The 72,089-nt window shown below is 25.3% G+C and overlaps 2 protein-coding genes across 2 annotated transcripts; both read left to right on the top strand.

Annotated features, from left to right (window-relative positions):
* The first annotated feature begins 6,872 nt into the window (after positions 1 to 6,872).
* Positions 6,873 to 7,784, top strand: LOC145829875 (histone H3.3 type 1-like). The gene is made up of 2 exons (XM_082937751.1): positions 6,873 to 7,005; positions 7,507 to 7,784. The coding sequence occupies exons 1-2, from the start codon at positions 6,873 to 6,875 to the stop codon at positions 7,782 to 7,784; spliced, it is 411 nt and encodes a 136-aa protein (XP_082793877.1).
* A 15,553-nt stretch (positions 7,785 to 23,337) lies between these two features.
* Positions 23,338 to 63,813, top strand: LOC145829124 (mRNA-capping enzyme-like). Its single transcript, XM_082936855.1, has 16 exons — positions 23,338 to 23,396; positions 24,907 to 24,969; positions 26,160 to 26,324; positions 27,562 to 27,725; positions 28,165 to 28,214; positions 28,361 to 28,476; positions 29,446 to 29,614; positions 30,683 to 30,829; positions 31,308 to 31,486; positions 31,929 to 31,992; positions 32,874 to 33,044; positions 33,430 to 33,553; positions 34,175 to 34,255; positions 57,062 to 57,135; positions 58,692 to 58,842; positions 63,632 to 63,813. The coding sequence occupies exons 1-16, from the start codon at positions 23,338 to 23,340 to the stop codon at positions 63,811 to 63,813; spliced, it is 1,959 nt and encodes a 652-aa protein (XP_082792981.1).
* Positions 63,814 to 72,089: the final 8,276 nt, after the last annotated feature.

The following is a 72,089-nucleotide window of genomic DNA, read 5'->3' as shown; positions in this document are numbered from 1 at the left end:
TACTTCCACAATAATTTTTTATACATCATCTTTTAGCTTAGAGTATCTAGTTTGTGAACTATTATTTTATTTTTATATTGGGTTGGTATAAATGGTGCTGTAGCCCATAGAAAAAGTGGTACATTATGGCTTTTTTTCAGTTTTTTTGGAAAATCTAACGATAAACAAATAGTTTTGACTTGATATTTTTTTTAGGCATATAAAATAATATTCTGCTCATTCTCTATGTACGATTTTTTATAAAACAAATTATTTTTTAAGAAAATAGGTGATTTATCGTTTTCATTATATTATGGTTTATCTCAATAAATGTTCAACTAAAAGTAAAATGAATAAAAGATTCACACAGTACTAATTATTCTGCATTGTTACCATGCACAGTTTTTATTTTAACGAATTACTTTTTGAAATATTAAGCATTGAAATTTTCCTTTTTTTTTTTTTTAATTTCAAGCTACTTAGTCTTTGAAGTAGCCGCGAAGTTATTCGAGCAGAACGTTTTCAGAACTTTTTTAAATCTTAGCCAAAAAAAGTCTTAGCAAATTAAGATATTGATTTATAATTAACATAAATAAAAAATTGCAGTCCACATGTTTCTACAGAAAACTTTTTACTCAAACTACTATATTTTAAAAATTCATACAGCATTACAACAACTCAACAAAAATATATAAGTTTATAAATATCAAAGTGGACCCACCCTATGTCTCATCTTTTGTAAAAAAAGTAACCTTTACCCTTGTTAATCCATGAACTAGTGTTTTATTTTAAGTTGTCAACAGAGCTAACATGGTTGTTCTTGATGATTTTCCTAACTATTTCAGTTTCTATTGTACTGTGGTTGTAACTAATTGATTTATTGTAAAAAGTTATTTAGCTAATTCAAAAAAACTTTTTTCAACATCATACAGTTACAACGACACAATCAACTATATTTTATATATAATATTTATATTTTTTTTTATACAAAAAGTATTTCTTACACCAAAAAATATTTCCAAAATTAAATAAAATCGAAAATGTTCCTATGAATTCTGTTGAGTAATATGGGCACCCATTTGTGCCTATAACTATTTTTCTACAGGCTACAGGATCTTTCAATCGAACTTAAAACAAAAACAGATAATTGTTTTTAATTTTAACATTTTTAATTGATTGTTTTTAACATAAATACATTAAACTAAAATATGCTGTACAAACTTTTAGTTAAAAAACTATGTTGTCAACTAATCATATTTAGGTCACATGTAAGCAGTTTGAAAAACAATGGTCAAAACATAAAGTTTCTACATCTGCAAATCAAAAACAAAAAATATATGTTTTTTTATCTACAACAAACAAAAGTTGTGATATAATGAGAATAACAACAAATAAAAAGAGCACAAATAATTGTTTTTTGAATGGTTTAATTTTGGTACTTAGTATCAACAAAAAAATAATAACTATTTTTTTTTTAATCAGAATTGCTTTTTTTACAATCATACTGACTTACTTTTGGTTATAAAATACTGTTGATTGTGTGTTTGTAACTGTATGACTGTTGGAAAAAGTTATTTTGAATTAGCTAAACAACTTTTCACAACAAATCAAATAGTTACAACCACAGTACAATGGAAACTTACATACTTATGAAAATGGGTACTTTAAGTTGGTGCGTATCTTACACGGACACAAATTTCTTAAGGTGCGTACCTTATGTGGGTACTTACCTTACACAGACACATACTTACTGAGCACATATTTAAATTATGGTTTAGATCCCATACATACTTAATCACTTCCTACATGGGCTTAAATTAAAAGTTATAAAATGCTTTTATTTTAAAAGAGCCAGGTTTTTAGTTTCGCAAAATTTATTCATTAGAATGAAAAATCTTACTACTTGGTTAGGCTTTAGAAATAAATTGCATTTTATACATTGAAAAAGAATTTTAAATAAATTTTAAAAGAAGAAAAACATCAAAAAATAATGCTAGCTGTCTCAACAATTGATGTTGTTTAACAAATTCTAAGCTTCATCATTTGTTCCTTCTTTACCCTCTTTAAATTTAACTAACCAACAAAAATTAAAAAAAAGCCTTTTGGTGGACGCATACCAGACACTTACTTAATTAAAGTTGCCACAATAAAAACCACTAAGTGTGGGAAAATCATGTGGCTAAAACAAAGTGTCTACTAGCGCTGAACAAAAAAAAATAATTCAACAGTGTGAACACACCCACCCATGTGAACCAACTATTGATTATTTACAGCAAAACAGAGAAAAAAAAACACAAATATTCAAATACTTTTAAAAAATAAGTTCTATTTTGTTAATGAAATATAAACAATAACTGTAAACTAGTAATTGGACTACATCATTATGGTTCTTATATAAAACTTGTTAACTTGTTCTTATATGAAAGAAAGTAATTTAGTTACTACACAATATTGTTTTTTTTTTTTTTTCAATATATTAATTTAAAAGGTTTATTTCTGAGCTACATACCCTTTCTGATTCTTTTTTTTAATTCACAGTCAGGTTTGTCAAAAGCTTCTTAATTACAATTTTCAAGTAGACAGATCAAATTAAGGTTTGTTTGTTTTTATTTAGGTAATTAGAGAACTTTTTTATTCATAAATTATGAAAAATTGGTTATTTTATGTTAATAGATTTAAAACTGTACATCTAAATGATGTTTAGCTTTGTATATCTAATAACCTTAAAAAGAAAGGCAAAACATGAGTCCGAAAACTTATAAAACAATCAAATAAAAGTTTTTCTTGTAAAACTTTAAGTTGTGCTGTTTCTTAAAAGTTTAAAAATATAAAAAAGCTAAATAGATAAAAAATAAGTGAGATAAGTTTATTTACATTTGCAGTAGTCTATATATATATAAATTTTAACACCTGCATACGTTTTAAAAAGTTGCGACACACGTAGATGTAGAAATAAGAGGAACTTCGCATCGTTTTGTTTGACGATGTTAAAACCTTGTGTATTATAAAAATCAATTAAGTACATTTTTAATAATCTATTGATTTATCGGAGCTTTGAAACAAAGTCAGTTTATTTATCAATAATAGCAATATTTTTAATTTACTAACTAAAACTAATTTAAGCTAATTATGATGTTATAAAAGGCCTAGAGCTTGTTACGTTGCTAGTTTTATACAAAAAGATATTTGTTGAAAATATAAAACTAAAAGTGTTAAAATACCTTCGTTAAAATGTTTTAGTAAAATGAGTTAATAGACGCCGTGCTCAAGTGTCACTCCGTGCTAAAGTGTCACTTTCTGCTGTTGTGTCACTCTGTGCTAAAGTGTCACTCTGTGCTAATGTGTCACTCCGTGCTAAAGTGTCACTTTCTGCTGTTGTGTCACTTCGTGCTAATGTGTCACTCTGTGCTAATGTGTCACTCCGTGCTAAAAATCTCTTTTTGCTAAAGTGTCGCTTTGTGTTTAAGTGACACTTTGTGCTAATATGTCAATTCGTGCTAAAATGTCACATAAAAAGTCAGCCTGTGCTAGTGTGTCACTTCGTTCTAAAGTGTCACTTTGTGCTGAAATGACACTCCGTGCTAAAATGCTAGCTGTGCAAAAGTGAGACCGTGCTTATGTGTCACTCCGTGCTAAAGAGTCTCTGTTTGCTAAGTTCCCTTTGTGTTTAAGTGTCACTTAGTATTAATGTGTCTATTCGCGCTAAAGTGTCACAGAAAGTGTCACTCTGTGTGAGTGTGTCATCCGTGCCTAAGTGTCACTCTATGCTAAAGTGTCACTTTGTGTTAAAATGACACTCCGTGCTAAAATGTTACCTGAGTTAAAGTGACGCCGTGCTAATATGTCACTCCGTGCTAAAGTGTCACTCTTTGCTAAAGTTTCACTTTGTGTTAAAATGACACTCCGTGCTAAAATGTTACCTGAGTTAAAGTGACGCCGTGCTAATATGTCACTCCGTGCTAAAGTGTCACTCTTTGCTAAAGTTTCACTTTGTGTTTATGTGTCATTCCGTACTAAAGTTACGCCCGTTCTTTTCTGACCCGTTCCCACAGCACCATTCATACTGACATAATATAAAATAAATTATTTAAGAAACTATTTGCTAATATGTTGATAAAAAATTGCATCAAATTATATATTAAATTAGTTTAATAATCTGTAGCGCCACCTAAGAAAATTAGTTTCAAACAAATCATTTGCGTTTGTTTTGTACTTCAAAGACTAAGTAGCTTACAGTTATTAAAAAAAAGGAAAATTTCAATGCTTAATATTTCAAAAAGTAATTCGTTAAAATAAAAACTGTGCATGGTAACAATGCAGAATAATTAGTACTGTGTGAATCTTTTATTCATTTTACTTTTAGTTGAACATTTATTGAGATAAACCATAATATAATGAAAACGATAAATCACCTATTTTCTTAAAAAATAATTTGTTTTATAAAAAATCGTACATAGAGAATGAGCAGAATATTATTTTATATGCATAAAAAAAATATCAAGTCAAAACTGTTTGTTTATCGTTAGATTTTCCAAAAAAACTGAAAAAAAGCCATAATGTACCACTTTTTCTATGGGCTACAGCACCATTTATACCAACCCAATATAAAAATAAATTAATAGTTCACAAACTAGATACTCTAAGCTAAAAGATGATGTATAAAACATTATTGTGGAAGTAAAGATAAGGATGTGGATGAGCGTCAAAGCTAAAGAACTTTAGTAAAAACCGTAAAAGTTGTACCGTAAATGGAATGACGCTCGTATTTTTTTAAACCTTAATTATTACTCTGCAGTATTTTGTTTCTATTGTAATAAAACAGATCATTAGTTAAAAACAGGCAAGGAAAAAACTATTCTGAATAGTAAATAAAAGTTCTTTTTATTTCAAAAATAATAAATTTAGTGTTGTAAAGTCAACAAAATTAATTGACATATTGACAATTATCATATAATAGCCCTGATACTGTTAAAAAAAAAAAATTGTCTTATAATCCAAAAACCTAAAGTAAAGTTTTGTTCTAACATTTATTCCATTTAGTATTTAAACAACTCAGTGATAGGAGCAGCTGTAAGTTTTAAACAATTTGAAAATTTTAACATATGTAGCAATTATGATTACACATTTGATGCTTGTTTAGTTTTTTCTTATATTTTTTCTGATAATATAGTTTATATGCTTATCTATTTATATTACTTAAATTTTAGGAGTTTTTTGTAAAGGAAATGAAACAATTAATTATTCTATTTTATAAAGTTTAGTTGAAAGGGTATACTAAATTAGGATAAATTTTTTACTACTTTAGTCTTTTATGATACAAAATATAAACTTTTATTTTACTTACAAATAAGATTCAAAATATTTTTACACTGATTAATGTACATTATATGTTTGTTGTTATCTAATTAGGACAAAGTTTAATTATTTAGTCTTACTTGGATAATTTTAGCTCAGAAATAATAATCAGTTTACTTAAAACTTTTTTAGAAGTTTATAGTATCTCAACAGGAACTTTTTATGTACTAGGGAGCGAAAATGAACTTTTAGTAGCTTTATAGCTTCCATGTAACTTTAAAACTGTGGAATAAAATATTTAAATTGTTCAAGTTAAGTTATCTTGGGTTAACTCAGGCCAACTTAGTCTAGTTTCAGCACATTTGAAAAACTCAGGCATGTTTTCCAATAAACTCCTTTTAAAAACCCTAACATTTATAATAGACATAATAATATTAAATTCAGAGTTGCCACTCTAACTAAAATCCTGTAAAGACATGGAAAAACATGGAATTTGACAATTTAGGCAAAAAATTAAAACCTGGAAAAACCTGGAATTTAAGAAATTTTGAAAAAAAACTGGAAAAATTTGTTATTTTGAACAAAAATCACTATAAAAACCTGGAAAAACCTGATACTTTAACAATTTTACATGTTCAGTAGTAAAGTTTTGATTTTACTCTTAAAACCTATCATAAAAATAAAAAAAATTTGTCATCATCAAAAATTTTATTTATTAGAAAACATATTTAAAATAGCTTCAATATATCTTCTTAATATTTTTATACTATTTAACACAATTTCTTACCTTAAACTTAATTTTAAACTAAAAATTGCCCCAAAAGTATGTAGTTTTAAAATCCTGGAAGAAATTTGGTAAAACCTGGAAATATTTTTTTTGAAAACGTGTGGCAACTATGTAAACTACTTAGGCTTATTGTGTAGTTTTGGCTAAAGTGTGAGTTTAAAGTTATTTTTAAACTTGAACTATAATTGATAAATAAATTGCAATAGAATTTTTAACATATTCAGTGTAGAAGTAGTTCTGTTGCTTTTAAGTTCTGTAATGTATTAAGATGTTTTAAAAATACTTGTGAAATTCTAAAAATTTTAAAGTTAAACTTGGAGATATTTTGATTAAAGTTTAACTTTTTTATGTTGTTAAAAACAACTTAAAGTTTCAAAATAAAAAGTTGTATTAAATTTTCATAATTATCTTTTTGAAAAACTAAGTTTTTTTTAAGTAGTTATTAAAAACAAAAAAGGAATTTTTATTCTTGTTTTAAACTTAATATTTGTTTCAGGAGAACTAAAGTTTTCATACTCAGTTTAGTTAATTAAAATAAATTTAAATTAAGGCTATTAATAGAACTACAAAAACTTTAGTTACATAGATAGACTAACATTAAATTCAGGTCATGTTTTACTTATTTTTTAATGTCCATCTACAACCAAATTAATTTTTCTCACTTGTGTCCAACTAGTATAAATTGCAACAACATAATTTCAATTAAAAAAATAATTTTCAAAAGCATCATAATTATAAATGTTTAAATTTTTAGAATCTTTACTAATATTTAAGACATTTCACAGACATAGAACAAGAACTAAATTATAAAATGGCACGTACCAAACAAACAACTCGCAAATCAACCGGAGGAAAAGCTCCTCGCAAGCAGCTCGCCACCAAGTCAGCAAGAAAAAGCGCCCCAACAACAGGTGGAGTGAAGAAACCCCATCGTTACCGCCCAGGTAAAAATTAACACAACCTAATATTTTAATAAATTCGCTAAAAATTTTTTAATGTTGTCTCTGTGTGAATGTTTAATTAAATGATTGTTCAAATTAGTGCTAACCTGTTATAAATTTTCTTTAGTAAACTATTACTTATATTACTGCAGACCAGGGTTTCCCATTTTTATTTTCTGAAGACTCATAAAATATTAAGAAATAATAATACTATGGCCCTCCTATATGATTATTCTAAAAATATACCATTTAAAGCACCTAGCTACTTTTTGATTGTTCATGATCAACTCCAGTAAATCCAGTGTAAGCTTCAAATTATGACCTCCTGGCCCCTTTTGACCCCTTTACTGCTCATAGCCTCCTAAACTTTCGTCATGACCCTACTGTTGACCCTACTATGTATTAGCTGTGTTACTGTTCTTAACAAAGTAACTTTCGATACAAATTAGACAGTTGAAACCGTTTTCAAGTGTTTTAATTTACTGAATGTCATTTAATTTTTAGGTACCGTTGCTCTTCGTGAGATCCGTCGCTACCAGAAGTCAACTGAGCTCTTGATTCGCAAGCTGCCATTCCAGCGTCTTGTACGTGAAATCGCCCAGGACTTCAAGACAGACCTTCGTTTCCAGAGTGCAGCCATTGGAGCTCTTCAAGAAGCTTCCGAAGCCTACTTGGTAGGACTGTTTGAAGATACCAACTTGTGTGCCATTCATGCAAAGAGAGTCACTATCATGCCAAAGGATATCCAACTTGCCCGTCGCATCCGTGGTGAACGTGCTTAAGAAAATAGGACTCTAGGACACTTGTTATGTGATAGTTAATACGTTGACTTTTAGTGTTCAATAAACTTGTATCTAGAAATATGTAGTTATTTATTTTGTAAAATTCATACATCTTTGTTTAAATTCAAATTAGTAAAAATAAAATTAATAAAAACCCAGTTTATATAATTAAAATCTACTAATACTTAAATGCTGCGGGTAATTTGGTTTTTTTTTTATGTAAATAAGGTCTCCCTAAACCATTTTAAAAATTGCCCTCTTGCAACAAACGTCTTGACTATGATTCTTCATAACAATCCTAACTTTATTAAAGAATATGTGAGTCTAATAGTAACTATAAACATTACGGCTTATACGTCTGATAGTTTTGTATCTTCATAGGAAATCCTAGAATCTCTAGAGTACGATAGTTGTTGCGACTCTATATATCTTGAGTTCAAACTCAAGGAAAAAGTTTTATAATCTCTTACTTATAATCTCTTATAATTGAAAATTGACAATATTAAACGTAAGCTAGTTAATCTCTTAATAGTTCAGGCCAGCTGACATTGGCGATGGAGCTAGCATAAAAGTTTAAAAATACCAAAACTACCTTTAACCTGTTGCCCTTACTTTCATTATTGTTGTTCGAAACTAATGAACATTTTCTAAATTTTTATTACTAATTTTATTCTAGCCTCGTAAATGTTCAATTTACTCACATTTCTAAAAGTAAAATCAATATACATTAAGTAATAAAGCTAAAAATCACAAGGGTGAGAGAATACTTAGTATTTGAGGCTGGTAGCTGTAATTTTTATATTTTAATTTAGAACCCAATATATCTAGTTTTAGATTAAAAAATTAAAAATGATGAACTCTAATGAATTTTATCGTATATTGTATAAAAGTCAATTTTTCTCACTTTATTTACAACCCGTATATAACTAATAAAAGTTCAAATAATTTTTATTCAGGCCATATGTAATCTTTTTCACAGACCATAATTTACTTTTTGTGAGTTGCATTTTTAATTTTAATTGATCGCATCCCATTTATAATACAAGTCGCAGTCGCAGTTTGCCACACTGTGTTACTACTAGTGATGTACTGGACCCACAACTTCGGGTCCGACCGAACCCGGATCCGGACTTTTTTTTTCAAATTAGGACCCGGCCGGACCCGGACTTTTTTTTTCAAATTAAGATCCGGCCGGAACCGGATCCGGACTTTTTTTCAAATTAGAATCCGTCCGGAACCGGACTTTTTTTCATATCAAGATCCGGCCGGATCCGGATATCTGAAAAAAATGGCAATATCCTGCCGGATCCGGACTCGGATAGTGAGTCCAGTAAATCACTAGTTTTCACATAAAAAGTAGAGCTTACATTTGTAGTTTCAAATTTTTATTTCTATTAAATCTAAAAAAAAAATATGAATAATTTTAAATTATTTATAAGGAAAAATGATAGAAAGGTAAAGTACATCACAGAAACAATATCTGGTAGCTAAGTTTAAAATCTATTAAATATGATCAACTTGAAAAATCAAGGAGGACCCCATATAGCCTTACCAATCTAAAATCAATTAAAATCAAGTTCTTGAACAAAATTAACTAGAAAATCACAAAATATTGAAAACTGGATCAGCTTAAACTCATTCAAAATCTAAAAGAAAACTAGCCTGAGTTTTTCAAAAAATCTTAAAACTAGCCTAACAATTTAGTAGTAAAGTTTTCAATTTTACAACATAGGTAAAGAGTTGCATTTCTAAAATGTTTATTTCATAGTTTAAATGTAAACAAATGTAAATTAGTCACGTGTTAAAAATGAGCCAATCGAGGAAGTTGTTTATTTTACAAAGGGTTTGGTTTGAAAAAATAATTTTTTGTATGCTCTTTTTTACTAACTAGATCCGAATCGGCCGATCTCTGTTAGGATCCGGCCGGAACCGGATCCGGACTTTTTTTTCAAATTAGAATCCGGCCGGAACCGGATCCGGACTTTTTTTCAAATTAGAATCCGGCCGGAACCTAATCCGGACTTTTTTTTCATATCAAGATCCGGCCGGATCCGGATATCAGATAAAATTGGCAATATCCGGCCGGATCTGGACCCGGATAGTGAGTCCGGTACATCACTAGTTACTACTTTTAGCAACTTACATATGACATCTAAAAAAAGTTGCATCTCTTAATCTTAGAAATAAGTTTAATTGATGTCATAATAAAAACAAAACTAAAATATAAACTTCTACCGGAAAACTTTTGACAAGATATGTTGTTTTTTATGATAACAATGAGCATGTAGCTTGCTTCAAGCACATTAAAAACTATTGGAATCAGAATATATCACTTACAATAATAACAAAACAGTTTTATTCTAATTTAAACGACAAGAAATTATAATCATATCCAACTAAGAAACTAATAGTTAAGCCGTATATCAATAAAATCTAAAGTAAATATTCAGATAAATTTAACATAATATAGAGATAAATAAAAGAGAGTTATGCCGGCATATTTACACATCAAGAAAACAGAAGATCTTCTGTAGTTTCACGATTTGTTGTTAACCAAAGTTCTATTCCTAGGCGCACTTCATCTAAATGTTTAATGTAGGAAATGTTTCTACAAATAAAATAGTTTAGTTTTCAATCTATTTTAAATTTATTTTTGTACTTATTTTAAATAGTTCTAAACCGTTATTAGAATACTGATAATTTTGCGATTTTTTTATAGAATAAAAAAAACAAGATAATACACTATAAAATCTAGACACACAAATTTTGCTTAAATTTCGAGTTTTAGTTTAAAAATTTATTAAGTTTTCATCAAAATGACATTATTAGAATCTTTTCAAGACTGCCTGATGTTAAAGTTTTTTTTTTAAATTTTTATTGCGATAAAATTGTAATTAATTAAATATAAACAAACTTTATAACAAACTTTGGTATTCATTCTCTTAAAAAATTATAATTAAAAAGTAAAATCTAATGTTGAAAACAGTCTAAAATACAAATTTCAAAATCTAATAAATAAAAAATTATTGTTTTTTTTTATATACATAACATATGGGTAGGAGTACTTGGGTGATGTTTGCTGAATATATCTAGTCATATTTTTCGATGTTTTGAGGCTTTATTAATAAAAATTAAAAATTAAAGTTAAAAATTTTTAAAAAAAACTTTGGACCACTAAAATAATTAAGTAACTCATTCATGTCTTAAACTTACAATTTATATCTTTAATGAAGATATATAGTTTCAATCATACACTTAAAAATTTCAACTAGTTTTGCCATATTATACTGTCAAAATTACAGCCAATATGCAAACTTTGTCTGTTAAGTTGTACATTCATGAATATAAAAAGCAAGTTTTTCTTCTGGACACCTTCTTTTTTGATTTTTTTCTAAATAGATCCACGTATACTTTATTAAAGTAAGCATTAACTATTGTTAACAAGACTCGTTTTACTTGATTTTTTGATAGAACATATCCTTTACCAAATACTTTAGTCGACTTTAGTAGGAATTTCTTTAGTACTTAATGTATGCCAAAACTAAATAAGATGCAAGACTGTGTTTCTGCCTATTTTTACCGTGAATCAAAGCATTCGTTGTAGGATATGAACTATCGAAAAACCAAAGTTAAACGAAACTTGTTAATAGCAGTAAATGATATTTTTAAGTAAGTGCACGTTGAGTAACTCCAAAAGAAATTAAAAAATAAAGGTGTCCCAAGATATAATATAATAATATCTTGATAAAAAAGCAAATCACAGCTAATGTCAACATATCATATAATTATTGTATCATTTTACTATTAATATGCTTTGGATTAATACTTTTTTATTCTTTAAAAAGTAATTAATAATAGTTATTATCAGCTCAGTACCGAGTAAAATGTAGTTTTACTATATGTTAGAATAGCTCTTAGCAAGGTATAGGCTTTAATATATTTTATTGATAAAAGTTTACACCTTAATAAAAGCTAAGTCATTTGAATAGCATTTATATACAATAATAAAATAATAAACTGCTATGAGTTTAAAACTAAAAAGAATTTGATACAAAGCTTTGAAACTACAGAATTTAAACAACAAAACAAGCTAACAAATTATATCTTAAATATTTTAAATGTTTAGTCCTTTAAAAATTTCAATAATAGTAATTTTGAAAACAATAACATATTTTAACTTAAGTAAAAAAAACTTAATACAACTAAACAACTATTACCTAATTAAAAAACTTTTATACTTGAACAATCAAATAATATTATTTCTTATTAATTTAATTGCGATTCTTATAAATATAGGCCTAATTTTATTTCTCTTTGTAAGGTAGTCTCAATACTCTTAATATCTATATAATGCATTCTTTAATTAAAATTCAAAATGCATTCTTTATCTATATCAACATGAAATTGAAATGACATTACACTAAAAATATTTTTCTGTTTAACTGACAATCAAAACCAAAGATAGTAAAAGTAAAAAAACAAAATAATTTGTTTTTTACTTTAAAAGTACGATATTACAGAAAAATTGTGCATATAATATAAATGCTATATGACGTCATGATATAGCACAAACAGTTGAAATATCTTAAAATGTATGCTCAAAGTTATAAGCTTTTATTTAAGGTATAAGTAGTAGGTCTAGGACATGTGTAAGTAACTTTATTACTATTTAAGTGAATACATCAACAAATATGTATATTTTAAGATGCTTACTGTTTATTTTTGCAAAATTTTGATCTTAATTTCTAAATTATTTTCAATAAAAGTAACAGATCTGAATCATTTGTATAATCGTTATTTAATATGATTTAATCTCTAAATATACAAAAAAATAGTTTTTTTTAATATAATTAAATTCAGCACAAAAATAATTCACAGCTTAAAAGGTTTAACTTAATTTTTAGAATAAATCTAGATTCGAACAGGGTTGAGACATGTTTTTTCAAAATTTTTCCAGGTTTTCCAAATTTCATTTAAGTTTTTAAAAGTACTAATTTTTGGGTCTATTTTTAGTTTTAAGTTATCCTTAGGGTACGAAACTGTGTTAAACAGTATAAAAACATTGAAAAGATACTGTCAAGCTAGTTTAAATATGCTTTTTTATAAAAAATAAATTTGATAATAAAAAGTTTTTTATTCATATGATAGATTTTTTATGTCAAATAAAATTTTACTTTTGAAAATTGTTAAAGTTTTAGTTTTTTCCAGGTTTTTCTAGTGATTTTTCTTCAAATTAAAGGCTTTTCCAGTTCTTTCAAAATTTCCAAAGTTCCAAAATGTTTTTCGCCTAAATTGTCAAATTCCAGGTTTTTTAGGGATTTTAGGTAAAATAGCAACCCTGTTCTAATCTATGAAACATTTCTCGGAATAGCAAAAACAGATTGAAATTCAGGTTTGCTTATGTTTTGTTGTGCTTGAAATAATAGTTCTTACTTCTTTTCTTCCTAACCAGGTAGATAGCCAGAATTAACAGCATCAGTGTTACAAACAGTGCTACAACTCCTGAAAAATAGACATGATATATTTTAAAGTAGTTTCTAATAAAAAGTAATTAAAAATCTATAGAGTTATACTGTTTATATCAAATCTGTAAAAACTTTACAACATATACTAAATTTTTTAAGTAATATAGTTTGCTTGTAAAAGTACTATATTTATAAAAAATTTAAAATACTAAGTAACTGAGGTTGTTATAAACTTATACTGTTTAAAACAAATGTGCAAAAATACTATGTAGCAATACTAAAATACTTTAATTTTTTTAAATATATAATTTTAGCATTTTAGCATTTATAGCATTTTAGCAGTCACAATTTTTGCCTGTGCTCTACAACAAATATAACCAAAACACTGAAAAACTCATTCAAGTATTTTAAACAACAATAAACACTAACCTCCAACAAGCATTGGAACATTTGTGCTTTCTTGCTCACTGCCCATTCCTCCAACATTATTCTCCGACTTCATTTCAATTCCATTGATGACATCACTACTTGGTATGTCGTAGCTTGTTTGCACAAAAGTATCAGTAGTGGTAACTTCAGGAACCTCGGTAACTTCAGGAACCTCAGTAGCTGCAGTGGTATCTTCAGGAAGCTCAGTAGCTGCAGTGGTATCTTCAGGACCCTCAGTAGCTGCAGTGGTAAATTCAGAAACCTTAGTAGCTGCACTGGTAAATTCAGAAACCTCAGTGGCTGCAGTGGTAACTTTAGGAACCTCAGTAGCTTCATTGGTAACTTCAGGACCCTCAGTAGCTGCAGTGGTAAATTCAGGAACCTCAGTAGCTGCAGTAGTAAATTCAGGAAGCTCAGTAGCTTCATTGGTAACTTCAGGAACCTCCGTAACTTCAGTGTTAACTTCAGTGGATTCAGTAGTGACTTCAGCAACTTTAGTAGTCTCTAGAGCTCCAGTAATGTCAGGGATTTCAGTTGTCTCAGGTACATCAGTAATTTCAGAATCCTCAGTAGTAACTGTAGTAACAGTAGTCTCAGGAGTTTTTTGAGTCATATTTTGATGAACTTTATCTGAGAACATAAATTTTATTAATTTTTTTTACTTTTTATTTAAAAATTTTCCGGTGTTAAACTGCTTATTTGATCATTAAGATTAATTTAGTATGGTATAGTGGTTAATTTTTTAAAGTTAATGGTTTTAATCAAAACAAATTTGTTGTTTAAGTTGATTTCATATATATATAAAACAATGTGTGCATATATTTTGACTTATTTTAGTATAGAAGATTTTGAAGACTACAAACTTGATATTTTTTACAAGTAACTAACCAAATATATCAAGGTCAACTCTTTTAGTCCTCGACTTGACTGTGCTGTGTAGATGCATTGTTTGTTTTAAAAATATATTCTGTGAAAATTAGATGGTTTAGCTTTGAGTAATACTTGATTATGAACAGCTTTTCTTGTTTTTCTTTTGTTTAAAGTTGATATGTTATAGTAATTAAATTGGTTTACACGATTTTGACTAAAAATTTAATGTTAAAATACTTAATATAGTTTAATTTATAGTGTCTTATTTTTATTATATTCTACGTCAAAAAAACTAAACAACAATTCACCTATATTTTTTAAAGTTTAAAAATCTCATAAATAGCTAAACTTTTTTTATCTCATGAAAATCGAAATTAATAAAAAATAGAACTTACACTGTTATATGAACTAAATTTGTACTGTTCAAATTTTAATAGACTTTTATAAGTGTATCCGAGTTTTAATTTAAAGCAATATTTCATTTATTTTCTATATTGTTTTGTGTTGTGGTCATATAAATGTCACTATTTAAACATTTGCACTTTATAACATTATGCAATTAGAACTTTTGAATTTGTTTTACTTTAAAGCTTGTAATAGTTTTTGTTTACATGGTTTGAATTTTTTTAAACTCATTTTTAAATAAAAATGCATATTTAGTTTTACTAAAATTTGTATAACTTTCATACAGGTTTATATTCACAGCACTTTAAAAAATTCAATTATTTCTAACATTCAAATATAACTTGAATTTGTAAAATTGACAGATAAAAATATACTTGATTAGTTAAGCTTATCTTCTTATTTCATTACAATAAGAAAATGAAAACAATTGAAGTTTATAATAATCATATTTTTATCTCATAAAATGTAAATTAATCTCAAGCTTAAGTATTTAAAACTTATTCTAACAAAGCTTATTTTTAAACATAATTCTTTTCAAAACTTATAAGCTTTTAAAACTATAAACAGTTTAAAACTGAATAATATAAATTGAATTCAACATAATTTCTCAACAACTGAGCAATATAAAACAATTTAACCATAAAGAATGAAAAATTTGTTTATCTATTTGACTATACAGTCAGTGGTTAAGTATTATAACTCAATTCTATTAACACGTTAAGTTTAATTGAACTCAAAACATTAGTTAATCATTTGTTATTAAAAGTAACGATTTTCAGTTTTAATTCAGTTAATAAAATGCTGCACATTTTTCAACATACAACTTTTACTGATTTTTTTGAAAAAGTTTTAATTACTATACTACCAAAAAAATTATTGTTTTTTTAATAAGGAATATGTTAATTTTATTTTATTAAACTTTAAGAGAAGAAACTATAATACTTATTAGAAAATAACTTGTAACTAAAACTATTACTTATAGCAGTTTTTCAAGAATAGTAGATGAAAATACTTTAAATTATAGTCTTTTCACCAAGTTTTCACGATCTAGTTTTGTAATTTTAAACGGAATATAAAGACACATAACAACTTCCTTTATCGTGAGCTTACTTTAAGTTCAATGCTTTACATCTCTCTAATGCATTTTGATTTAAAAAAAAGTCTCTAAATAATTTAGTGTTACAATCAAAAACCAGAAATTAAATAAATGTTTTAAAAAATCTAAGCAAATGTACTTTTCAATCAAAAATTATAAAGTCAAAGCAAACAACTATTTTCTGTACTAGTAAATAAAACTATAGAAAACATACAATATTTACTCTAATAATAGATGAACAATAAGCCTCATTTAAAGTCGGCAATACAAACATTTAAGCATGGTTTTTTAACTGAGTTGTTATAATTAAGTTACATAGTGTAACTGACCTTTACTACTGTTAACAATTTTAATAATAAACCATATATATAATGAAATTAGTACAACTAGTTTAAGTACTTCAATTAAGTTATTTACAATTATTGTTCTTTTTTACTCTAATTTTACTAAGCTGCTATTTTGTAAAATAATAAAACATATTTTTTAACTTTATTCCAATTTTATACGTTTAAACACAACATTGCTCTTACCCAGACAAACATTAAGTAAAAAAATACAACTACCAAATTAAATTGTGATATGAAATTTTACGAAAATTCTTACCATGAAATACACACATATTTGCAACATAATTATACATAGTTTATAAAAAAACTAATTATACGCGTAGATTTAAAAAAAAACAGCCGTAAATTAAGAAATATTGCATTAAAAACATCAATGGTTAAAACTAAACAATATTTTTAATAACTTTAAGACACAGAGTTTTTACTTAATTTTATTATTAGTAATGTCTTGTGTATAAAAACTCACAAATAACAATAAAGATTAAAGTTTAACAGCGTATATTTACAAAAAATACAAAATTACAAAATTATCAGATTAAATTAGAAAAAAAAATCAAGAAATAATTGCAAGGTAAATTTTGTTATGATCTATTGCAAATACTAAAAAAAATAGTTCTTTCAAAATACATAGCAAATACACTGATTAAAAGTGAACATTTATAATTTTTAATTATCAGATGAGAACAATATAAAAGTTATAATGGGTGTTGCAAGATACAGAAGAAGAAAAAAAAAACTGAGATAAAATAATAATAAATAAGAAATAAGTTCTTCCAGGTTTTTAAAATTACAGATTTTTGGGTCTATTTTTAGTTTAAAGTTAAGTTTAAGGTAAGAAACTGTGTGAAACAGTATAACAACACGGAAAAGATACTGTAAAGCTACTTTAAATGTGTTTTTAATTAAAAAAATTGATGATTACAAAAATACATTATTTTTATGATAGAGTTTTTGTGTCATATCGAAATTTTACTACTTTACATGTTAAAATTGTTTAAAAATACAGGTCTTTTTTTTTGATTTTGGTGCAAAATTCCAAGTTTTTTTAGTTTTGTTTTCCAAAAATTCTCAAGGTCCAGTTTTTTCAATGATTCAAGGTTTTTGGCAACTCTATTAAAAACTTTAAAATTTCAGTTTATTTAATTAGGAGTCACTCTTATAGCAGAATTATAAATGTTTTTTTTATAAAACTGAACATCTTTTATACTATATACAAATACACTTTTCAATTGTAACAAAAGTCAACTATAAAAATTTGAAATATTAATTGTAAAATTGTTTACAACTTTTGAATATAGACAATAAATATTATCAAGGTTAATTATTATCAAATATATTTTATAGAAAACAAATTTAATGTATTTGTTTTTGGATTTTCTATGTTTTCGAGTTAATAAACTATACAAATAAATTAATAATCTACTTTGAATATTACTAAATTACAAATTAAATGTTAAGCTGGTGCATAATTTTTTCATTTGAACAAAATAATCAAAACCGTCCATAAAAAATTACAAATATCACCGTATAGTTAATATATTTGAAATTGTCTGAAATATCCTATTTTTCAAATGAAGTTTGAATATTGTAAAACCTCAAAATTTTAGATAACATTTAGACTTGTTTAAATGTATATCTATTTCTAAACATAATTAAAATAATCCTAAAGAGTTACACTCTTGCTGGACAAAAGAAATGTTGTGAAAACTTCTTTTAATTTATCTTTTGCCGGCAGTTTGGTTAAATTGTGTTGGTTTAGATACAACCATAAATTGTCAACTCCATATAATTTAAATTATAATAATAAAATGACTGCAACTTTCAATTGATTTATAACATTATTACATTTATTCAGTTATCTACAATGTTAAATATATATATTCTATTTTAAGGGATTGAAAAAAAAATTAAAATTTTAGTTGTAAATTATTATAACAATAATAGCTTTTATTTTTTGTACTGCACTGCATAAAATTACTTTACCAAGTTATTAATTTCTAAAAGACTGATTTTTAGTATTTAATACCTCAAAATAAAATCCTTACAATGATATAAACATTTTTAGATTACTTAATAATTCAATTCAGATAACATGTATAGTTAGTCGCTAATAAGACTAAAACTATGAGATTATGTTCATGAATGCATCAGTTCAATAACCATATAATAAGGAATTTATACAAAGTCAACCAATAAACATAATTTTAAACTTCTTAGGTGCATGTGTATATAAGATAATATTTCACACCTTATTTAAAAAAACAAACTGGACATTAAAAATTAAAAAAAAGTGTATCAAGATTTGTGAGATAGTGTAACTTTAAAAATTAGAATATCTGGTTATGAATTGAAACTAAGAAAAAATATTAAAATTTTGTAATATTTTACTCAACCTTATTATGGAATTATTAAACAATGATAACTTTATAAGCTGTTGAAATTACTTTTTTAATATTTTTATGTAATTTGCTTTAAAAATAGAAGTTTATTTAGTTTTTGTTTTCAAGGATTACCACTCATATAGTAAAAAAAAAACTATGTGGAGTTAAAAGCCATTTTGGGTGAGTTTTGAGTTGTCCTAAGCTTAATGTTTTTTTAAATAAAAAAAAATAAAATAAATCGTTCAAAATCAATTAGATTTAATTTTTATAATAAAGTTGATTCTAAAATGTCAAAATATTAATATAGTATCCAAGTCCCATTTTATAAAAACTTAAAACTGGCCTTAGTTATCCTAAGGAAAAAATATTTAACTTCTTGAGTCATCCTGAGAGTTTTTCTTATACCAAAAAGTTCTACTTTTATCAAAACAAACATCCCTTTTTTTAAAGTTTTATCAACTTAGACTTTTGTTCTGTGCTTTAACCGTTTTCTATTTTACTTTGTTATGTTTAAAGTATAAAACGAAAGAACATCACACAAACATATGAAAAACAAAAATGGTATCAACAGTTTTTGAAAACAGAAAGTTCCAAATTTCATTAAAGATTGAGCAAAAAATAAGCTTCGGTATACTATCAAACAGTACTTAAACCATTGCTTCCTTATGAATATAATAAACAGTTTTGTCTTCAAATTTGGCTACCTCAACTTATTCTTTCAAGTTCATTAATTTCAACAATCTAGCATACTATTGATTTTCAGCATTTTATTATATTGTTTTGTTAAATTTTGTTGTATTAAAAATAACATATTAGACAGCACACAGTTTTGAACTATGTGAAGTATGTAAGTGGATTGATTATTACATATGAAACAACTTAAACACAAAACACAACTTCGAGGCTTATTTATAATTTAGTTTTTTTATGTTATAAGAGTTAAATAACATAAAAAAGTGAATATAAAAAAAAAGCATTAATCATTTAAAACTACAAATTTCAGCACTTTTTTATTGTAATAAGAAAAGTTATATTTTATAAAAAACAGTGTATTAATGTATAGTTATATATTTGATTTTCATCAATCACTTAGTTCAATTTAATAAGCAGTATTTACATTAGTAAAACTACAAAAAAAAAATATATCCCAAACAGGGTTGCTATAATTTTTTTTTTCTAAATTTTTTCAAGGTTTTCTTAATTTCTTCAACGTTTTAAAAAGTACACATTTTTAGGTGTATTTTTAGTTTAAATAACTTTACTTAAAGTCCAGTTTTTTTCCAGCTTTTTTAATAGTTTTGTTCAAACATTAAGTTTTTACAGGCTCTTATAGTGATTTAAGATCAAAATTCCAGGTTTTTCCAGGTTTTTTTCGAAAATTTTTAAATTTTCAGGAGTTAACTGATTTTTTTAGTGATTTTTTTTTAAATTCAAGGGTTTTCCAGTTTTTTTAGGTTTCAAGGTAAAGTGGCAACCCTGCCTAAAGCAATTGCTTATTTTTGATAATAATTCAAACACTTTTAATTGTAAATATGCTTAAAATTTATCAATTTATAAACATATTTACCTAATTTTTAAAGAATTTTGTTTTAAAAATATATTTACAATGATATCAAAATGAAAACTAAACCAGTTTAAAATTGTCTTGTTTTTTACATGTTCTAAAGAAACTTAAATAATAGCTTAAAAGTTCCTACTCTCATAGGAAATCCATATGTTAAAAACAAATACTATAAAAACTCTTGTTTTTATGTCAAACCTATACACAGTAAAAAAAAATACGTTTCTTTAAATAAAAACATTAAACAATAATAACTACAGGTTTACCAAATGTTTGTGGTAAATTTTATGTAGGTTTTCAAAACTTTTTTCAGATTTTAAAAGCACAAATTTTTTGGTCTATTTTAATTTAAAGTTAAATCTAAGTTAAGAGACATTGTTAAATAGTAGAAAAATATTTAAAAGATACTGTAAAGCTACATTAAATGTGTTTTTTATAAAAATTATTTTTATTGATGACAAAAAAACAAAATCTATATGATAGATTTTTTGTGTCAATTCAAAACTAATCTAAAATTCCAGGTTTTTTTAGCCTGGATTGATATATTACATGTTTTTTGACAACCCTGAAATTTATGATAAAAATTTATTGTTTCACTATTGTTATTTTCTGATACTTTATCAATTACTTCGACCATCAAATCTGATAAAAAGAAAGATTTTAAAATATTGAACAAAATAAAACAAAAAATTTCTTGTTTATGTTTGATAATAAGACTTTTTGAAACTTACGAGCTTAAACTCACACTTTTAATTTATTAGTTCTAACAAGCTTGGGTAAAAATCCTTCTAGGACGCTCAAACAAAATTATTAATTGATAAAGATCTGTTTTACTAACTGATGTTTTAGCTTAAATCCTCTTGTATCAAAATTTTAACTAAAACTATGTTGCATACATATTTAAATTGCATAAGTTTATAAATATATAAAAATGCATTTTGATTGCATTTTGATTTTAAAACGATTTAACAACAAACTAATTAAATTTGTGGAACTTGGTAGCAGCTAGTGCATAAATGTTAGTATTTTGTTATGGATTTGTATCGAAAAATTCTCTATGAACAAACAAACAAAAATGAAAATATGTAGTGACTAGTGAGTGGTTTAATGGATTAAAAAAAGTTTTAGTGAAAAAAAACTTGTAGTTAAATATGTTTATTTAAAAAAATTAAGTCAATACGAAATAATTGAGTTACACATTTATTTAGAAACTATAATCGATAACCTGGTTTTGATCAAGTTGTTCCAAGTAGTCTTCACAAGCTGTTATAACTAAACATCAATATTTGTGATTTATTAAGTAAACTCAGGGTCGCCACCTTACGAGCATGAATTTAGCTGAAGCGTTTTTTAGGAGTTTTTTTAAATGTCAACCTTAATACCAAATTATTTCCTTATCTTAAAAGCTAATTTAAAACTATTTTTATTCTAAAGAACGGTCATTTCTATTCTAACTAAATATCAACATTTGTAATTTGTAAACTCTATATATTTTATTTAGCTGGGAGATGTAATGAATAAAAAATTAAAACTGAAATAAACTTGTAACAAAAAAATCTATTTAAATTATTTATTAGAATATAAATTAAAATTCACAAAATTATAAAATTTATGCTTTTCTAAGCAAACTTTCTCATCATAAAATCAATCAACCATAAAAAAGAGTAAACTTATTTTTGGATATATTTGTAATAAACTTATTTCAACTGACACATTAAAATTCATAACTAGCTATTTTTCTGTCAGATTTTGACAGCAAGTAGTAAATATTTAAGTAAGAAATTGCAATCTGAAATTTAAATAAGAAGTTTATTACAAATAACCTTATCAAATTAAATGATTTTAATTAATTTCTATGTTCTGTAAATTTATGAATAATTGCACACAAAAATTTCTAAAAATAGTTTTTATTAAGTGTAAAAATAAGATTAGTTGATTAAATTTAAAAAAAAATAGTTTGTTCTTAAAACATGTTATACCTAACCTATGGAAATGAAATTACCAAATTGTGAAAACATAATGTTTTTATTTCAAAAAAAAAAAATTAACAATATCATACTTATGAAATCTTTTTTTATTTTATTCTTAACTACTTTTTTTTCTTAATTTCTTTTTATTTCTCATTGACTCTTAAGTACTATCAGATTATTTTAAATTTAATTTCAACAAATATAAGTTTGTCTTTTAAACCCAAATATTTTTGTTAATATTAAGAGGAAGTTAACTGTAAATTTTATTTAAACTATAAGGTATCAGTTTTTATAATCACAGTTTAATTTAAACAATTCAATGTTTCATGTATTGATATCAGAGGTTATCAGTTATAAAGGTAATTCTTAAAAAGTTTTTGAACAAACAAATGAAGGGTATCATAAATAAAAAAATGCAAAAAAAAAAATACTGAAAAACTTGTGGTTTTAAAAACTCATCTTTAGAAAGAAAAATATACCACAAAAATACAACTTTTATATTATAGTTTAAAGTTTGTCTCCTTGAAGATACTTTAGTTTAAAACATTTTATTGTTAAATTTAAAGCAATTTACTACATTGACTATATAGTATAGCAAATAAGTTTTTACTTTAAGTCATTAAGCCTCCATATACATTCGATTTATACCACTTTAAATTATGTCTTTTATTTTATTTAGATAAACTTGTGTAAAAGCTATGAGTTATAAAAAAAATGAACAAAGTTTAATACCACCAAGGTGGTTACATTGCCCAAGAAAAGGACAACCAATATCAAACATTTTTCTTCCCTTTAAAACACCTCTAGATGATAAATTTGAAGTCGAAGATCAATACAAGTAATAAGCTTTGATTGTTTTTGTTTGTTTTTTTGACAAAAACTTGAATCTGTTCAAAATCCTCATTAAAAAATTGATAGAAAACGTTAAAAATAAATGCTTTCTGGAACTTTGATAAAAGTATTTGGACTTATTAGTTCAAAGAAATTTATTTTTAATTAATGTTAACACATAACAGGTTTGACCCTAAAATGCTGTCTAGAAGTATCTGCAATTTAGGCTTAGTAATTGATGTGACCAACTCAAAAAGGTAATAAAATATATTTTTTGTAAATTATTACAAAACAAATTTTTTATAAATTGTACAAACGGAGTAATATTTATAAATGTAAGGATTACATAAATACTAATTATATTTCGATAAAATTTTAAATAAAATAACATTTTGTAACAATTTTTCTAATAAAATTTCTTTTTAAGATTTAGTTATCTAATTAATCAAGTTTTTTAAATAATACGACTAATTGCTATAACAGTTATTAACTAAATAGCAGTTATTATAATTTATAAATGAATTAAACCATAAAAAAGATTAATAAGTTATTAATGGTTTTAAAAAACTAAATATTTTTACTATGAAAATTTATTGTTATTATTTATACAAATATTTTAAATTTTCGTCGAATAATTTCATTAGAAATTTTTTGTTTGTGTTACCAAAACTTTATGATTATTATTTACTTAACACTCGAAAAAAAAGTGAGTTTTACATTGGTAGTTTTTGACTTTAAATAAACCTATTATTAAAATTTAACATATTAATATAATTTTGGAGAACTAAATGTCTGATAATTTTTTAGCTAAATATAAATTTCGCGATTTAAGTTTGAAAAGAGAGTATATTTATAATGTTGAGTACCATAAGCATCGAAAAATGTTTTAAAGTTTTTATTTTAAACGAAACTTAATTTATTTTCATCTAAACATGATTTTAGCTCACTGTTTAGTGAGTAGCAAAGTTTAATTTTCTAAGCTTAAGTTTTGTTAGACAAATTTTTTATTTAGCTTACGATCATTTAGAATAAACGTAATTTTCCAAAATAAACGCTTAGCCACGAATTTTTCATCATTTTTCATCAATGTTTTTCTTTAAATTTAAAATTTTACTAATAGTATATCTTCTTTTTTATTTTTCCAGCTAAAGACCTCAAACTTTTGAGAATCAAACTTTCCTAATATACTTTAGTTAAAAGATTTTGAATGTTTGTTTTAAAAATAAAATACATATTCTAAAATAAATAAATATATAGAAAAATTGTATTTATTAAGTTTTTTTGTTAAACAAAATGCTGTATTAAATTAATTGAAATATTAGTAGAACATTTTGTAAAAGGAAATTGGTTAAACAATGAAGGAAAAAAAATTCTAAATGAAAATGTTTTTTTGCTTAAAAATATTTCACAGCTAAGGTAAAACAAAACTAAATTTAACTGAAAAAAACGTCCCTAAGCCTTTAAATTACTTTATAAGTATCTACTAGTATACGTGAAATAAAATAAAAGTTCTATAATTCATAAATGATAATATTTATACAAATATAAAGTAGTTTAAAAAACAAAAAATGTTTATTTAGTTTTTTAGATACATATCTTCAATATTTAGTATGTACACTTTAAATATTAATTAAAAGAAGAAAGTATCTTTGTATACACCTGTTGACTTAAATAATTACAAATATTAAGTAACAAACATCATATGTACTTATTTTAAATTAGTTTTCTATGTAACAATGTATTTTGTAAATATTTTTTGCTTTTTAGATACTATTCACCTGATAGTTTTCAATCAGAAGGTATTCTCCATAAAAAAATTGCCTGCAAAGGGTAAGTGTTAGCCTAAGTTAAGTTTTATCGATTTGTTTGAGTTAAGTTTAATTGCATGAATTAACATTTTAAAAGCACTACTGTTAAAAATTATTCTGATTGTTAGCTAATTAACAATTTTCAAACATAGATGTTAATTTTTAAAAAACAAAATAAACTTACTTTAGTAAACAATAACAAAGAAAATAAGAATTTGTTGCGTTTTTGTGGGGTATTCGTTTATATATAATTTATTACCTTTTAATTATTAAAGCATACAAAGTACAATCGTACAACGTATATAAGTAAAGTTTTTTCTAAACATTTATTAATAGTTGTTGATGATTTAAATGTTTAAAGTTTGTTTTACGCCTTTAAGGGCATGTGGAAGGGGGTGTAATTAAATAGTAAGGCGGATGTATATCACTTTTTTTACAATTTATTCTTATTTGTAAAATTTCAACTAAGCTACAAACTCCAGTTAACAAAAAAAAATATTGAAAGCTATACCTTAAAGATATTTTATTAAACTAAATAATAGTATGTACTAAAAATAAAAAGTTTTTTTTGTCATAAAATTTAAAAACCAAAAGTATAACTTTTAATAGATTTAAAAAGCAAACTTTTATTTTTTATATATTTTTTCCCTTCATTTTTGAGGTATTTTTCTTAAAAAACGAAGGAGGAGATATAACTTTACTGACTATCTCTTCGCTTAATACGTTTAGTTTTTGCCTCCATAAATAACTTATTTTACTCTCCGACTATAATTAGCTGTATCTCAAAAAATATGTTGTTTTTTCAAAATCCCCTGTGTAACCTTTAACTTAGTTACAACCCTACAAAATAAGAATAAGCTGTAAAGAAAATATTTATCCTTCGACCATGCCCTTAAAATTATATTAGAATTAAACTATTAACTATACGGACAAACTGTTAGAATTTAGAAAAACAAAAGTTGTCTTTCTTGAACTAAATTTATTTTGTTTGATTATCGTTAGTTTTAAAAATATTTAAGTAAAGAGTCAGGTTAATGTTGTTATTAAGTACTTCTATCTGCTTAACGAAAATTCTAATTAAACTTAGACTACTGATAGAATAACTCACGACGTTAATTAGTACTTATAAATTTTCTTTTGCATAAAAGCTTAAATTGTTTGTAAAAAAGCTAAAGTAATTTTAAGATGTTGTTATTTTTTTTCAAATTTCAGATATGGTGAATGTCCAGATGCTAACACAGTGCAACTATTTAACCAAGTTGTGGATACTTATAGAAGAAATAATCCAGACAAAATAATAGGAGTGCATTGTACCCATGGCTTCAACAGAACAGGATTTCTTATTATATCCTATTTGGTGGAAAGACTTTATTGGAGGTAGTTTATAATGCCTCAGCTTTTTACTAAATTTTATAAAGAAACACGTACAGCCATCAATAATCCCGTAAGGTATGCACTAAATTTTAAATTGATTTGGATGAAAAAATTGATAAAAACGAAAGAAGTGAGATAAGCGTTTCTCACCATTTTTTCATTTTTTACCCCTTTTCGGATGTTAACACCAAATTTACCCCTTTTAAATAGTAATTGATAAATTTATCTCCAATACACGAATTAATGTTTTATTTTGATGAAAATAATCTATATTTTTTGATCTTTAAGCTTACTAAAATTAAGAATTTAAGTTTAATTACAAATATTAACATGGGCCTTTCTTTTAAAGCTTAGAGTATATACTACAAGATATCTGTGACAGATTAAAAAAATTGTTAAAGTTTTCAGACCTAACAAATTTTGTAAAAAAATCCAATACAATCTTACAAAATCAACAATTTTCAAAACCAACTTTCTAAAAATTTTAAATAATTCCCTATAATATTATCTACTTATTTATTTCAAAGATATGTAGTTTTTAATATTACAAGCAACTTTTAAAAGGGGAAATTTTCGATTAAACTTTATTATAAAATAATTATGACCAGAATTATTAAAAAGTCAGTTTATTTTAAAAGTATTTTTTTACAAAAACTAAAAAACCTTTTATATGCTAGGTTTTTATTTTTTAATTAAAAACTACCTTAAGAGTTAAAAAACTTGCTCAAAAACTCTAAGATGAGATAGATCAAAAGTAAAACAGTCTACTTTTGCCATTTTAGTTTCTACCTAACATAGAAAACCTATTGGACATGCTAACTTTCATCGATTATATCTCAAAATTTATTACAAGTTTCAAAAAAGGGTCAAAAACTAACAAGTGACTAAGACTAGTTATGTAAAACATGAGAATTAATTTCAAAAAAAAAAGATCCTTTTGTAAAAAACAATACTTTAGTTTGTTTTACTGTATAGAGAGTTTTATACATTAGGCACGTAACATTATAATGTTTATTAAAAATATATATTTATAATACTAACCGAACAATATAACTTGTTTTAATAATTCATGTGCTTTCGCCTACTTCGATAATCAAACGCATCACAACTCCGTGTATTAAAAACTATAAGTCCGAGGCGTGGTATATACGCTCATCAGTAAAAAAATATTTTATTCAATTTCAACTTTATAAAACGGAGTGTTAAATTGCTACACATCTTGACAATTTGTTTTATATAGTCTGGATGCAGCATTTCAAGAGTTTTGTATGGCGAGGAAACCAGGAATATATAAGGAAGATTACATAACTGAGCTGTACGGAAAGTACTGTCCGGGTGAAGACATTTTGCCGAATCCCCCGCAGTTACCCGCGTGGCAGACAGAGCGTGACGATGAAGATGAAGGTTCGTAAAACTTTTTAATAATTTTAATTACAGTTTGAAATAGTATTTATCTATTTATTTTGATGATTGTACAAATAATATAAAAATTACAAATCAATATGAGTAAGACTTAATTAGACGACTACTCTGATTATTAAATTATATATTGTTTTCAAGCTTTTTTTTTTATGTTATTACAAATAACTTGTATAAAACTGATTATTATATAAATTTACAAAGGACTTATAGCGATTACTGTCTATATTCAAACGTTAAAGTAAATATAAAGTTTTATTTCACTATTGTTTGAAAAATACTTGTCAAAATATTAAGTATGAAGTATATAATAAAAACTATTTATTGATTTTGCAAGGTAGTTATTGTATATAGCTTCTAATTTTTGCTGTAAAACTTTTTCTAAAAAAAACATTTTATAAATTCATATGCGTTTTATATTCAGAAGAAGAACACGATGATCATGGTATGCAATCAAAAAATCGAAAATTTAAAGTAAGTTTAAGGTTACAGTATTTAAATTTGTTTTTTTTTTTCAAGAAAAACACATAACTAGTTTATATCCAGATATTTTTACTAGCTTAATTAACAAAATTGCTAAAAAACTTTACTAGTAATATTGCTTACTATATGAAATACAGATAGTTAAGAAATCGTTCGTTGATGGTGTTCATATTTCCGAAGTGGATCAAGTTACGAATTGTGATATAGTTTTTGAAGTTCAAAATACTGTGAAAAAAATGTTAAAGAGCGGAAAGTTAGTTGAAATGTATTATAGCTGTACTGTAACATTTTATACAATAATGTTTAAATTTTGGTTTGTGTACTAACAATTATTTCAGTGAAATAAATAACAAGTTATCTGATAACTCAAATTCTGATAACACTAATCGTTGTTAAAACCATCAAGAGACCTTATATATAAATTATTTAAAACTTGAAAAAATTGCATCCAGTAAATAATGAATTTATAATGGTAAAAAATTGCCATTAAATAATAAAATCATAACAGTTATAGTTTTTCGGTAGTTTTTAAACATCTTTTTCATCATGAAAAAAAAGTTCATTTAGATTTAAATATTATGATGGAAATCGTAAATTTTTATTTATTTAAAAATATAATTCGCATCAGAATTACTATGTTTTGAATAGTTGAAATTTGGATTGTCCAAAATAAAATCATCGCGCTTCCATAAAACTTATAATCGTAATTAAATCAAAAAGAACAAACTATTAACTTAATTACTTTTTATTTTGATAATTAAAAATTGTATTTATAATTTTTTATTGTGATTTTTTTTTGGGCTTAAATCATGAGTACTAAATTTCGTTTTTCTTCTTAAAATTTTTACATGTAAAATGATAAAACTTAGATATGATACGAAAAGTTTTTTATCTTATAAACATTTTCTCATAAAATTTTTATTTAAACGATTTTTTTTAGATACTATTAAGAATTTGAAACACTTAAGGTTATTTTATTGTATTTTTTAAAAGTAGCATTAAAGTATATTTTTAGTATATTTAACAACGATATACAATATTCTATATTAATTTTCTACTTGTAAAAAACCTAAAAAAAAAATTGTACGCTAACCCTGTGTACGATAAACTTAAAATGTCATTTATAACTGAAAGAATATAAGTTTTAATAAATTTTTTTGTCTTGTTGTACTTCAAACTACTACAAGTGAAATAAAAAGCTATAAAACTATGCTTCTGACAGAAAAGGATTTCGAGGAGCGCAATCGGTTTCTATGACAAGAAAAAACTTGGAATTTCTTTCAAACAAACCTTACATGGTCAGTTGGAAAGCGGATGGGACACGTTTTCTCATGCTCATACAGGAGAAAGACAAAGTTTACATGCTAGATCGCGATAACGCGGTTTTCAAAGTAAGATGCTTTTTTATTCATTTTGAAACATAGGGATAACTAAATTAGTACTTTTATAGTGAACAAATAAATATGTGAAAAATAAATCTTCAAAGAAGCATTGAATTATATTTTATTGTCATTATACTTTTTAAATACTTTTTTTACCTTAAAGCGTGTAATTATAAAAACCTGGAAATTTTTTTAAAACTCTTGAGAATATTTGTCAAAATCATTTGGAAACCCTCTTTTATAGAATTAAGAGAGTTATTTACATTTTTTTAACAAACATTTTTTTGTCAAACTGTTTAAAAGCGATTCGATTCTAGACATAAAATACTCAAAATATTTACCATCCATCTTAATTTTAAGTTATGTAGAATTTCTGATCGTTAATATAAACGTTTTATCATACTACTTCGGTACTCAGCAACAAGCTTTCGGTAAAGCAAAAACCCGAGTTTAGTTCTCGTTAAAACTCGTTAGTCTGTTTTTACAGAAAAACCTGCAGTTGCCATCAACAAACGGTTTATCATGTTTTACCACAAATTTACTTTTTGCTAGTATGATCAGTGACGTCAACTTTGTACTTTTACCGTCTCTTTTTACCTTTATGTTACTTAAAGATAGTCTCACGTTATTAAAAAGTCAAGGCTTACCCCTGTAGACTTTCGCTGATGTTTTCTTAATTTGATGGTGAAAAACACCTAAAAGTACTGATAAACTTTTTGCAATGATACAGATAAGTAGTTTTTGTGTTTAGAAAATTAAACACTCGTTTTTTTATCATTCTAACTGTTTGTTGTCAAAAAAGTGTTTGACCAATTTCTTAATCAAGATTGAATTTTTTTTTAATAAAACATTTATCAGTTGAAATAGTTAACTTTGTTTTTATAAAGTTTAACTTTAGAGTTTCAACTAGACTAAAAAGTTTATGTAATAAAAGTATGTTAACGTAAAGATCAATTGATTTTTTTTACAAAAACTAATGTTTCATTTGATTGCTAAAAGTAATAACAGGTATAAGCTTTATTTGCAATTTCAAAGTAGTAATAATCAAATAAGTATTAATAAATCTAAAAATTGCAGGTGAGTAACTTGAATTTTTTTAATCGAAAGTCTGAAGGTATGAATAGTTTTCTGGAACAAACGCTTGTTGATGGAGAACTTGTTATAGATGAACATAAAGGAGTTAAAATTCCTCGTTTCCTGATATATGATATCATCAAGTTTCAGGTTTACTTTCAGAAAACTTTCAAATATATTAATCTTTGTTACGCTAATAATGGAATAAAAAAAATTATGATAATTAAAAATTACTACTAAGTTTAGTAGAAATATTATTATAGTTTTATTATTATTAAAATTTAACCAAGTCTTTTATATTATTGCTGAACTACATTATTCTAAAGTTTAATTTTTATTGATGATACTTAGTTTAAAACGAAAAATCTAGTAATTCTTTATCTTTATTTTTAAGAGCAATAAATTCTTGAATTTTTTTTTTCTCAGATTCAAAATCTAAAGACATTATTTTAGTTATGATATGTAGCATGGTTTGTATATTTTGATACTTTAACAAGTCAGCAAGTCTTTTAAACATCGTTTTGTGTAACAAATAAAATAAAGGGTAGTTTAAAATTATGGTAAAACTAAGATTTTAAGAAATAATTAGTTTTATTTGAGTAGTTTGTCTAACAGCTGTCTATTTAAGGGTCAAGATGTCGGACAGTGTCCGTTTGACAGAAGAGTCTTGTGTATAGATAAAGAGTTGATTGGTCCTAGAAACAAAAAGTTCAATGAAGGTAAACTTGATAAAACTTCAGAACCGTTTAGTGTGAGAAAAAAGGACTTTTGGCAGCTTAGTACAGTAAAAGTACTGTTAGATAAAAAGTAAGTTGTCTTTGTACTTTAGTAAACAAATGTTTATTATTTCTCTGATAAACAAATAATATATCATTTTCAATGTTTATGGCTTGTAGTTTAATTTTAGCAAAGTAATCCCCCTTTGCTCTCGATAGAAGTGAAAAAAATTAAATACTATTTTTCTTCTAATTATTACAAGCGATAAAGCTTCTTAAAACTGTTTATAAAAAAGTATTTTTTGAATGTTTTTACTCTTTTAAGCTCTTTTTTTTTAGTTTTAATATATATTAAACTCTACATGTATTATTTTGGTAAGAAGAAAAAATATCAAAATAAGTTTACAAAATTAATATATTTCACAAAGGTTTTACAGAATGAGTAGGTTTGTTTACATTATTTATATATATTTATCAAGTTCAATAACATGTCATTATTATTATATTTATTTTTTATAATTTTACAGCTCAAGTTTCTGTAAAGGACTTCCTCATGAAATCGATGGGCTTATATTTCAACCTTCTGGACCTCAGGATGTAAGTTGAATAGTATGGTTGTTGAAAATTATAGTATTCTTGTGGCGTTATCCTGTAAATTTAAAGAATATGACATTTTTCTAACAGTCAATAAAATTTGTTAAAAGTCAGTCTGTTTCAGAATTATAATGTACAAGCGTAAAGATTATTTATTTTCCGTATTATTTTATGTTGATTCTAGAATTTTTTGGAACAAATGTTTTGGAAATTGAGGCAAAGTTTTTGGTTTTTTTTTAACAATGCTCTTCTTTTAAATTTCTCTACATAAAATTATATTATATAATTATGAAACGCTACCAAAAATGAACTCTTTTAGATTGTTTGTTACATGCTGCCTTCGTCTGACAAAGAAGCGTTAAGATTCACAACATGTATAGTCTTTTCGAAGTATCAGCACAAACTAAACACCCGCTTAACGGAATTGTTTCAAATCTTAATCCTACCCACAAATTAATTAATGCAACGTAATATTAGTTTTTAATTGTCATTGCGGAAATGACTACGTAGGTCTTACATCTCAGCGTTTCGATGTCAGTGATAGCAGCATGTTACAAAAAAGCTGAAGATAGTTCATCTGTAATGAAGAGCAAATAAAAACCTTTAAATAACTTTTTGAACTTTTGAAAAGAGTAATTGATGTTTAATTTTTCTAATAAAAGTCAGTACTGAAACAAATCTTTGATAAGTATTACCATTTTTTTGTTTTAAAAGTTTTATGAATTAGAGCAATTTATAGAGTTTTTAACTAAAATAATAAACAAAAAATATACTAACTTTGTTTTACTAAATTGATAAATTATTTTTCCTAAAAACTGTTTTTAGAGTAAACTATGATAAAATATAATTTTGAACATGACATGAAATATTATTTTTTTTTGCAGTTTTACAAGTCTGGTAGATGTGATGACATACTGAAATGGAAACCTGTGAGTATGAATAGCATCGATTTCCGTCTGCAAATAGGAATGCAATCCCGAATTGGACTAGTACCTACACTGCAAGGAAATCTTTATGTCAGTCATTATCAGTTTCCATTCGGTGTGTTAAAAAAGGTAAATGTTTTTAATAATCTGCTAAAAATAAAATCTAAAAATAAACTTAACAACTTAACGAAACAGTTCACTATCTTAGCTTAATTATATATAGACATCAGAAAAGCTACAACATGTTAATAATAAGACTGTTAGTAGCATTTGAAAATTTCAAATTTTTATTTTTAAGTTTTCAAAGGTTTTAAAACAAGTTATTGATAAAATTTTAGTTGTTTGTTTTATATAAAGCTTTATTTTATAGGAAGTAATATGGCAATAAAAATTACTGCTTAGAATCGTTTTAAACTAGCAATTTTATACTAACTAGCAATTTTATATATGAGATAATACGCTAGTCGTTTTATCCTTTAAAAAAAAAATGTAAACATAACTTAAAATATAACAGTGCACAAAGAAAATGCGTCAGTACGATGGAAAAATAATTGAGTGCGCATTGGACCGTAACGGATGGGCGTTCATGCGTGAAAGAACCGACAAGAGTTACCCTAACTCTTTAAATACAGCAAAGAGTTTGTTTATTACTTTTTTAATGTAAACAATAGTTAATTAAGTTTGTTATAATTATGCACCTTAAAATAAACAAGCAACCAAACTGGTAATGATTAAACTGAGATTAATAATGTTTTTATAGCATTTTTTGTTATACCTTGAAACTCTAGAAACTTTTGTGCAAGTCTGTAGTTTTGTGCAGTCTGTAGTTTTTAGCGAGAGGTTCTAATAATTGTAAATTTAAACAGTTTTTTCCGGTGCATAATTTATTTAAGATATATAACAAAAGACACTTCATTTTTTATTAAAATTTATTTGAGGTCTTTCGTAGTAAGTCTTATCTAAAATATCTTACCAAATTAAGCTGAATTGAAATTGAAATAAGAATAAATTAAAGTTTTAAAATATGTAATGACGTAATGATCGAATGCAAAAACTAACTAAATGCTTATACTGTAGAACTTTTTTGTACTAATAAAACTCGATAAATCAAACTAAAATAAACCAACGATAAAAATAAAAATAAAACTGCACTTTCAAAATATCAATTTTTTAACAACTTTTAAGTTTTATAAGTTACGATGATATAATAAAAATAATAGAATTTAAATCAAACTAATCCTAACTTGTAATATTATTAGGTATAATGGAAAGTATAAGAAATCCAGTCACTAAAGAAATGCTTTTACAACAAATATTTGAAAAAAGTTTTTGGAGTAGAGGTATTTGCACTACCTATAAGTATATTTTAACTAAGTAAACATAAAACTTTATAAATCAGAAATGTGTATAAATATCTATAATACTTTTGATTATTATAAATTCAAAGTTTTATGAGTTTCTTTGTACGATTAGCTTATTTTTAAAAACTAATTTTAGAACAAAAAAGAAAGTCACAACAAGAAAAACTCATGATACCCCCAACTAAAAAAAGTAAGATGTCAAGAACTTGAAAGTGTTATAAAAGTTGCTGTATTTTTTTTCATAAATTTTTTTTTAGATTGCTGTGTGATTATTTGCTGTTTGTAAATTTCTCGTATTTTCACAAGTAAGCTTTGATTCTTTTAAATAAAATATGTTTGAATTTTGATTTTGTTTTTACTGTATGGATTCTAGTTTTACTAGTTGTATTTTGTATAAATTTAATTTTGAAAACTCTATCATAAATACATAGTTTTTTTATATTTCTACGACTGTTTTTGATAATTTTGTTTATATGCTTTTGTTTTTTGAAGTATGTATATGTTAGCTTATTTTCTGAAGCTGGTAATTTACACGAATCGTTTGTTTTCAAAGACCGGCGAAAAACTTTTATTTATCCTGTACAACTTAAAGAAACAAGAAATGTCTTATAAGTATAACAAGAATAAGAACTCGTATAAAATTAATGCGAATTTATGTTGTTATATCCTAAAGTGGTGTTTTGCAAAGTATAAAGTTATTGTACAAACCCTCTATATTGAAATACATGTGTTTTTGTTAGATTATTAGGATTCTGTGACATTTTTGTACTATGTGTGTTAAAGTTTTTTAAAATTATGTTTAAGTATTTTTTGCTATTTTTTAGTTTTAATTGGTAACTTTTAATCTTAAAATTAAGAAAATGCATTAATTTGTTAAAGAAGAAACTAACTCATAAAAAAAAAAAATTTACACCAAATTTAAATGACTTTAGAGAACTTTTGGCCGGAAATCTTTATTTTTTAGACACGCTAGTAAAAATCAAGAAAAATTGCAATCAAAAATTAATGAAAAAATATGATCTGTTTAGATTAATTCAATTACTTTCAACTATTCAATTTAAATAACTGTTGCCTGCAAACTAACTATTTAAATAATTTAAGTAATAATTTTTTCTATTATTTGTATTTTGGATATGGCCCGCTAATATGCAATTTTTGTCCGAGGGGTTTTGAAACACTTAGACACTCTGAAATTTCTCACAAAGAACAAAATAATGGTCATAGGTACAATTTTTAGCAAAGCGGAAACCAAACATTGTTGAGTTGTTACAAAGAGTAAAAATAAAATTAAAAATAAATTGCAGCCCGCAACCAATAAAAGCCGGCCGACCACTGCTTTATGAACTTATTAATTGTTTTGTTAGTTAGACTAATTTATATTCTGTCTTATTTTAATGAAATTAAACCAACTATTTATCTATACTTAAGCTGGCTATTTTTGTTAAAACGTAGGAAATTTGCTGAAATATAAACAAAACTTGTAAAAACTGCTAGATACTATTAACGTTTTTAATATTTAGTTTATAGGAATTAACAAGAAACTTAGATAAAAAATAAATTGTAGATAACACTTTATTATAACAGTATACATTATTTTAAATTAGATGTAGCTATGACAGCTAATATTAACGTTTTTGAAAGAATTTAAAATTTTCAACAAATAAATCGTAGTAGTAGGATTATAAATCCCAGCTTAAAGTTTTTGAAAAACTCAGCTAATTTTTGGTAACTTTGAATATTTTTGAAAGCTTAAGTTAAAGTATTAAATACATTAAACTTTTAGATTAATTTTATAACATTAAAAGTTTTTGTTATTTTTGATTTTATGATATTATTTAGGTATCTAAGATAACTTACACCCAGTATCAAAGTTTAAAATTAATTATTTATATGCCCAGGCCAAGTGAAGCTGTTATATGTTAACTAAGGTTTTCTTTTGTTTTTTTTTAATTTTAAACTATTGGAATTCAATATAATAAATACTAATAAAAAATAAAGACCGAAATTTAACACGCAAACTATATAAACAGATAACCAAAATTATTGACAACTTGCTTAGTATTAAATCTTTAATATAGTTTTGTTCAAGTCCTATTTTTATACGTCATAATACGTTTTAGTTTTAAAACTATCTACTTACTAAATAATTTAAACTTTATGTATCACTTTATAAAAAAGTTTAGTAAAATTTATCAAACTTTTGGCAATTTAAAAAAGAAAATGATTATTCTAAATTTATATGTTCAAGGTTGTAAATGGTATTTAAATAATAAATACTCAATTTTGAATATCTCAGAAAAGTTATTTTATTTTAAGAATAGCAAAATAGTATTTCACAATTAAAAACTTTTTGAAATTACTGAGAATTATTTGTTCTTTTTTCTTAAGTTTATCGGAACTAAGACTATTAGCAAGAAAAAAAAAGTGACTGAAAGTAAAAGCCTTATGCTCCTGCAGACAAATTATTGGTATTGTTTCTTTTAGTGTTGAACATTTCTTATTCCTGATTCAGAAAAAAAACATTTTATAATAGACAGATAGATTTAGTAATTTAAAATAAAACTCCAATCCGAAAAAATTTAAAATGCCATTACTAAAAACTAGCTTATAATCAACATTGCTTATTTCTGATTCAGAAATTAAATTTTCTTTTATATTTGTAGTAATACACTGATCCGAATGAAAATACCATTATATATACACAAAAACTATTTAGATTAATTTAAATGTTATGTTGTAAATAACCTTTTTAGAATAGAAAACATAAAAACTATATTTTAGTTTCTGTTTTTATGCTAAAAGTTTATTCATGTAGAAGCATATAATAGAACAATTAAACAAGAAATTATCTTGCATTGTAGTGTTTTAATTAATTAGTATTTTTTTATTTGAATGATATTCTATTTTTGAGTACTCTATAATGATACATTCTAATAAATGTTGGAGAGATATTTGGTTTTCATAATCATTTGATTCATTAAAAGATAAAGAAATCAGTAAACCATAAATAAAATTTTAAAACGTTTTTAGATAAATTTATAAAACCTAGCTTGGCATTTTAATTCTTTAGTCATATAAATAAGGAAGACCAGGCTTTTCATATAAAAATATTTTTTGATAGTTCGATTGATGAAATTTTGATTTGTATTTTTACTTTGGTAGGGTTTTAAGTTTTTTCGAATCGCTTATATCCTTTTCAGCAGTTTCTTCTTTCATCTTTCAGGAGTTTTTGAAAAAATATTTACAACATAAGTAAGTTTTTGTTAATTTTTTTAAAATGCTAAAACTGTATTCTGCTGATTTCTAACATGTTTATAAAAAATTAGTTATGTTTTAAATAAGATTAGTAAGTACCAACTACACTATATGTCCCACTTGTAATATAACAACTTATGATAAATTTTTGTGGTATTATGCCAAATGATGAAAACTGTTCTGAATTCAATTACATAGAGTTAAAAACATTTTTTTTAAGATTTATAGAAAATAAATGATATTAACAGCAATAAACTGATTCAACTTAAGTAGTCATGCTCGAATAAATGTGGCGATTTTTTCAAAGAAATCTGGCAACTTTAACTTATAGTAAGGTTTTATTAAAACCGCAATTTAGTTAACAAATAAGATTTCAATTTGAAAAGTACATTTTTTGTACTTTTAAAGCAAAAACTACTAGTTTAGATCTTAAGTAACAAACGATTAGCTAAACATTTTTACCACAAGCATAAATTTAGTTTGTATTTAGCTGACACAGAATTAGGTAATTTTAACAAACTTATACTTTACTTTAGGTATAACTGACTCATTTTTTTATAGTTAAAACTGATAAATTTAACTATATTAATATCAACTAAAGTTTAACTTTAGTTACTTAGGGTCATTTATGTTTAACTGATACCCATTTAAACAACGAAGACAATTTAATGTCCAGTTAGGATCAGTTTTAATGATTTAGACTTTAGATTTGATGTCACGAATATACCATGGTGTCTTATAAAAATAATCTCGTGAACCTTTTTTTAATCAGATTTTTTCTTAGATAACATTCAATTTGATAACAAAAAGTTTATTTTATTCTCAAAATATGTAAAGTACTTTGATTTGTTGTAAAACTAAAAAGAAAAATACTTGAAGTAGTAAATAGAAAAAACAAATAAAGTTTACATCTTATATTGTAAGAGGCAAAAACCTTGAATTTTTAAAAAGATTATTGTTTGTTTTCAATATAAGCAGAAGATAAGAAGATAACCTTAAAACTACAATGTATTTTTTTTTTAAAGAAATAAAAAATATTTTGAACGTATATGTAAAAATAGATTACTTCAAATAGGTAAGTAGTTAAAACTAACATATTGTATTATAAGAGGCTAAGAACTTTGATAAAAAATATTAATGTCTGTTACTGTAAAACAGTAAGTTCTTAAAAATTCTTTGAAATTAAGTTTCTAAAATAAATAAAACACTCTATTCAGTAGCACAAAGCATATGTAACAACGTTTCCTATTCTGAACTACATGATGAAACTTTTTCCTCTAGCTGCAAACAACTTCAAGCAGTATGTCCGACTTCTTTACAATAAGTGCAATTCAGTCTGTCTAAAGTGTTGTTAACATTGTAGTCACTCTTGTCCCATAATCGATTTAAACAGTCTATTAAATTTTCATATTGAGAAGTTTTCCTTGAAAAGTTCATTCTGTACTGTCTTAGAGGGTAGGTGTCTAAATTGCGCGAGCGTACAAAATTGCACGAAGGGACAAAATTGCACGAAAACACAAAATTGCACGAAGTTACTTTTGCACGAAGACTAATTTGCACGAGAGCACGAAATTGCACAAAAATAAAATTGCACGTAGACAAAGTTGCACGAAGGCTCACTTTTGCACTAAGACACTTTTGCACGAGGGTATATTTTTGCACGAGCAGACAATTTTGCACGCAGACACTTTTGCACGAAGGGTCATTTTTGCACGAGTGACAATTTAGCACAGAGGGTCAATTTTGCACGGGTTTTGTTTCCTTCCCAGGGACGGGTCGAAATTGCGCGTAGACATTTTTGCACGAGGGGACAAAATTGCACGAGAAGACTATTTTGCACGAATTATTTTTATAATATTTAAACAAAAAGAAAAATCAGAATTAAAAAATTTATAACAAAATAATAAAAATACGAAACAAAATTATATAAAATTCAAAAAAATAAAAAAATCTGAATTATGAAATCTAATAGCTAAATAACGAAAAATAAAAAAATCAGAATTAAAAAAAAAATTTATAACTTAATAATAAAAAATACGAAACAAAATTATAAAACATTCAAAATATGAAAAGATCTAAATTATAAAATTTAATAACTAAATAACAAAAAATAAAAACTAAAAAATAACAAATCAATAAAAAAAAAATATGAATAAATAAATATTAAGTAAAAAATAAAAAATCAAATAATGAAAAAAAATAAGTAAATAAAAAAATACATATATAGTAAGTAAAAAAAAAATATTTTTAATTATAAAAATATTAAATGTTAATTAGATTTCAATAAATAATAAAAAAGTCAGAATATAAAAAATCAATTAACTAAATAATAAATATTTTTTTTTAAATCAACAAATAATTAAGATTTATAAAAATTAATAAATTAAACAATAAATACAGTAAATAAAAGTCCAAAACAAAAATTGATAAAATTAATAAAAAAAGTCTCAATAAATGAAATAGATAATTAAAAAAATTAAAAAAAAAATAATAATTATAAAATCCAAAATGAATAATTTAAATAATAAACAAAAATCAATCAAAAAAAATTATATAGATAAAAATAAAAACTAGATTATAAAATTAGACTCTACCTATCATCAAAATATAATTACCAAATAGTGTTTTGTTTATATTATTTTTTTTTTGTTAAAAATAAAAATTAACTAATTGTAGCTGTTGTATTATTTTGTTTGTTTCATTTTAATCAAAAGCTTATATCTCCTTTTTCTTCTAAAAAAGTAAGAAGAAATTGCTTCTGACGGTGCTTTTTCGCTAGTCTGGGTTAGATAAAGAGAAAATACAGAGCAGGAGAAACTTAAGAGCTAATTAGAGTAAGACGCGTGCAAATAGTAATGCAACTAAGATAAAGTTTAGACAAATAGAAAATTATGATATATAAATTAGGTTTAAAACTTTTATATAACACAAAAAAAAAAAAAAAATAAGTATAATTTATGGAAGTACAAAGCCGTAACAGAACTTTCTGTACATTGCACAATAAAAATTTCATAAGACGGGTTTTATCCTTTCTAAATTTATTTAATTGTTTCACTATTTCGCATGCTCGTTTTTTTCTGTGCAAAAGTGTCTTCGTGCAATTTTGTCCCCTCGTGCAATTTTGTACGCTCGCGCAATTTTAACACCTACCCATGTAAAATTTTATTTATTTATTTTTTTTTATTCTTGAATTATTTCATATTTAAGTTTAGTATAATTATAATATAATTTAAGTTTACATCAATACATGTCTATTTTTAATTAAGGATTATTTAAGTATAATGAAATTCTAGTTCTATTTTTATTAAAAAAAAAATTTAACTTATATTAGTTTTTATACACATTAATTTAATTTTAATTAAAAAAAGGCTATATATCAAAAAAAAATTAAATAAAATTAACTCAAATCTAATTAAGTTAAAATGAACTACACTAGCACATGCTTATTAATATTATTTTTTTATAAAACATTAAGGTTTTAACATATTTTTTTTTAGTTATTTTAAGCTGATAATTTTTGTGCAAAATTGACCCTCCGTGCAAAACTGTCTGTCGTGCAAAATTGACCTTCCGTGCAAAATTGTAACTCGTGCAAAATTGACCTTCCGTGCAAAATAGTCTTCGTGCAATTTTGTCCCCTCGTGCAATTTTGTGCCCGCGTGCAAACTAGTCTTCGTGCAAAAGTATCTTCGTGCAATTTAGTACACTCGTGCAATTTTGTTCTCGTGCAATTTAGTCCCCGCGTGCAATTTAGTAACCTCGTGCACTTTTGTCTTCGCGCAATTTAGACCCGTTCCCGTCTTAGAAACTTGTTGTTAGCTTCCAGTCCGCTTTCGGTGTAATTTAGCAAACCTCTACTGTTGTTTTGCTAAATTAGTTCAGCACTATGTGCAAGAACAGTATGCGCAGTTGGTGTAAAGCGAATCCATTTAACCGACATGACCAGCATCATTGTTTTTTGAAATAAAACTCAGTATTTCTCTACATTAATCTTTCTGTTGGAATTTGTAGGCCATAAAATAATTTAAACATACAAAATAATTTTGTTAATGTTTTCTTTTAAACTAACATCAGAAATAAGCTTAGTCAGCAGAGTCCTATTATTGGTGTTTAGCAAAGTTTTGACTACGTTACCAATTGTAGAAGTTCCCCATGGCCTGTGGGATACGGTTTTTCAATAAAACCTTTAATTTGCTAAAATAATTAAAAAAAAACTATTTCAATAACTAAAACATATACTAAGCTACCTTGTTTTGACCAATACTAACTGTTCTCATCATTCTTGGAGCTTAAATGATCTGTAAACAAAAATAAGTGAATCTATACACTTTAAAAACCTTCTAGAACCTACAAAATGGTCTTTTTTGTCACAGTGAAAAACTAGGGATAAGATATTATATCAATTTTTTTAAGAGAATAATCGCTTGTCAAAACCAAAAAATACTTATATTCCACATGATAGATTTGTCTGTATATTTGTATATAGATTCCTTGTCAATTTTACTAAATTATCAAAAAAAATTATGTTTGTTCTACGGTGGTGATTTGAGAAAATTAACCCTGAAGAATTCCCTAAACTGCCAGAAAATCATAAATGAATTTTCGGCAAGAATAGTAGATTTTTTAAATAAGAAATAATATACTTTTACATTTAATTATTCAAAGAATTTTGACTTTTGTCAATTAACATTAAACCAAAGAAATGAAAAAACTTAAAAAAAAGTATTTGTATAAAAGTTTATAAGGTTTTTGTTAACAGTAGATGTAGACCTTAATTTTGACAAAAATTTAAGCATTTTTCGAGGCTATTTTAAACTTAAAAAATGCAAACTTTGGCTACATTTAAGCTTAAATAACTTTCAGTATACTTTAAGCAGAAAATAAACAAACCCAGTTTTTAAAAGACAAAACCCCGCTCTAAACAATTAAATAAAAATCTTGCTTTAACTGTTTAGTCGCGAAAATAGTCAATGGCAACTTGCCAGCCCACTGTGATAGTATTGCTACATCGCCAGTGAAGAAAAAAAAAGAAGCAGGAAAAAAGCTGGTTTTCAGCCGTAAACAATGCCGTAAAATTTACTTATTACAACTACAACGCCAGTTCAAAAAAATTTCAATAACAACATAAAGTTGCTGAAGCTAGCTGCTGATAAGGTTTGAGAAGAATAAAAACTGTTAATAAATTAGGACATAGTATCTACCGCAAGCTATTCAGAATTAGTTTAATTTTATCCTTAGATTTTTAGACTTGAGACACCCAAATAAAATAGTATTTTACAACCTGTTTAAATAGCTGAGAAGTTGTCGAAAAAGCGTAAAATGGAAAGAACTGCTATCGAAGTAGTGTCATCATTACTCATAGAATTTATACGCAACGGCTAATAAAGTTTTTAAATGATAGACGTTATGAAGAGGCGCGAGTGTTGCTAGAAAATTTTGGAAAATATGAAGTTTGTAAAAGGAGGTTTCACACAGAAAAATAACAAGAAAACGTAAACTCTACAAATATGAAGGTCTTAGTGTGAAAAGATTATGATAAATAGTCATCATTAAGAAGTAGATAGTCAAAAAGACTCAATAATAAGGAATATTTAAAAGATGTTTAGTTACAAATAACTTTTTTAGAATAAAACTATAATACAAAAAGTAAATTTCACATAAAATAAAAGTTGATAAATGTATTTAAATTTATTTTCTATGAATTAATAAAATTTTTAAGTTTATTTTTTTGAAACATTAAAAAAGAAACAGAAAATATTTTGTTGTGAATTCTTAAAAAGCAAGTAAAATTTGGTTGTAGTTGGCGCTGAAAGATTAAATTTTTACATTACTTTTATAAATTAACTATAAGTAATATAATCGAGCTAATGGAAATATTTAATAATTTTTCTAAAGCTAGAATTAACTAAGAGGAACGTTTACATCTTATTGTTTACGAGCGTTTTGCCATATTAAAACTCACTATATTAATCGACTTAGTCAACTAATATTTGACAAAAGATTAAATAGGCCAAGAAAATTCATTCATGTTGTACTTAACAATAACATCAGGGCTGTCACATACTTAGCTTGCCTCAATAAAAAAATAATGTTAAATAGTAAAAACACACCCTGTTTTACTAGTAAATATTTGATTTGTTTTTTTTTAGTTTGTGTTAATCGTCAGGATTAAGCAAACAAAGGTCAAAAAGTATATTTTTATTTCCGATAAATTAAAAACTACAGCCATCGAACATTTGAATTTTCTCCAATAATGAAGATTCAAGTTTGCACTAAAAATTAAAGGGTTTAAAACAAAAGAAAAAAAGGTCTTACGTATAGTTTACCAGATTTTCGAGATTTTTAGTGGAAATTTTAGGTATGCTATGAAGCGGAATAGATAAAACTACAATTGTGACCTACTTTTTTTTTGTTTTTTAAGTTTAACCTGCAACTACTGAATGCCTGTAAACCTCTAATAATCAGCAATTAACTTTAGTAATAAGAAAGAGTTAAAAAATCTAAATTATTTTTAAGTAAAGATAAAAGTGTTTTTTTATTTAGTAAAATATTTTTATAAGTTTGTATTACAAACTTTCAAATTTTTTTATGCGTGTTTTTGTAGGATCTTGTACATCATCTTTAAATTTTTTTTAACGAACTTGAACTATTTTAGTAGTCAGGCAGGTTTTGAATATATTATTACAATGATAATAAAAAATAAAAAAGCAAGCAAAAAAAACAAACAGACATATTCTATGAAAAGAATGAATTTTTATCATCTTTTGTTAGCATGGACATCGTTTAATTTGATTCCGTTGGACATAAAACATTGATTTTTTTACAGCATAGTACATCTTAGTTTTCAAATTTATAAAATAACAATATGATAGTACATGATTCAAAACAAAATAAATTAAGAAAAAAACATTATATAAAACTGCTTATATGATTAACTTATAAGCTTTAACTTTTTTTTGTTTTTTTATAAATTCATTAGTTGCAAGTTTTTCTCGGTTGAACATATATATATATTTATTTTAACATCTTTAGGGAATAACATTTTCTTAATGTTACAAACAGTTGTCAGAAAGAAAATTGTTAAAAATACCATTTAAACTTATTTTAAAACTTTATATACTTACATTAAAAATTAATCAATTATGTCTTTTAGATTAAAAATTGATTGTAAAAGATCTGTTTTTACAAGTTGCTTAAAATTTATTCAAGACGTCACTGAAGCAATTATAACATAACTTGCTACAATATTTGATAAATTTTTAAACTCTATGGCTGATAGAATAACAAACTTAGATTTGTTTGTTGTCTTAATAAAACAATAAACTGCTTTTACTAATAAAATTGAGTTAACTGTAATTTAAAAAATATTTTTTGTATAGTGAAATTAACACTGTAAAAACAGTATAATCTGTTTGTTTTAAATTTAATTTATTTTTTTTGTTTTTTATATATATTATTTCGTAAAATATCTTGTTAAAATTTTTTATTCTTGTTATGAACTTATTTTTACTTTATTGGCAGTTATTTATTGCTATTTTTACTACAATTTGTTTATTCTTGAACTATTATCACTATAAAACAGGTTTAGCTTTTTTGTTTGTTAAAAAGTTTTAGTATTTGTCCTTGTAGAAAAATCTGTCGTAAGTGTTATTCAACTGCGGTCCACTAATTAGTTGCGTTCTCTTTGAGTCTAAAACTTATGAATTATAAAAAGTTAGAACGTTTTTCAATTTAGAATTTTTTATCAACATCGATGCAAACTTGTGCTTACGCACCGAATCAGTATTTTTGGTAATTTCCCTAACTTAACTTTAATTGGTATTCAAAATTTATTTAAATTTTCGAATAGTAGATAAACATAGTTGAAAAAAGGCGAATTAAGCAAATAAAATAAACAATAAAGGATAAAGTAAATATTTTTTTTTTCTTTTTTATATTTTTGGGTGGCTTTCATGCAGTCGTGTGCCTCCCCACGCTATACCCCTGGTATATAACAAATAAAAGCAGGTTTATCCTTTTAAAAGATAAAAAGTCATAAAGTATTTAGTTAAGTGTGTTATTTTTTACGTAAATTTTTTAAAACGTGTTCTTTATATGTCTTTTACTGGTTTTTCAAAGCCATGTAAAACTATATTAGAGAAAAGGCTGCGGATCCATCTACGTTTTCGACGAAATCAGGTTAATGAGGATTAAAAATTATAACAAAAGCAGTAGTTACTCAACAAATGAGCTAATATTTAAGTAAGATTTACTCTATCAAAAAAATAAAGGATAAGAAAAGAATTCTTCAGAATATATAACTTAAAATCTTTAACAAGTTTTTATTTAAGTTTATCCTTTATATATAAACTTTAATTAAGTAATTTTATACAATAACAAGCCATGATTAATAAAAAACAAATTATTTTTAATCAACTAAACTACAAGAAATAGACTAAAGTTTTCAAACTTTAAAAAATCATTCTTTGTATTTAACTGTGAAAATTTAAATGTAATACAAGCTAAAAAATCATATGTTATAGAATACTCATTGAAAGTTTACATATACAAATTTTATGAAAACTTGTTTCTATTTTTTATTTTTTCTCTTATACAAAATTCAATCTTATAAAACGCATTGTAATTAGATATAGTTATTTATTTTAACTTTTGTTAAGTTCTATTCTTTTAATCCAAGAACAAATAACGTAACACTGGTAATTCGTATGAAAACCAAAACACTTTAAAATTTTAAGTAGCTTTAAATTTAAACTTATCATTAAATATATGTTACACTTGAAAGTAGTAACTCGCAATTTCATACTTTAATATTCTTAGACAACTCTACAAGTAATTGTTTTATTTTGTAAGTTAGTTTTCTTAGTACAGGGGTAATCTTACTAACGAATAAGAAATAAGATCATCAGTAGCTTCACATGATTCTTGTGTCCAATTGTCTTTATACATATCATAAGTAAGTACTTTTTTGGTTAAATATTGAAAAACAAATATTTTATTTTCAACAAAAACAGGTTTCACAACAGAAGAGAAAAATCCCGGTGATTGAATTTCGACAAATCTGTTGCTAACTTTATCATAAACTTCAACATTCGTGTTAGTAGAAGCCCCACCAAATACAAACAATTTACTTTTGATAACAACTAAACTATGATGACTTCTTTCATGATTCATTCTCGGCATTGGTGTCCAAGTATCAGCAAACACATCATACAATTCCACTGTGTTTGAACTAGGATAATTTTGGCTTGTACCTCCGGACACTACGATACTTCCATTAAAAACTGCGGAAGCTGTGTTTGATCTTGATTCGTTCATTCTTGCAACTTCTTCAAAAATAAAATTTTCTGTATTAAATGTGTAACAAAAGTTAATTGTATTATTTTTAACAAGACCCCCAACAACATACACCTTACTCATAAATTTACAAACACTAAATAATTTACGCTCATCATACAAATCACATACATAACTCCATGTTTTAGTAACAAGTGAATATTTTTCAACTGTGTTTACGAATGTGTAATCAATGTTAAAGCCACCTAACAAGTAAATTTCTCCCTTGACATAAACTGCTTCAAATTTGTATCTTTCTGTTGTTAAAGGAACATATTTTTTGACTTTTGTTAAATTAATTACATCAAGTTCTTTCAAATCTCTAACAGCCTTATTGCTAGATATTTTTTTACCTCCACAAATAAGAATACTAAACATGGATTGATTACAATGTCTTCTATTTGTAAGAGAAACAGTCTTCTCTTGACACAACCTAGTATTCAACATTTCATGAAACCTCTTAACACATTCATCATTCATAAAAATAGAGGAAAAATTATCTTTTAGGTGCCTTATAGCTGCTTCTGATAGCAAATTAAGCCGAACTTTCAACAACAATTGTCTTGCAAACTTGCTACGTTCTTCTACGTTGCAGTTCAACCATTTAATTACTACGTTATAAACTTCAACTTCAGAATCTATTTCTAAATAAGAACTCCCAAGTATCTTTGAGATTGAACTAAAATCCAACTCATTAAAGCTTTTAGTTTCAACAACCATAACAAAACAACGTTCTATGTATCTAAAAGCTGCAGTGTGGGAGTATGACATGTTAAAAGTTGTTGTCAGCTTGTAAAACAATACTACATTTTCAACTTGTAGCTTTTTTTCAATCTTTTCATAAAGTTCACATGACAAGTTTTCTTTTAAGGAATGTTTGTTTGACTTAATTGCAGAAACAAGTTTCCAATGTTCTCGATTCATTTCATCTGAATTATAAAAAATAAAGAATAGTTATATTATATATTGGTTCTAAGTTATATTAGTTATTAGTTATTGATTCTAACATTATTTTTATTTTTGAGTTATATTAGTAGTATTATTCTTGTTTCCTTAGTATTTATTTATAGTATTTATAATAAAAAAAATTTAAGATTATCTATAGTAAAAAAAGGCTAATGACTGTTTGAAAGCATTTAGAGGCTTGCATTTAGCAAAATTATCTATGTGTGTTTTACATATAAAGTTAATTAAATACAGAAAAGACGATAAAGTAAGAAATTGTAAACATAGTGACAAAAAAATCAAAATACATTTTTCTATAAAAGTATTTTAAAAGTCAACTTGTGTATAATATAAACAGTTTTTAATTGTTTTAATTGATAAGTAAAAAAAATGGAGAAAATTTGAGCTTTTTAGTTAGAATTACTAACATAAGCAAGTAACACACAACTTAATAGCTAACTTTTTATCAAAGTTACTTAACTTTAACTTACCAGTTTTGTTAGATTCAAATATTTTATTTTGAAAAACCAATTCAGAGTTTTTTTTGCAACAGTTTAGAAATTCTCTAAGTTTAAAACCTTCAAAACCTCTTAAATTTTCTCTGGTTTTTCGATATTTACGTTTCTTCACATCAGTTTCACATAGACTCTTTTCTTCTGACATGATTTATTTTACCTATTTTTAATAATAAAATGCTTATCTGTAAGAAATAGAAAAGTTATAACATGATGTATTATATTTGAATTTGTAAGTTTTAAAAATATTTTTAATTAGTTGGCTAAGATATAGGGCATTGATAAGTTTAAAAGGTTTATTTAAAAAAAATTAAGAACTTTAACATTGTTATTTAATACTAAACTTTCAAAGTAATATTACTTATAAATTATTTTAAGACAGTTTATAACAAAATAACCAATAAAAGTTTAAGTTAATCAATTAATTTAGATTTTGTATAGTGAAATAAAACTTCACGGAAATAAATGAAAAAGAATAACTTTAGTTGGGTTACACAATTGAGTTGTTATCTTAAAATACTTTCGAAATCAGTATACTAATAGATTAAATTAAAACCTTTTTTTGATAAATTCTAACTTTTTTATTTTAAATTATTTAACTAAGTCATACTTTTCACCTAAAAGTAAATCTTTGTAAAATAACTTGTTTTGAAATTTTTAGAAAACAAACTAGAGGAACTATTTATGTAGTGTATATTAGGAATTAGTGAAATATTTATACAATTTACTTCAACGTTACTGATAATATAATTTTTATTCCCCCTGAAGTAGTACTATTTTTGGCTTTTTCGATTCAATAATGTCAAGCATCTATTATCAAACTATTAAACATTACTAATATGGAAGTCATACAGTGACTTTGAATATACAATTATCCGTAATTTACTTACCTATACATATATAGTAAGTTATCTGTACTAATTGAACCTTAAAATTACTAAAAAAATAGGTAACATACATCTTTTCCTAAAATTGGATCATAAATTTTTTTGTTGGTAACTAAGTATGCTAAAAGCTTTTTTTTTAATGTAGACATAACAAACTGTTTTTGAAATTTATAAACTATTTAATATTGAAAGAAAAGTGTTGTTTAATATATTCATATATTATAAATAATCTTAATTTGTAATACAAGTTTTACTATTTTCTAGCTTTTTGTATCAAAATATGTCAAGCCTCTTTTATCAAAAATAAAAGAACTTATATAAAAGTAGTACATTGACTTAAATAAACTGTTATTCGTAACTTACTTACCTATACTTCCGTAGTAAGTTATTTTGACTAACTTCAACATGTAATAAATTTAAAAAGTAACTTAAATCAGTATTCTGAATCGTACTACTGCAGCAAATATCACTTATAAATAAAAAAACTTTTTCTAAAATAAAATCATAATGTGTTTTATTAATAATTAAGTATGCTATAGATTAAGAGCTTTATACTAAATGTCGACATAATAAACTGTGGTTGAAATATATAAAATTTATTATTGAAAGAAAAATGTTGTTATTAATATAATCAATATATTCATATAGTATAAACTATCTAAGTTTTAAAGTCCAGTTCATAAAAGAAGTAAAATGAGACAATAGATATGATTAAATTTATTGAACTAGAAGTAGAAACGTTTTAATGAGCATTTTTAATTTATGTAAGGGTGAATCATTAATATTATATAAACTTAAATAATAAAGACTAAAATAAAAAATAAAACTTTCTACGTGACATCAAAACTTCTTCAATATAGCCGATTATTTTTTTACAAATGCTTTAAAGCTCATATACTGGTTTCCTTAAAATATTAATTTTATATTTTTTTTTATATAATATTAGTTACAAGGTTTTCTTACAAAAACTGGTTCAAAGTTGATAATAGTGATCTAAGTTTATTGTTTTTAAAGTTTATTTTTTAAGCAAAATATTATTTAAATTTGGTAAATAATATCCCTTATTACGAAAGGTATATTTAATAAATTCATTATTAGTATGTCAGTCTAAAATTACTGAAATTTAAGATTATAAGGTCTGCATGTAGCTACTCTTGATTTATTGGTACTACTCATCATAATTAAATCAAACCTTTATTTAATTACTATCTTATAAATACTAGGTTCTTTTTGAGACTACTTTAAATAAATCAGTCAAGACAGTTTCACTAATGTATTTCTATATAAAGAACTACAAAATACCATTTTAAATACTATAATTAGAAGTATAAGCTAATTTTGATAAGCAAAATGTAAAAAAATAAAACTTAAGAAAAATTTGAGTTTAAGTGAACATCACTTTTAAAACTATTACTATTATGACAATTATAAATCTTTTAAAAACCTCTAAAACAACTAAATAGTACTTTAATAATACTTCTTATATTTGAACAGATAAAATAAATTAAACAATTTGCATGCACTTTTACTTAAAATAAGTTCTAAATATCAGTCTCTAGGTCTTGTAAAATACTCTAGGTCTTGTAAATCTTATAATGATGTTGGCCTTGCCTGAGATATTTGCGTTCTGTTTGACTGATCTTGCGACACTTAGCATAAAATATAAAGATTTTATGAACTCAAAGTATTCATAAAACTAATTTAATATTTAGTAGATTAATATAAAAGTAAGATAAAAAAATTCTAACTAATTTTCAGAGTCTCAAATATTAGTTATTACTTTTTTATAAAAAGACATATAACATATTACCAGCGTTTTTAACTAAGAAAAACACTCTAACAAAGTAGTATAAATGCTTTAAGAACAACATACTTACTTTAAAAAACAAAGATAATTTGTTCAGTCATATAGAAACATTACTGAAGTGTCATACCTTACTAATTCCTATATATAACTTTAAAATTAATTAGTCCAAGACTATAACAACTGAAAAAATATTTGTCCTAAGCTAAGTCATATCCAGATTCAATAATAATAAAATTCATATTAATCACAGTATGGTTTGTACACTTTAAAATATTTATTTTTTACTGGCGGGTCAAGCACATTTTTGTATAATCTTCTGTAACTTTTTGGACGTCCCCTATACTGCTGATGGTTTCTTAAATTGTAACAACCATTTACCAAATAACTACTGTGTAGAGTCTTCTGTGGCCTTTTAAACTGCTAATTATACAAAGTTGCCACTCGTTGTTTCAAAAAATTTTCCAGGTTTTTTAGGATTTCATCGAGGTTTTTGAAAGTTAACATTTTTGGGTCTATTTTTAGTTTAAAGTTAAGTTTAAGGTGAGAAATTGTGTAAAGTAGTATAAAAAATTTAAAATATACTGTAAATCTGATTTTAATATGTTTTTTAATTTTAAAAAATGTTGATGATGAATAAATTTTTCTAATATATTACAGATTTATTTAGTCAAATGGACAATTTACTACTGAACATATGAAAATTTTTAAAATCTATGTTTATACAGACTTTTTTGAAGATATTTGTTAGAAACTCATGGTTTTTCCAGTTTTTTTTATTTTTAATTTCTCAAATTCTAGTTTTTGTTTGTCTAAATTGTTAAATTCCAGGTTATTCCATGATTCCAGATTAAATGGCAACCCTGAATTTTAGCATTGCCACTAGTCCAGGACATATTTATATATATATAAATCATAATTTAAAATTTAACATTACAGGGTCAGCATGTACGTACACTTGATTTATTAGTACTAATCATCATAATTAAATCCTACCTTAATTTAATTACTATCTTATAAATACTAGGTTTAAATTGAGACTACTTTGTGTAAATCAGATAAGACAGTTTCATCAATGTATTTTTTATAAAAAGAACTAAAAAAACACTAGTACTTCGGATATATAAGTTATACTTATCAGCCTAATATAATTAAATATAAATTAAGATTAAGTAAAATATAAATTAAAACTAGTTCTAAAAACATTACTAGTGTGAAAAAACATACTGTTTTTAAAGAACTCAAAAACAATTAAATGGTGTTTAAATAATACTTTTTGTATTTGAACAATAAACATGCTTTAAAAAGCCAAAATGCAATACTTACTAAGACAAGTTGTAAACTTTAGTCTTTAGAGTTTGTACAATAACTCTAGCTCACAATTATGTTGGTTTTGGCTGAGATATTTTCGTTCTGGTTGATTGATTTTGTAAAAAAATAGCATATAATAAAACACATATATGAACTCAAAGTAAACATAAAAGTAATTTTATAAATTATCGAGTAGATTAACAGTAAGATAAAAAGAAATAACTAGCTTTTAGAAGCTCAATTTTTTTTTATTTTTATTTTTTTAAACATATTAATTCTATCAGAATTTTTACCAAGAAAAAAATCTTTAACAATAGAGTATAATTGGTTGACAATACAAAGATGACTTGTTTAGTTAAACAGAAACAACACTCAACTGCCATGCCTGACTAAGCTCCATATATCACTTAAAAATTAATTGGTCTAAGACTATTTTAATTTAATATATTTAATATTATTAAAAAACATTTGCCATTAGCTGAGTCATATCAAAATTTAATGGTTTAATAAGAATCATGTTGATCACAGTATGGTTTATACATTTTAAGATTTCAATTTTTTACTGGCGGGTCATGCACATGCAAAATAAGTGTTTTGTTGAGGCTTCTGATGCATTTTGAACTGCTGATTATAACTTGGCTAATGATCTGGGACATATTTTGAACCCTGAACTGGTTTGTTGTTGGGACCTTTCAGGTTCACAGCATTTGGCATTTTTTTTACGTCAAACTAAACAACCTAGTTTTGTGCAGATGACGTCAATAACTTATTAGGGATGTTTTCAGTAATATCGGTTTGACGAAAAACATGTCAATGTCCTTATGGTTACTATAAACCATAGCCTTCACAACTACTAAATCTATCACCCAGTCATTTATTCCAGATGTTAAAATTTTCAAGTTTTTAGAAGCTTTTTGTTTGGCTACTTGTGAATTTTTCAACGTTCTAACAAAAGGACTTTTATAAATTGCAAAGGAATAGTGCTGTAGTGTTTTATAATTCGGGGTTTACCAAAGAGGGAGACTTAAGAAAGTCGGGGAACAAAGCCTATTAAATGAGCTGAAAGAGGGTAGTTATAATATATTTTGAAGTCATAATGTTTTGAAACTTTCATATGATATTCTTGACTGAGATAAGCAATAAAAAAAAAGTCTTAGGTGTTTTATAAGTAATTTTGAAACTTACACTAGATCAGGGTTACTACAGATCAAGCTGAATAAAAAATTTCTGGCTTTTCCTGACTTTTTATTAAAATTATTGTTGACTTTTCCGTATAAATTTCTTAATGTAAACTTGTTCTAAAATATATAATTAAACACTTAAAACTATATAAAGCTTTTAATCTTATACTTCCTCTCATCATTCAGTATCATACTTGGAACAAATAAACTTACTCTTACTTATTTTTCAAAATTCAGTCATTACACTAAAAAAAACTTAACCATTGCATATACATGTCTTTTAATTTATTTTAATATTTAAACAACTTTAAAAAAAAATTATAAAGAGGTAAAGTATACACATAAACTTGTCATATAAAATACTAACTTAATGCTTATTTGTAAATAACTTATTTATTTACTTAAACAAAAAACATTTTTTGATTTTAAAATTCTGCATAAACATTGGTGTATTTACCACAGTATCACTATGGAAGTTTTTTGCTATAGATCATCAATACTAAAATGCATCCAAAAGTCCTTGATCAAGTAGGGTAGTTGTTTAATATGTTTATAGAAAAACTTTGCAGATTTTTAAGAACATTTTTTAACTTTTATTAAAATTAGAAATTAAGTATTTTTGTAAACTTATAAGAAATTTTTTTAACTTATTCTGACTTTATGGAATTTTTAATTAATTTCTAACCATTTGAAGGTTAGGTTTAGTACTTTATATATTTAATGAGGTTGATATATGTGTTGGACACTTATGCAAAATTTTATTTTCCCTTAGGTGTCCAAATTTTGATTTTATATAAAAATAAATGTTTTTCACTTGATATTATGTTTTTCCTTCTAATATAACACAAATAAATATAAAAAACTAATTCGCAGTAAAAAAAAAGTTTTCACAAACAAAGTAAGTGTTAATTTACATTCTTTTTACTTTCTTTACATACTTTCTATTTTCTTACATACTTTCTTACTTTACTTCAAAATTTGGTAATTTTAATTTAATGTGTTATATACACTTTGTATTTGTTTGAGTTTGTAGTTATTTGTAGTTTGAAATATTTGGTAAGTGTAGGAATATGGTCCTTTGTTGTCTGGCTCGTGCATTCAACCGTATCAAGCTCTAAATACTATCTAAAACAATGACACTGCAATGCACTTTGCATTGTTATTACAGAGGTCTAGATTACAAGGGCTATGATATTATTTGAAATATCTTTTGTTTAGTTAATATTGTTTGAACCTCCACTTAAATATTATTGATTATTTTTCTAGTCGTGTCATAAATTACTATTGAGATGGATTAAAAGGATTTATATATTTTACTATTTTTCTAACTTTTAGAAAAGTTTTCATGGTATTGTGTTTTTTTTGGGGTGCCAGTTAGCTGGAATAAAAATAGATTACAAAAACGTTTTTTTTTTTGATTCTTTTCATATAAAGGTCAATTATTTTACAAATAAAAAAAATCAACTTAAAAATATAAGATGAAAACAGATGCTAGCATATTTTTAGCTCTTTACTTTAATGTTAATGTTTTATTATATATTTAACTGAAAGATTTAATTTATGTTCAAATTCAATGTTCTAAAGAAAAAAAATTGTTAATAATTAAGGTTAATTAATTTTTAATAATTTTTTTTTTAATAAAGTTATTTATTAGTATATTTTATATTTACATAGTTTATACTTAAATAAAAAAAATTACGAAGTTTTCTGAAATTTACATAACAAAGTATCTTGTCAGAGGTAAGGATAGTAAAAAATCATTAAATAGTTAGTTTTTTTTTCAGTTAAAAACTTTGGCTTAAAATTTATATTTTGAAAGAAGAAATGCAACTTAATTGTGAGTATTAGATTAAAAATTACATTTCATAAATTATTAATATTTTGTTAAAACTCAGGCTTACTTGTTATTTAAATCTAAACTCAGGATATTTTTTATGTTTTTAATAGTTTCAATGTCAAAAAAGTTGGAATTAGAAAGTTTAGGTTCAAAAACCTGGAATTTTAGAAGTTAAAAAATACTTGGCAATTTAAACAAAAATCACTCTAAAGCCTTGAACTTTGAAATGTTTTTACATGTTTAGTAGTGAAACTTTGATTATAGACAAAAAATCTACCATATAGTTATAAAATTTTGTCATCATTATCTTTATATACTATTAAACACAGTTTTTTTATCTAAAATTTAATTTTAAACTGCAAATTTGCTAAAAAAGTTTATACTCAATGAAATCTTGAAAAATTTAGGAAAGCCTTAAAAATTATAATTTTATTATATTGCAGTCCTTATTATATTGCTAAGTGTAAAAAGAGAGGGTAAGTTGTTTATTTTCAGTGTTATATACAATAATAGACAGGCTACCAGTTGCTTATTACCTGGTTTATTGAAAGTAACTTTACAAATATGTTAATGAAATATTGAGAGTGTCATAGGTACAGGGTCACTATATTCTCAGGGTAACTCTAAACAATTAGGATTTTGTTTTAAAGCTCAAGCTAGTTTAGTTGGTTTTTCCTAAATTCCAGTCTACTTTTTACTATAGAACTGAATTGCAACACACTTAGAGTACTCAGAATAACTCAGGATATATCGAAACTCTAAAAATCTCAGGATGATTAGGATAACTTAAAATATTTTGACTCTGGGTGACTCAAGACAGTTTTGAATTTTGTATAAAATCTCAAGAAATATTTACGATTTTTCAAAAATATCATGACATAGTTCTTTTAAATTTGGAATGATATTTAGTTAATCCAGTTTTAAAATTTTGTCAATCTATACAACCAATTTTGTTCAAGAACATGATTTTTATTCATTTTGAACTGCTTTTTTTTAATTTTAAAACATTGTGGCAAAATCTTCATTATTTTAAAAAATAACATTGTAGATTATGTCTAAATTCTAAAACTAATATTTATCACCATTTAAGTTTATATTAAACTGTTTAATTGAAATTAACATTGAAGTTAACAAATAGCTATTTCTATGAGTAGTTTATGTGATACGATTAACATTTTTCATTTTAAAAAAAGATCAAACTGTTTTATAAGTTATGATGTTTATTAACATGTTTATATAGAAATATCCACAAACTTTGGTTTTTAATATCAATTGATATAAATCTCTTTTTAAGGTGAATCTTCAAAATCTGTTTTTTTTTTTACAATTTTAGTAAAAACCTAATGCAGAAGTATACTTGTACAAACACAACGTTCCTTTGACTTATTAAAAAGAAAAAGGAAAATGAGGTACACGTAGTTTTCTCTAGAAACAAAACAAAAAAGAGTTTGTAAATAAAACTCAGAGCCAATAGAGGAGTTTTTGATCACTCAGAAAAGTTTTTCATGTTATAGAGTGGCAATCTTGTTTAAATGTCAACAATTGTGTTTCAATTTTTTTTTGTAATTAAAAATATATTAAGTTGAACTAATGTAGTTATTTAAAAAACTTGGCTTGTACTATTAATTTAAAATTTTCTTTTCAACATACACTAGCCTAATGTACACAGGCTAGTTTATTAACTATTAACACCATAAAAACATTGGTAAATTAACAGGTCAAATTACTCAGAAAGTAAACTCACCATCATGCCTAAAGACATTCAACTTGCACGTCGCATCCGTGATGAACGTGCTTAAGAAAAAAGCCGCTCTAGAACACTTTTAATTTCATATTAAACATGTTGATTCTTAGTGTTCAATAAACTTTAACGTAGAATTATGTATTTATTTTGTTTAATTAATACATTTTAATTCATTTTTTTGAATAGTGGTGCTAAAATAAAAGTAAGCAAAATAATCTAATAAGACTCACTCATTCACAAAACGGCTGGAATTTGGTAAAGGCAGGCCTATTTTAAAAATGAAATCATTAGTTGTAATTACTATTCAACAGTATCCAAGAGTATCAAGTCCTTTGTAAATTATCCCATGGTTCTATTTTCTACCTCTGCAATTATTTGCACTGCAAAGTCTAATGTAAACTTTAAATTATTGTAACTTATGGGTATCATAAATTTATTTCTTCATAAGAAATCCTAGAATATCTAGTGAAGAATATTAACTTAACCGTTGCGCCCATACTAGTCTTATTTATAGTATTTAGTAGAAACCCTAGACAATGTCGTAAGTTCATAATCTATCATCTTTTATATTCTAAACCTTATGGTTTTATTATTGTATAAATATTTATTGTAAGTTAGTTATTTTCTAAGCTGTTTAACGATCAAATGCCATTACATACTATAACATACAACAACAAGCTTACATTAGTGAAATAGCTAATTTAATATTTTTAAATTTTATAAAATGATCCTTTTCTTCCTACATTCGTTATTACCTTCGACTGTGATACACTACTGTTAAGTAATTTATTTAGACTTAATTCGTAGTTTTATTGTAGTTTCAGAAACTTTCAAATTAAATTGATATAAAATCAATATTTACTCTACATTAAAACTATATAAAAAACAGTAAGAATTTAACGCCGGCAGTTTAGTTTTAGTTTTTATTTTCATAACAGATCCCGATAATATCTAGCTTTAGTTTAAAATGCTAAGAACCGCTGATTTAATGTAAGTTTCCAACCTAACGAGTCAATTTATTTTAATAACTTATAAGCAGAAAAATAACTAGTAAAAGTTTACTAAAAATTGTTCCAACGTGAATCTGTAAAGTCTGTAAACAAAAAGTTGGTAGATGAACCTCAGAAGCTCAAAGAAAATATCATTGTTGGTAAACAAATGAAATAAAAGCAAACTATTATGGTCTTTACATTTGTATTAACATTTGGTCTTTTATGTTTATTACAGTTTAATCAACAACTTATCGATAAAATTTAAGTTTAGATAAAAGTAATTTGAGACAATACTATCTCGAGCAAAAAGCTAAGTAATTGATAACCTCAAGAAATATAAATTTAACTGAGGTTCAAACTATGATCACAAAAAACAGTTCTTCAAAAGTGCTTTCTTTTCTATAAATATAAAAATTGTTTTTGTTCCTTCAATTAAGAAATAATTTAAAGTAAATTCAAAAAAAATACAACAATATAAAAAGAAAAAGGCTGTTATAAAAGTAAAACATTATTTTACTTATAAAACTAACAAAATGTAAATGAAGCACATAGCAACCTAAAATTGTAAAAAAAAATTAAAGTTAAAGTTGGTAGCTTTGCAAACTGAACAGGAGAGAAAAGATGACGACGCCTTGACAGAAATCAAAGATCCTTCTAGATCACAGATCAATAAAAATGCAATCGAAAAAAATGAACAAAATTCTGCGAAAGAAGTTAAGGTCAGGAAAAGAAACAAAAATATTGCTGAAATTAATGATGCATGTTTGTTGAAGCTAAGAAAAAATAGCAAGCTTCAAAAGATAAGTGATAAATCAAACTAGCTGAATGAAAAACGAATAGTCCTTGAGTGATCTTCTTTTGGCTCTCAACAAAAAAGAGAACTTTAAGATCTTCGAAGGAAATGATCAGGCGCGATTAATGATAACTTCAAGAAAAGAAGCGTAAATATTTCATAGCTGGTCTGAAGGATGCAGGTTATCATAATTAAAATAATAAGTGTGTGAGGATTGACTGTAAAGTTACAAAGGTCTAATGACCAAGTATTTTACATTTCAGCTAAACTCACTAAACCAACTCAATTGTGAATTTGTTGGACAGTTGATAACTTTAAGAAGTAACATCAACAACTTTTCTGAACTCTAAATGGCTTGAGAAAGATTAAAGAGAAAAGAGTATAGAAGAGAACTTTTGCAAGAGTGAAGAAAATGAAAAACTAGATGATAATAAACATAACGAAATTGCAAAATTAAACAGTTATAATGTCGACAATTATTATGTGGGAATATACTTCCATAGCTACTATATACAATAGATTAGTAAGGGTATAACGTATTGAAGGATTCATTTTTGTTGAAACAAAGAAGAAAGTAGTGAGTTGTTAAATAGCCAAGGTACTAACTACCAGCTGTGATACACTAGAAAAAATTGTTAAACTGAATTGACAAATTAGTTGATATTCTTAAATAACAATATTAACATCTTTTTAGTACTCTTGACTTATAATGACATGATTTCGGAAAACAACGTAATTGATGCTTTTTTATAAAATCTTTTGTTTACCATGAAAATCTGGATATTTAGCGTAGGTTGATTAATTTCTACAGTTATACATACATATTCAAGCCCAATCATTGTAAAAAAAGTTGTTCCAACGTACAAGTAAAAAGCTTAAAGACAAAAAAATACATGAAAAACTAGAGGAAATATTGTGGTAGGAAAAAAGCATCAAGAATAGTAATTTTTATCAACCTATCTTTTAATAATGAATTAACATATCTAGTTGATAATTTTTTGAAGTAAAAATAGTTTTAAAGGAAATATAACAAGTAGTCGACCTTCTCAAGAAAATTGAATTAAAAAGATTTTTTTTAATAGAAAATGTAAAAGTTTAAAATGGTAACTTTTAGAAGTGTTGACAGCTAAGTTGTTTACTAAATGTAGGCGTTTAAAGGACAAATGTTTTAAAATTACATAATTTCGATATTACGTCATGATGTAAAATTTGTACTTAACCGTTTAAATGTTTTCAAGAACGAAAAAAACGAGGAAATCGTATAGGAAGTGGAATGATGGCAACAAAAAACTGTATTGTAGAAAAATAAAAAAAAAGAGTTTGAGGAACACAAAGAAAAAAATGTACATCCCAAAAACCGATAGAAATTGAAAGAATTTTTGGAAAACTTTACAGTATAATCAATTTAAGCTAAAAAATAAAAAACAACTAAACTTCTGATGATATAAAGTAATAAAACAAAAGATGAAGTTCACTTTGAATAAAAAAAAATATTTCTCAAGAAATAGCACGGAAGAACTTTGAAATAAAGCTATTGCTTGGTATAATTGAAAAACTAATTACAGTTCCTACAACTAAATACCAGGGGTTGGTACTCAGAATAGTTGGCTTCCACAACGAGATATCTTTTGTATACCATTGAAAAACAATTGATAAACCAATTTACCAGATTAATCATCAGCGAGTAAACAAGAAAAGTAAAATATCTCAAAATTTAATACAGGTACCCCTAATGATTTTAGTCTTTCATAGAAGCAGAACCGAATTATACTAATTACATTCAGAGTTATGACCAAAAACTCTCTAATATGTTAATAATTGAATAACGGAAAAACAAAATAACCTCAACAACTTAAACTCCGATCTCTAGCAGAGGCTACAAACTCAGAAAAAGAAAAACTTGATTCTAAAAATAAAGAGCAGGTTAAAGAGATAAAAAAGGATTAATGCTGCATTATCAGACAATAATCAAGCTAAAACGAATAAATCAAGAATTTGAAAAAATAAATGTTTGTCTGTTTAATTAGCAAAATAAATTTGTAGGAAGTTTCTTCTAAATATAATAAGTTTAAACTGGGAGACAGTTGACTTATCCATAACAAAGTTAAAATCTCTTTAGAGACCGAGAATTTTAAGCTTCGAAAACAAGAAACATTTTTCTCAAATGAAATTACCAACATTGAAAGAATTAATGCAAAATTCATGGCTAGTTAATGAAAAAAAAAGTTTGGTTCTTACTTTAACAAACATGCAAACGCTTTAAGATAAAACATGAAATTGAACTAATATGATGTTGAAGATACAAAATTTTCTAACTTCAGAACTAACAGCTGTAGATAAAAAACCGAGCAAAGTTGGTAAAAAGTTTTTCGTTATTAAATTAATTAAAAACTGAGGGGAAGAATGACTTACTAGTAATAAAGTTAAAACTTCTCTAATAAACGAGGGAGTTAAAACTGACCATTAAAATTGACATGGCTTCGGTACACAACGTAGTTCATAAATATTTAGATCATTATAGAAAAAATTGTTCTATTGTGAAAGGAAAAACGGTACTGACAACAATTTATTCGAAAAGTTTGAGGATATAAAGAAAATATTGTTGTTGGGAAAAAATAAAAAAGAAAATTACTAATGTTTTTATAAACCAATGAAGTTGCAGATTTTTTAGATAGCTAAACTGAAACAAGGTTAAATGAAAATTATTGATAAACATATGTAATTAAAATGAAACATTTAACAAAGATGCTGAAAAAATGGACATGGAAGTGAAGAAAGTTTAAGACAAACATAATTTACAACGGGTGGCACTTAAAAATAGAGAAACTATTTCACTTTTAGACAATTTGAATCAGTAGGTATAAATGTTTTCATTATTTACATAAGTTTCTATGAGTCTAATTGAAAAAAAACGGTTCAAAAGTAAATTAAGAATTTCTAGAAAGACAAAAGAAAAACTCAACTTTTAATAAACAATTGTAATTTTCTAAGTATTTAAAATTTGTTTGCGTAAGATATTTTTTTAAACTTATAAGTCACTTCAGTATAAAGATTCTTAAAAGTTAAGAATTAATAAAAGTAAATAGAATTGAAAAAATCCATAATCTTAAGCTTTTTTTAGAATTTCCTATTAGAGTTTAAAAAAAAAGAGTTTGTAAATAAGTAATTTTAAAGTAAATATGACAAAAACTAAATTAAAAAAAAACTTATGTCTAACTAAGCTTAGTTGTTTTCTAAATAAATGTTTTAAAGTGCATTTGTTTTCAAAAATCAACATTTAAATACTAAGTATAATGCAAAAGTCATACAATTAAATTACTTCAGTGTGCTTTCTCAGAAGTAAAACAAAAATTGAGAAAATTGTATCGGAGGTGAAAAAACTCAAAAAGAACAGCGATTTACTTCGAACATTTTCATATATAGTTAAGTTATGGATTTAACTGACAAGTCCAACCTTGAGGAAACCTTCAGCGTGCAGAAACAAATTACTGAGAATATCAAAGAACTCAAGATCACTGATGCAAACAAAAAGCTCTCTAGAAGACTGCCTACAGGAAAGGAAAAAATATAAAAGCAAAAAACAACACGCGGTCACCACGCGGACTGCTGCAGTCGCAGAAAATATATATGAGTGTTGTATGAGAATGTGGCAAAGCTGGCAGCTGAAAAAAAATTCTAAAGAACTTGCTGCAGTTCAAGTAAGTGAAGGAAGTTTTAGATAAACTAAAGTGCAGAGAGTGGCACATAAAGATTAAAAGTGAGAAAAAAAATGTTGTTTATGTAAAATAAAGTAGAACCTAAAAGTATTATAAAAAGTCAAAAGCTGTTATAAAAAACCAGAATTCCTCCAATGTTAAGTAAACAGGATAGTAGCTTTGCAGAACTAGAGTAAAAGATTAATATGATTAAAAATTGTCTATTACGGCTAAAATAAAAATATCGAGAATAAAATAAGTTATGCGGAATCCATATCTTGTTAAAGAAACAATTAATAAAATGTATATCAAGTTAGTTTATTTTTACATTTAAACTGGATAGTAGCCTTGCAAGCGGAACTAGAAGAAAACATGAAGACATTTATTTCTGATAATTTGAACCAGTAGATATAAATAATTTAAAGAGTACTTATGTTTTGCTTGCAAGGTTATTTAAGATCTATTTAACTAAAAGTGTAAACTAAAACAAAGAAAGTTATGATTGTCCAACTTCTTTAAAAAACAAGCATTAAAAACTTATTTATTGAAGAACAACTTGTGCCATTTATTTTTAAAAAAATTGCATCTGTTTAGAATAAAGATATTTAAAATACTTTCAGTAATCCTTTAGACAGGAAAATGTACAGTAAACACAATAAAGCCACCAAACAAATATCCTGCGTTCTACAAAATTTTAAAACATCTCTACTTTTATAGAAACCATGTGTATGTCAATAACGAAAACAGACTTCTATTCAAAAGCAATTAAAAAACAAAACATTTTGTTATCAAAGCAAAGTTATGAGTGTTTAAATCTGCAACACATTTTTAAACAACATTTCGATATTACATCAAAATGTTAAACTGTAAAACTTTTATCATTCAAAAATGTTACTGGGAAAAATCGAGGAAAGCAAATCGTGAAGTAATAAGTCAAAACTGTGACCTTAAAAATAAAAAGTAGAATCATTAGAACTCAAGTAACAGATATGGCTGAAAAAGAGCTAAAGTATATATACTACAAAAGTTCTATATATTATAATATTACTGATATAACCGGCAGACTGGAATAATATATTAGCGTGCAAAAGCAAACCAGCGGGAAGAATCATAACAAAGTCACTGATAGAATCTCCTAGAAGAACATCTGCTACGTCCAAGAAAAGAAAGAAATGTCTGTCCAACACCGAATCCTCGCTGTCTGCTGCAGTCGCAGAGAAAAATATGAAAAGTTGGCAAAGCTGACAACCGCCAACGGAAAAGTTGCTAACGAACTTGCTTCGGTCCAAAAAGAATAACAGCAAAGCAGCTAAAAAATTATAAATACATTTATAATGGCTTAAAAAGTTCTGCGGCCAAACAGCTAAGTTCCATATCTAAGATCTAAAAAAGTTGTTCAAACACCAGTAACAACAATTTCAAAACAACAAAAAAAGGACATCACCAATGTTTTAGTAATCTAAGTACAAAAAATCAGCGATTTTATAGTACTTTTGACTCAAATAAAAAGAATAAATAACGAGTTCTACCAAATTATTAAAGTTCATAACACGATGAAATTTTACAAACTTTCTTTTCAGACTATTTGTAACAGTAGTGAAATATATTTCCCTAGATTAGTTATGTTTAAAACATTTTTTGAAATTGATTCAAATTAAGAATGGTATAATTATAATGCTAAAATTTAATATCAATAAAAAAAGTTAAAGGTTCAACTTTTCTAAGAAAATAAACATCAGAAACTTCTCATTTTTAAACAATTGCGCTCTTAAAAGTAGGTTTACGTCTCAAAAATAGTATTTACAAAAAATATTAAAAAACTATATCATAAAGATGCTTATAAAATAAACTGCTTATACTTAGTAATTTTGTAGAAGAAATGCAAAATAAACAAAGCAAACTTAGTACAAAATGATTGAGCATCAGTATGTTGCCAAAACAACTCATAAATTCTGAATAAAACATCTCAAGTTCAAAGATGTAACTTAAAGAAACTAACAATAAAATAAAATGTATAAAAAAAGAAAAAAAAACTGCCGATAGTACAACTTCGAATAAAGAAAGTTATATTAGATAAGATACCGAAATGTATAAATAAATATAGAATATTTTTTAGAACTCCATGCTCGGACCAAAAAATAACCTTGAGCTGGTCTCATTGGAAACTAAGAAAGTTTGAAATACTGGCGAAATAAGAAGACAAAAAATGATGGCACATTATAATTGAATAACAAACATTGTAGAAGAAATAAGAAGTTAGTTTAATTTTTTTGAACAAATACCTTAGTTGTCAAATATAAAATTATCTAATACAGCTAAAAAAGTATTAACGACAATAAAAAAAATGTGGAATCTATGACTTGTTAATGAAAACATAAATAAACTACAAACCAAGTTAAAAATCATAATTAACTTGATAATAGTTTTGCAAGCGAAACTGGGAGAAATAGTGAAGATTCTTGATTGAGCACAATATTCTTTTTGTGGATCTCAACAAAGAAAACAAAATATTGTTTGCTTACATTATTATAATTGAAAACAAAATTGAGCCTTAAGTATATAAAAGGCCTTTAAAATGAAAGCTAGTAAAAGCACTTGAATAATGAGCTAAAGCACCTCAGAAAATATAATAAATACTACAAAAAACGCTGAAAATGACAACAAGTTGTCGAAAATTAAAATGTGAAAAAAATAAAACAGCTAAAACAATATATTGAATGTTGAAGCAGCACAAAAAATTGTTAGGAAGTTTTTCCTCGGTAGAATAAAAAATAGATCTTATAAAACTTATTTTTAAATTTTGTTTTTATCAAATAAACAAACAACTTCTTTGTCAGATAAAGAAATTACAATAATCGAAAATAGAAATACCAAAATTAAAAGAAGTAATGTGCCATTTAGGCTAGTTGATTGAAAAATATACAAAACATAATTAGTAGAAATATATCAAGTTATAATATATAAAAAACTGCATAGTAGCCTTGCAAGCGAAACTGAATGAAATTATGAAGACTTTTATTTCAGACAATTTTAACCAGTAGAGATACATACTTTTATAAATCACTTATTTTAAATGAGTATTTTAAGATTCCTTGAATTAAAAAAAATTGTTATTAACGTTCATTTTATTTAAACATTAAAAATTATAACTTTTTCATTAAAGAACAGTGTTTTGACATTTAGTTCTCAAAAGTTAGCAGATGATAGATTTACTTTCTTTGTATAAACAGAAGTCTTATCACATTAAGATCCTTAGTTTACTTTTAGCATTGTTTTAGACAGGAAAACGTGAAGTAAGTACCTTAAAACCACAACACACATAATATATATTCAACAGCAGTTAAAAATATTTGTTATTCACAGAAACCAAAGTGTTTAATAACAAAACTGTTGTCTTTTCAAAGTTGATTACTAAATTAATGTTTCAAAAGACAAGTTGTAATAAAACCAAGTCAAAAATGTGACTTCAGAAAACAAAGAGTAAAATTTGAAAAATTCAATAAACTATTGTTGTTGTAAAAAAAACTATAAGAAAATTATTTTATACTGATGAAATTTTAATTCAATAAAGCATATCGCAGGTAAAGTTTGTGTTAGCAAAGTAAAAAAGTCACCTCAATAACTAAGATAATAATATGAAATTCAAATTCAAAATTGATTTATAAGGAAGTAATAAGTTTTGAAGACAGTTACATTAAAAAACTAGAAATGATAAATTGAAAGATTGAAACTGTCAAAGCTTCAATCTGGAAGGAACTACAATATTTGTTTACTTCATTTACTTTATTTAGCAAGGTTTTATGTTGCTTAATACAAAAGTTAACGATTATAAAGTAAAAGATCAGAAAGAAAAAACACCTTATGAAATCAGACAACTCGAATCAGTAGATATTAATGTTCTAATTATCTACAAAAGTTTCACTGAATTGTTTAATATTAATTCAATAATTGATATGATACAAACTTAAAGTACAACTTGAATGAATAAGATTGGAAAGCTTTATTTTTTGTTCGACAATAAAGATCCGAGAATTTTTATAAATAGTCTTTTAGACAGAAATGCCAAGAAATTAAAGTTTTGTCGCAACAATGATATCAGTGAAGTCATTTCAAAGAAAAACAATTCGAAAGATAAAAGGTTTGGAAATAAAAGTTCTTAAAACAAAACTTCCAAAACAAAGTTAAGTTGTTTACTAAAAGAAGGATACAAAAGACAGATATTTTCAAAAACACAACATTTCAAAGTTACGTCATAATAAAAAAGTGTACAATTTTACCAATTTTTTTTTATCGATCAAAATCACTACAAATCAAAAAACTCAACTTATAAGTTACTTGGACTCTGTAAGTTAATTTTATAGCAGAGCAAAAAACAACTTTTCTAGCCGGCGGGCAAAATTTACCAAAAAATATCTTCAGCGACCAGATTGTTATAATCAGACATTATGATTAAAATTGTTATAACATCAAAACTTCAGCTTTTCAGACTTTAACATTAGTTAAGGTCAAGTTTATTTCAATCTAGAATGTAAAACTTTTAATTTTAAAACATAGTGCTAAACACGCAGCAATTGAAAAGCAGTAACAATTTTAAAAACAGAGATGTTAGTGCTAAACCCGCTTAATAAAAAAAAACTCTAAGTGTTCTTATAAGTTCTGAATAACTGTAATTAATCTTATATTTAATTAACTTAATTTTCTATTTAATAGTTTTGGAATATAAGAGGTAATTCAATACTAACTGATTTAAATTACTACAATAAAGTTGAAGTAAGTTCTATTTTGATTTGTAAGCGAAACCACCAAAAACTTTTTAAGAATTTATTTTTAAAAATTATTTCATAGGTTACAATACAGTTATTCTTTTTGCTTTAATTTAATTTAAAAAAATCGACTTTTATAAAGTTGAATAGTAACAGTCACCTTAAAAAAAATTAATTTATAGATTTAGCTCATTAATAGTAAGTGTACGAATTTTCATTTCCATACATGCAGTAACTTCGTTACACGAACTTCATTCTGCTTAAAACGCAATTTCGGTGTGACGTCATAGTTACTTAACGGATCGCTTTAAAAAAAATTAATTTACAGATTTAGGTCATTATTAGTAAGTGTACGAATTTTTATCTCCATACATGCAGTAACTTCGTCACACGAACTTCATTTAATAATTAATAGCTTAAAACGCAATTTCGGTGTGACGTCATAATTACTCAACGGATTGCCTTAAAAATTTTTAATTTACAGATTTAGGTAGTCATTAGTAAGTGTACAAATTTTCATTTCCATACATGCAGTAACTTCGTCACACGAACTTCATTCTGCTTAAAACGCAATTTCGTTGTGACGTCATAATTACTAAACGGATCGCCTTAAAAAAAATTAATTTACAGATTTAGGTCGTCATTTGTAAGTGTACGAATTTTCATCTCCATACATGCACTAACTTTGTCAAACGAACTTCATTCAATAATTAATAGCTTAAAACGCAATTTCGGTTTGACGTCATAATTACTTAACGGATTACCTTAAAAAATTTTAATGTACAAATTTAGGTCGTCATTAGTAAGTGTACGAATTTTCATTTCCATACATGCAGTAACTTCGTCACACGAACTTCATTCTGTTTAAAATGCGATTTCGGTGTGACGTCATAATTACTCAACGGATCGCCTTAAAAAAAATTAATTTACAGATTTAGGTCGTCATTAGTAAGTGTACAAATTTTCATCTCCATATATGCAGTAACTTCGTCACACGAACTTCATTCTGCTTAAAACAGCAATTTAGCTGTGACGTCATAATTACTCAACGGATCGCCTTTAAAAAAAATTAATGTATAAATTTAGGTCGTCATTAGTAAGTGTACAAATTTTCATCTCCATACTACGTGTGACTTCGTCACACGAACTTTATGGTCAACTATCATTTGATAAGAGATTCATAAACTAGTAGAGTACGATTAATTCCCGGGGTAGATAAATAGCAGAAAGATGACTGTATGAAAATTAGAAAATAAAACCTTAAAAGATTAAGTGTTTTTAAATAGTTCATAATTCAAACTAATTAAGATCTTTAATCAGAAACCAGAAAGTGCACTAATAACGGGAGGTGTTAAAAAATCTCATTTTTACCGTCCAGGTAAGTATATAAATAATCGAGTTTTGATGCTTTAAGGTTTCATTTAACAAATAGTATGAAAATTTAGTTAACTATTATCTAAATAGTTATTGAAATCAAAACTAAGAAAAAAATTACTTCTTCCTATGAAGAGTAAAGTAAGATCTTAAATAAATTGCTTGAAACGTGTGGTTACTAGTAAAAAGTAAATGAGCGCATTAGAAAATCTAACTAAGACTTTAAACCTAAATAAAGTTTTCCTTCAAATATATTTAAGAAAATAAAATAATTTGAATGTGTGACGTTTAAAAATCTTAAGGTCTAATTACCAAGTGATATACATATTAAACAAAAGTTCTAAACTAACTGAATTGAAACCTGTAAAGTTATTTACAAATTGTGAATTAATTTATTAATTCTATGCTTTTCGGATGCTTTGAAAATTAAAGCCAAATTCAAAAACATTGTAGAAAATGTTCTTTTTAATAAAAATGTAAAAATTTAACAATCAAAAAATTGCTAGACGAACTTAATAAGACCAAAGAAATGATACTTGTTAGAAAAAAAAAGAAGAGCAAATTGTTACAACTATAACTGATGATAGCTATTCAGGTTTAATCAACAAACAATAAACAAAAAGTTCAGTTTTAATTAAAATATTCCAAAAAAATATCATTCGAGCAAAAAGTGAAAATAGTCAGTAGTTCAAAAATAAATTCAATTTAAACTTTTTAAATGGTAAACTATTCAGATTAATTAGAATTTAAGTTATGATTAGATAAAATAGTTCTTTAAAATGCTTTCTTATCTATTTGTTGAAGCTACCAAGCTGGTAGAGTTAATTCTTAAACAAAAAAGAATTACTGCTTGTACAATTTAGAAATTGTGTAAAAAGAAACAACAGAAAATACAACAAATATAGTGAAAATATTAATATTATAATAAAAATCTAATTTATACTTCTAGTGATAAGCTCTATGAGATTATTGCGATTAGAACTAGTCAGCTAATAAAAACATGTGCTTCTAATATATTATAAACTTATGAAAAGTTATGAGGAATCAGCAGCTGAAGTTAATAACAAAAATAATTAAACTTGATTTTAAGATGCTGAAAAAGAAGTTTTTTAGTTCTAGTTGATTCAAGGGGGTGGCATTTATGGAACGGGTCAGAATTGCACAGAGACAAAATTGCATATTGCACAAAATTGCACGAAAACCAGTTTGCACGATGGCACGTTAGAACAAAATTGCACAAAGAAAATTTTTCCCATAAGGTCGATTTTGCACGAGTTACATTTTTAGCAGAAAAAAAAAGATAAACTAATAAAAAACCACATAAAAAAAGTTACTTACCATGAGTAAGGGTTAGGGGTAAGAAGGATAGTAAAAATATAAAAATAACTGATATAAACTAAATAATAAAACATAGAAAAAAGTATATACTAATTAAAAAACAGCTACCGACCGAGGTAAGGGTCTAATAAAATTATAAAAATAAAAAAACAGATAGAAATCAAGCCGTGTATAAATGTCTACGTGCAAAACTTTCTGCTCGTGTAAAAGTGACCCTTAGTGCAAAAGTATATTCGTGCAATTTTGTGCACTCGTGCAATTTTGTACGCTCATGAAAATTTGACAGCTACTCGAAATTTGTTGATCAAAAATCAAGATTATATTTCCGATTATTTGAATAAGTAAAGGTAATTTTTTGATAATTACTAAATCTTCAATAAATTAAAAATACGATAAAAAGTTTAAACTAATGATTTACTAAATCCAAGATTCGGACTCAGATTAGAACGAATCCGGGCTTTTTGGACTCGGATTTGGTTTTGTCAAAATCCAAAATTCGAAATGAGATTCGGATTCGGATACGCCCGAATCCTAAATTTAAAAATAAGACTCAGATTCGGATTCGGTATACCACTTTAAACTTTTTTATTTTACCTAATTGCCTGTAAAACGTTAAATGAAATTCAAAGCTAGTTAATGTTTTAAAAAATGGTATTTCACACTTATAAAAGCCTTATCTATGTTGATTAAGAGTTTTTCACACAGTATTAATACTATATTATACTATTTTTGTTAGACTATTTAATTAAATTAAGTACCTAGTTTAGGCGTTTAATTTCAGCTTTTTGAATTACTGCTCTTATTTATTCATCATATGTTTAATTTTTTATGTTCTCTAGTTGTAATAAACTGCTGCATTGTTTTTACAAAGAAAAAAGTCAACTTAAGCATGTAACATTAAAGCAGATGTTTGCATACTTTTAGATGTATATGTTTTGTTAATATTTAATTTTTTTATTCAGTTGAAAATTTTACTTCATGACATATTTATTATAACTTCCAAAATTAAAAAAAAAAAAAACAATGTTTTAAAGAAAAAAAAAACACTTAACAAAAAAGCTTAAGTAATTTGTATTTAACTGCTGCAACTACTTGCATTATTTGCTGTTTAGCTCTAAATATTAAAATAAAACTGTTAGAGCTTTCTGCAGTTATGAGAAATAAGGCTTAATTTCAATGATGAAACATTTAATCAAAAAACTTAAAAAACTTTTGCCTAAACATTTATAAAAGTTTCAAAAGCAGATTATATTTTTTAAGTCAGAATTTTGGTAATTTTGTTGTGTGGTTCTTTTGTATCATATATACATCACCCACACTATTTTGCTTATATTATTTAAAGTAGGCTAGAATAGTATTTAGCATTGGTAGGTAAAATTAACTGATGCATTATAATAAGCTAGTATAAAAGCAATTTATATTTATTATGTCAAATTTAAGAAATACAAATACTAAGCTGCCTACAGAGGGTCCTAAGCACAAGCGTGCTAGAAAGTCACCCCGTCTGCAGAAAAAGTATGTGCAAAAATGTCAGGTTGGTTCGACGATTAATATGGTTGATTGAATAAATATAATAACGCAACAAAATAAAATTAAGTAAAAGTATGTGAAATTTTAGCTAAAATTATAACAACAAAAACTAATAAAATTTCAAAATCAAAAACTCTCAAAATAATTGAAACATGGCGTTGTTCAGAAGAAACTCAAAGAAAACCAAATAAAGTTTGAAAAATATCAAAACTTGCTGCAATTTCCAAACAAGAAATTATTTTTAAATCATACAGAAATGTATAAAAAAGGTAAAATATTTTGTAAAATCTATACGGATATAAAAGATAGTTTTTATAAACTTTACCGCACAAGATAAAAAAATTTTCACAAGATGATAATTATCAAATTACTTGTGTGAAAGTTATGACCAGGTTTAAAGTATTTTATAAAGCATGGAGACTTTTTATATTTGTTAGTGTATGCAACTGTGTTATAAAACATGTTTTTTAATTTCATGCCTGTTTTATATAGAATAGTATTTAGCACTATTAGTAC

The sequence above is a fragment of the Thalia democratica genome, chromosome 2 (assembly GCF_965202585.1).
Source record: "Thalia democratica chromosome 2, ktThaDemo2.hap1.1, whole genome shotgun sequence".
Lineage (NCBI taxonomy): Eukaryota > Metazoa > Chordata > Thaliacea > Salpida > Salpidae > Thalia > Thalia democratica.
Note: the sequence above shows the minus strand (reverse complement) of the source record. Positions and strands in the feature narration are given on the sequence as shown.

Bases quoted from the DNA above. Each gene is read 5' to 3' on its own strand.
- LOC145829875 (XM_082937751.1), top strand. From the start codon at position 6,873: ATGGCACGTACCAAACAAACAACTCGCAAATCAACCGGAGGAAAAGCT. The intron at 7,006-7,506 runs GTAAAAATTAAC...TTTAATTTTTAG, and splicing joins ACCCCATCGTTACCGCCCAG to GTACCGTTGCTCTTCGTGAG.
- LOC145829124 (XM_082936855.1), top strand. From the start codon at position 23,338: ATGCTGTCTAGAAGTATCTGCAATTTAGGCTTAGTAATTGATGTGACC. The intron at 28,477-29,445 runs GTTAGTTGAAAT...TGCTTCTGACAG, and splicing joins AAAATGTTAAAGAGCGGAAA to AAAAGGATTTCGAGGAGCGC. The intron at 31,993-32,873 runs GTAAGTTGAATA...TTTTTTTTGCAG, and splicing joins AACCTTCTGGACCTCAGGAT to TTTTACAAGTCTGGTAGATG.